At 36.7% G+C, this 72,089-nt stretch overlaps 1 long non-coding RNA gene across 2 annotated transcripts; it reads right to left on the reverse strand.

The window, feature by feature from the left end:
- Nucleotides 1-39,308: 39,308 nt before the first annotated feature.
- LOC111091798 lies at nt 39,309-50,895 on the reverse strand. Of its 2 annotated transcripts, XR_005376085.1 has the most exons (4): nt 45,398-45,485; nt 45,136-45,249; nt 44,136-44,221; nt 39,309-39,441 (listed from the first exon to the last, which is right to left on the reverse strand). It is a non-coding gene; the product is annotated as an uncharacterized LOC111091798 (long non-coding RNA). The 2 variants fall into 2 exon arrangements; XR_005376084.1 differs by lacking the exons at nt 45,136-45,249; nt 45,398-45,485 and adding an exon at nt 50,845-50,895.
- Between the last annotated feature and the right edge of the window lie 21,194 nt (nt 50,896-72,089).

Genomic DNA, 72,089 nt, shown 5'->3' on the forward strand with positions numbered 1-72,089 from the left:
AGAGCGGAGCAAGTTGTGTTCTTATGGTACCAACATCATTTATCAAGTCCTAGCAGTTCTGATATATGCCATAAATGGTAGCCAAAACAAGTGCTGGAATTACTCACAAGGGAGCACAAGAAGGGAGAAATTCAATGTCATGGCAAGTGTTGCCTTTGGAGGGGAAATTCTCATGACTTGGTTTTGATAATTTATGAAATTCAGTCAGCAGCATTTAACAAAAAAACTTTCATAATTTGCAATAAAGAAAATAAAAATTTGCAACCACTGTTTTTAAGTGATTCCTAAGTATTCCCATAATTCTCATTGTGATGCACTTGTTTCTAAAATATGAACAACTCAGGTAGGAGTAGAAGGAGAAGAGAAAGAAAAGCAAAGTCCCTGCTGATGGAGAAGCCCCACGAGGGGCTCAATTTCAAGACTCTGATATCATGAATTGAGCTGAAATCAAGAGTTGAAAGTCGAACCCATAACTGACCCAGGAGCCCCAAGAAGTAAAAAAAAAATAATTAAATTTTCCCTAATGGCAGAGAAATAAAATGTAGTGGGGAAAAAGTAATTCAGGAACAAATTCTAACGTAGGATCTAAACTGAACTTGGAAACAGAGAAAACTCAAAACTCTGCATTCCTTGAACATCAGGGACAGTGAACAGGCTGGAGATCACTGTAGGGAACTTGGAATTTATGCTGTTGGTAAAGTCATACTTGACTATCACTCTGGCGATATTAGTTTTTGGCTTAATTAATTTAGACATGTGTGTTAGTGAGCAATGTCTTATTTGATTTATGTAGTAGTATAATATAAATAAGTGCTTCATTGGAGCCACCCTTCAATAATTGGTTCATGGTGATAAAGTATCAATACAGGTCAATGATAATTAACTATCTCAATCAAAGAAGAATGGATTGATTTTCATTAAACATGTTTTTCATAGACTGGAGTAGTCAGGGAACAGAGAAGATTCTCATAATGCTCCAATATTATTTCCAAATGTCACCTTACCCAACCCCACATATATTCTATTTTTTCTAGCATTGTCTGCTTGCATAATTGTGCAAAATATGAATTGCCTTTCTTCCTTCTGTACACAGAATGCCAAAACATTCTGAACATTGGTGTGTGAATTAAAATATATTAAGGTTAGTTTTACAGATGAGAAAATCGAGATTTCAAGAAAGATGAAGAAAAGTTCCTAACTTCTAAAAGCTAAAAAATGATGCAGTTGGACTCAGGGAGGTCTAATCACAAACCCTTTCTTCCTCTACTGTTCATATCAAATCCCACATAAATGATGGCAAGGGATGAAGTACTCTCAGTACTAACGGTAATACTAATAAAAAGTCTGACATTTGTCTTACCAGCAAAATGATGGCTCTCTCTTCTTAGCTCCCTAGTATCTGTCCTGACTTGCATGGTCTCATTTCCAATAGTCACAGGGGCCCTGCAAGACTGTCCTATCTATGTTATAAAAGAGAATACCTGAGTCAGAGAGGCAAAGCCAACGGGCCACGTTCCCAGTGTTACCTTGAATCTAGCTCATGTTTCTACCATTATGAAATAACTAGTCAAAGAAATGACTTCACAGTATCACCAATTAAACTGTTTCACAGTATTTTTTTTTCTGTTTCTTTCTGTTATTTTTCTGGTGAATTACTGAATGATCTCCAAGCAAGTGGACAAATGGCTTAATACAATTTCTTTATTGACACCCACAACCCTATTCAGCCATTCTGACTAATTGAGTTTTTGGAGCAAATCTGAACAGTTGTTTGTCATTCAGTAAGTGTCTCAGCTATTGATTAATAAAAATTACATCATAGGCTGCTTATCAAATCACATGTGGAGTAATCTGCATTGTTCACATTGCCATGAAATTGTGGTAACCCAGAGAAATTTGCCTCTTTCTTTGACCACTGGCCAAAATCAGTTAATTTTTAAATTCTGTCTAATTTTTTAGACAGAAATCATAGGCCAAGACCATATCTCATTTATCTTATTTTTTATATACCTGGGTTTTACCCTGAAATTTAGATATAAAATATATAATACTTATATATATTATATATTTATATATTATATATATAATCACTGGTGACGTTAACTGCATATGTGGATATGAACTGATGGGGAACACTTTAGAAATAGGATGTCAACTTTAAGCAACTGATGAAAATGAAGATGCCAGTAGAGCTAGAGGGTGCTTTTGAAGGAATATTACCTCCATACATGTCTGTTTTAAGGAACAGGTACACTGGTCATTCACATTGTTAAATGAAAATCTCTTGCTTTGAGAAATAATAATAAAAGAAAGTAGAGAAAGGAAAAAAAAAGAAAGGACAGGAAAGCAAATACCAACATACACAGTTGAATATAAGATGTGTAAGATATGGGCTATCTCACTATTTTTTAAGTTCATGGTTTCCACATGTGCTCTGCTCTAATATTTTTAGGAGCATGTGGCCAAAGTGAACCTTATCTGAATTGTTTTCAAGAAGGAAACTAACTAAAAAGTAAATAAAATAGTCACTAAACTTCCCATTCTGGGCATCATTATTAGGTACTGATTTTTTTTTTTTTTTTTAAAGATCATTTGAGTGTAAGTGCCACTGGTGGTCATACAGCTGTATTCTCCTTTCTGCTTCTTTCTTATGGATGACTCAACACTTAGTTATTTCAATAATCACAAAACAGATTGGAGCAGCTACCTCTGAAATACCTCTCTTTCTTCCACATCAGCTTTGGGAAGAGTTTGTGGCTATTAGCTCTACCTACCTAACTACCATACTTCCATTTCTCCTGCGTTCACTTCAGGACTGGGAAGAGGTCCAAATTCCTCTTTGGACACTTGTGAAGATTAATTTGCCTGAGAACAGGAATAAAAAACTAGGGTAGTTGACTCCCCTAGTATTAAAAAAATATTAAAATATTTTAAAAGGTGCAAAACACCTGTGGGAATTAAACTTGAAACCCGTTATCTGTACATTGATGGAAAATAAGCAGATTTAGAACTTCAGTTATAATTGTGCAATTACATAGTCATACTCTGCATTAAAGACCGATCTCTCGATCTTTGTTTTAGATTGCTATTGGACTATTTTATATTTTAACATCTAATAATAAAGCTGAAATAGCTAAAGAAAACATGTTGTATCTTATCTGGAAACACAGGAGACTGTTTTTACTTATCAGCAACTAGAAGTTTGTGGTCTAAAGAAACTATGTATGTGCTAAGCACACATGGAGATAGATATCCAAATTTAATTTAAATACTTGGCAAGTACCAGCAATCACTGCCTGGCTGATATGCACTTCAGATGTCTCCCGGTCTGCTCGGTGTCATTCTTCTATATGTTCAGAATGAGTCCAGCAAAAATGGTTTACAATGAGCACACACACTGTGTCCACAATATTCCTTCATTTATTAAAAATAGAAAAAAATATCTGGGAACTGTCTCATGGTAGCAGAGTCTTGCTGATATTAAGGGAAAAAAACATTTTGGGTTTGATGGTTTGTGAAAAGAAAAAAATAGACATAATTTGATTTGGCATATTCATTCTAGCTATGTCCTTAATAGTGCTTCCCCCCCCCCCGCCCCCCGCCCCCTGCAAGGTATGCATTTTTTTTTTCTGTGTAGTTTCCCTTTTTCACATAAATAAAACTCAGTTGGCCTTCTTAAGAATTTTTTTTAGCATTTTTAAATTACTGGTAAAGTGGTAACAAGAGTGTTTCATAGGCTTTCCAAATATCGTATTTAAAAATGATATTTGAATCAGATTTTATCCGTTTTTAAACTAAAATTACAAGATAATATGTATATTGAGATGTTTAAGACCACCAACATGGCCATACTTTATGCTGCCAGGTTAATTAGTTTTTATGTGCACCTCAGAACATTCCTCCTGTCATCTCTATGCAAATATCTGAACTGCTAGCAAATGTGTCATTTATTAGCAAAGTTGTAACTCTGCAGTGGTCTTTCTTTACAATTTAGCTCTACACATGTTTGTGCATGTAAAACTGGTACAGGTGAATACGCTAATACATCACATGTGGGCCACGGTCCATTAAGCATCAAGCAAGGATGACGTCCATCTGCCTGGCATATGATCTTCACATGCACACATGTCAGAGGGAACGCCAAATGGGTCTCACCATCACGGCCAAGTCTGGAAGACAGCTTTTGCTTTACGTTTGGAGTGATTCTTGTCTTCCTTTTACATTTATGACAAATACTTGGAGCGATTTTTAGATCCCTTAGCCATAACATTTTGACACAAAATTTTCTATTACTCCTCTTTAACTCTTTTGATTATGTACATTTGAGATGTCTCTGAGATTGTGAAGCAAGTCGATAGCAAACAGTTACCATTAGTGACTATAGATGTGTGGAAATCAAGATCTTCTCCATCTTATACAACCAAAACCAAAGAAGAAAAGATTTAAAGGCTTGCCAAAAATATTTAAAACAGAGACAGGCATGGCTAAGGGAAACAGTGTGGGAATTATCACAAGGGTAGAGTCTGAGGAGGTTCTGAAGGGAAGAAAAGGCAGAATGGACAGATAACGTCAAGGATTATTTCAAAATATCAGCCGTGGTTAAGGCAATGGCATTTTCTTAAATGTTGTCTCTCACATTTTGGAAGCATTTATCGTGTTCCTGAAAGATAGGTAAAAGAAAGAATATGTCAAGATTGTAACTTTGCAGAAAATGATATTTTGTTTCTGTTTCAAATCCTGTATTTCCTTAGATAAAAAAAAAATCAATGAAAACTGGAAATTTCACATTTGGAAAGCTTGAAAAATCTCAAGGAGAAAAATCAGAATCAAATTTTTAATTCCAAATTCTTTGAAATATATACTTGCTTGTTTAAACAAAACAAAACTAGGAGATCTGAAGTAGGATCAACTCAGAAGTTGAGCTTCACAACAGGGGTAATTATTACCCTAATAAATAATGGAGAAAAAAAATCTTAGTAGGTGGGACCATTCCAACCTGCATCTATCTAAAAATGGGTTCTTGTTGGGGATCCCTGGGTGGCGCAGTGGTTTGGCGCCTGCCTTTGGCCCAGGGCGTGATCCTGGAGACCCAGGATCGAATCCCACGTCGGGCTCCCGGTGCATGGAGCCTGCTGCTCCCTCTGCCTATGTCTCTGCCTCTCTCTCTCTCTCTGTGACTATCATAAATAAATAAAAATTAAAAAAAAAGAATTTAAAAAATAAATAAATAAATAAATAAAATAAAAATGGGTTCTTGTTATGATAGGAGTAACTTTACCTTCAAGAAAAAAACTTTACAGTCTAGTTTTAGATGTTACCAAGATGTTACCAAGCCAGTTTAAAAATGAACTAAGTATTTTTCAAAAAATGAAAATACCGAAAATACCATAGCAATCAGTCCTCTGGTAAGGGAAGCTGTCAAGAACTCCCCCAGGGATTCCATAGCATCAGGAAAATGCAGAGGTTTCCAAATTATCTATGACCCTATGTTTCTCAAGAGCACTTCTCCCCACCTGGAAGCAGCCCCCATCCTCTAAGAAGACAAGACCAGGACCGGTTAACTCCCACTCTTCAGGATTTTAACATTTCAATATGTTAAGGACACAGTCTTCAACATCACCTGAAAGTGGTCCTCAATTTATTAGACAGAAGCTATTGAGCTGTTGCAGGTCTTTTAAACTAACAACAGCAATAAAAAAAGCAAGCTTAAGAATGCCTAAGTTCCTGTCTCTACTAAATAGATATTAAAATATTTGGCACAAAATCTATACTGAATCAATATTTTGATAAGCTTCTTAGGAAATCATAGAAGTGGAATAGCACGTACTTATCTTGGACTTCAACTTAAAATCTCATTGATTCCTCAAAATGAAGAAGCAAGACTCTTCCTTAGCTTTGTGCATTATTTGATGGTGTGACATTCTGGAAAAGGCAAAAGTCTGAGGACAAGAAAAAGATCAAGGGTTTCAGGAGAGCAGGGGGGAATAGCCAGGCAGAACACAGAGTTTTAGGCAGTGACGGTACTCTGTAAGATACCCCAGTGAGGGATAGCCAAACCCACAGAAAGTACAACAGCAAGGGTACATCCGACGCTGCGCTGTCAGCTGTGGATAGCTGTGAAGCAGCAGTGCAGGGTCATCTTTAGTAAAAGATGTACCTCCCACCCCCCCGCCCCAGTGAATACTGTTGATAATGGAGGAGACCATGCACATGGGAAATCTCTGCACTTTCTTAATTGTGTTGGGAACCTAAAAATTGCTCTTAAGGAATAAAGACTTAAAAAAGAAAGAATTAAGTGTCATAGAAAACTATGAAAAACTCAAGGACAATTGATCAAGGAACAGGAATGTACCTCCTTTAAATAAGGAAAGAGAGAAAAAGACAAGGGGAAGGATAACACAGTGGGAGAGTAATGTGACCTGTTGAGTGATGGCCATGACATTATTAAGTCATAAAGGAATTGAAACGGAAGGAAACACGATGTAATTTTAACAATTAGCAATCCCAGTGCACAATAAAAACAGCATTACTTTATCATCTTTCATTGTATGAAAACATTAATACCAAACATCAAAGAATCACGCAAACTATTAATAATGCACTTACATGGACTGGTGTGGGCAGTATAAACAGAGGTATCTATGGCAGCTCATGCTAAAGTGCTGGCTGATTTCTCTCAGAGGGCTGCACAAATCGATTCTAGAGAGAATTGCTTAGTTCCCTATCACAGATCATGTACTTAAGCACAGGATACCTTTTATTTTTTTTATTTTTGTTTTGTTTAAAGATTTTGTTTATTCTTTCATGAGAGACACAGAGACAGAGAGAGAGGCAGAGACACAGGCAGAGGGAGAAGCAGGCTCCATGCAGGGAGCCTGACATGGGACTCGATTCCAGGACTCCAGGATCACATCCTAGGCTGAAGACAGCGCTAAACTGCTGAGCCACCAGGGCTGCCCCAGGATACCTTTTAAATAAACAGGGTTCTTGTCTGTCATTATTCACATTGTGTAGCAGTGACCCCAAATCAAGAGAGCAAAAGAAGAAACCGGGAAGAAATATTCCCATAAAGAAAGAGAATGTTATGTTGTGATGTCACATGTGTTATCTTCTCAAAAACGCACTCTGTACCACTGGAGGCAGAGGTCATGGCCAGAAAGCACAGGGCTTCAGGTGGGTGAGAGGAACACAGAGCTGGTTCTCTCCCTTCAGAGCCTTGTCCAGAGTCAGCTTACCTCGTCACATGCTCTTAGGCTCCACATTATGGGAATGAAAACCAATCCTTGGAATCAGTAACATTTAAGTGACAGTCGGTAAAGGGAACAATTACCTGAGAGAAGGTTGTGAAGTGTAGCTTCTGGGGAAAAGGAAAGTTAAAAGAAGTTAATATGAGGTATAAGAAGAAAATAAGCTTTGCCCATAGCTGTTACCTTTCCTCCTTCCCGTGTCAATGCCGCCTGCACATCTATGTTAAAAATGCATTCTGAATCATACTAGATACTCTACTTTACTGAAGAATTCAATTTATAATGTGGGTTACTGTGATTCTTAGAATTTCTAGGGGTCCGCAGTAGAGAACTTTATAGTCTTATGCTCTAAATCAAGCAGAAAAATATATATGCATACATATATATTCATATGCTGTGAGCCAAGTAAAAATGCATACATCTATATTCCCATTCTCAGATTTACATGAAATATACAGACATATACATTCTTGCCTTTTAATAATACCTTTTGCCTTATTTCAGACCAATGGTTTTACATTTTTCTCTTCCTCACTATTTTAAAATGCAACTTATTCATCCCATCCTGATTTTCTTTTCTGTGTTTTGTCATTAAGACAATACAAGGAGGGGATCCCTGGGTGGCGCAGCGGTTTGGCGCCTGCCGTTGGCCCAGGGCGCGATCCTGGAGACCCGGGATCGAATCCCACGTCGGGCTCCCGGTGCATGGAGCCTGCTTCTCCCTCTGCCTGTGTCTCTGCCTCTCTCTCTCTCTGTGACTATCATAAATAAATTAAAAAAAAAAAAAAAAAAAAAAAGACAATACAAGGAAAGAGAAAAATGGAAGAGAAATAAAAAGAGGAGAAAGAAATTGAACACCTAAACTTCCCTAACTGTTTTCGGGCTATTTAACACGTATCCCACAAAGTATTGTAGCATATAGCTTGCAGAGATTTTGACCAAATACAGTAAGATTTTATTTAATCTTTATGAGGGGTACTTTAAAGTTTATAATCAAGACTTTTAAGAAACCACAATGCTTCAGAAGAAAGCCTAAACTGTATTTATAGCTTTGCAAATAACCTCTAGAATACACATGCAAATAAGCCTTCCCGTATGGAGGAAAATAATAAAGCAGAGAGCATTTTCTAATGAACGACAGAAAAGTGTGTTATGAGACGCCCGTTTTAATGAGTTCAATTACTCACCTACCCCGGATCTCTCTACTCTTCGAGATCAAACTATTCTGATCTTAGAGGGTATTACTTTGCTTTCTTAATTCATAGCTGTTTCCTATCCGATTGCCAGGTTTTTTAAATAAAGGGATTGTGAGAATTTCCACACTGTTTTGGAAGCAGATGTAATCATGCATCTCCTCCAGCATCTAAAAGGTGGCCTCTAACCTAATTGGAAACTCTTGCATAGAGGAATTTCCTTTAAATAGTAACGAGTATCATTTTTTTTTCTTGAACAGCTGTAGAGTGTTAGCAAGAATAGTTTCACTCTATTTTCCCAAAATTTGTGCTAAGTGCTAATCAGATTACAAATTCAAATGATAAAATCAAGCTAAAGGGGAAACTTGAAAAAAAAAAAAAAAACAAGACCAGTCTAAGCAGTGAACAAATAGCCTTAACCTTAAATTATTATTTTTATAATATGTACATAAAGAATATTCACTTTTTCCATGAATCATAGTTGCCAGGGCCATACCTCTCAAAGGGAGATTAGACAACACAGTCTAATTAATTCCGTAGCTGTTGGAGGCAAAAACTATCAGACAATAGGTAATGCATTAATTTGACTTGACTTTTAAAGAAAACAACAAAAAATTTAAGACAAAAAGGAAGCTTTTGTTGTTTTATTGTAGTTGATTACTTTGGGAATTTACCAATAGAATAATTTTGCTATTTTCAGCTTGTTGTTAAGTGCTTCTTCCCTGGATGCCTAGGTAGGCACAGAAAATACCTTTTAAAGCTTGGGATATTGCCATTTCCTGTAAATGTAGCCACATAGCAGTGTGAGGTCTAAAGGTCTGTTTCTTTTACATTTTGACGGCTTACATTACGCCTGTCATACTAAAACCAACAGAAAAGCAAAGGAAGGAGAGGGACTTCTGGTCACCCTCTTTCCTCCACTGAAGCCCATTAGGGGCTGCCTGAGTCCCCGCCCAGGGCACCTGAGCCTTAGGCATCATCTTTTATAAAGAATAGTCTGTCTTGTTAGAAGGAGAAAGGGCACAGAGTATGCCCCAATGTTCTTGCTTTCTAACCAACTTTCTTAGGCATATTCCTTGTCCTTGTTACAGCTGTAACTTCCCTCTTTTCTCAGTAGGTATGAGGGAGGCTGGTTATTGCTTTTTGATATTGTTGATGCTACTGCAGCAGTACTTCCCAATTTCCAAGAGAATCCCTGTGCAGCTACGGAGACCAGCAGAGCAGGGCACAGGAACCAGGCACTCTTAGGAAACCCCACTGTGCCTACCTAAGTCCTTACTCTGTGGTTCCCAACACTCACTACGCTTTCTCTCTCCCTTTCAGTTCTTCTTTGAATATTCACCTAGGAATTACTTTTTTTTTTAAAGATTTTATTTATTTATTCATGAGAGACACACAGAGGCAGAGACATAGGCAGAGAGAGAGCAGACTCTCTGCAGGGATCCTGATGCAGGACTTGATCCCAGGACCCCTGGAATCACGTCCTGAGCAGAAGACAGATGCTCAATTACTGAGCCACCCAGGTGCCCCTGGGAATTACTAATTTTTTAAATTTCTCTTCTCAAAACTGAGCAAGCTACTCTAAGCCCAGTCTAAGTCAATGAGTTAGGCTTGCTTTCTTCTCTCATTTTGCTACATATACAATCACTGACTATACTCACTCTATTTGAATATGTTGTATAATTACTCAAACCCATGGTATCGCTAAATATACTGACATTATTTATCAATTACCTGTATTATGCTAACCATTGTTTGAAGACCTCTGGCTTGATATCATGCCTTTTAATGTTGACATCTCCAAGATCTAGCCCTGATTAAAGCACCTAAAAGATGCACAGGATGTATTCGCAGAAAGAGCTAAGGCAGATTTGGTTGCCAGGACCCCTGTGTGGCTTCAAGCAATGGTTTCTTCTTCTTTGGGTAGGATTCAGACCCTCTTTCCCTTTTCTCCAGGTCCTTGAGACTTGGGATTTTTATGGTTGAATAGATGATTATCAAATGACACTGTTGTTTTCTTTTCCTTTTATTTTGGTAGTTTTACCATTTCTTACTTTTAATTTTATCTTTATTTTGGAGTTACTTTTTAAAATTTTAATACTGATTCTGAATTGGCTATAATAGAGCCCAGAGGAAAAGCATTTCTCTACCAGCTTGTTGCCCAGATTCATATTAGCACTATTATCATCTCAGAGATGCCCTCCGGAGGGAACAAGAAAACACTTTCTCAACAGGACTCAAGTCATCAAAGTCAAGAATCTATAACCAACACACCATTAATGAGAAGGGAAGCAATTAATTCCCATGCATTGACACTTATATTTGAATATATCATGGAATTATATTGTGGTGCTCCTAACTGCTAAATTACATTTATTTTAATGCTAAACTGCCTAAGACCTTTTAGGGAGATTAGAATCAGTGGTAGGTTATGCAACTACTCTAAAATTAAAGGCTTGCTTCAGATAATCCAAACGCTGGTAAATGATAGCTAAATTGCTCTCATTCATCACCTCTAAAGACCTAGTATATTAAAATAGCATGTGGAGGCTGCGAATCTTAGTCCAAATCATAGATGTATAAGAATATTCCATTATTCTGTTTTCTATGGTATCAGTGTAATTTTGAGGTTAGTCAAATACTGTTCTTAATTTCAGTCTTATAAAGTGCAAAAGTACGTGTGTGGAGGGGGCAGGGAAGAACTATACTCATGGGTGTCCTGTTTTGTCTCTTTCTGGGACCAAAAGCTTTTTGTGAGGTCCTGTCTGCTCCGATTACCTAGTCACGGTCCTCTTTGGCCTTGAGCAATAAGCCATATGAGGATCTCCACTGCTCACCGCTCTTTTCTTTCCCCTTGCCTGAAGACTATCTCTCACTCTAAACTGCTGATTCCAAGTCAACCTGTTTTCCCCAACAAACTACCTTTTTTTTTTTTTTTTTTTCCCCAGCTCTTAAAATGATATAAGTGCACCTACAGGATTAGGTTTGGGAAATACATAAGGAAAAAAGGTGGGCAACTTTTGTCCATAGGAAGAAAGAAAAGACAGATGCTAAATGAAGAAATGAATGCCTGGAAGCACTATTCATCCACAATTAAAGTGGAGATTGGAAATTTACCTATCTGGTCTAAGTCCTTCAGTCATGCTGGTTACTGCTCTGGGTTTCACATGCAACCCAGATTAGTGCGTTTCAATTACTAGAATTTAAAGTGTGGGAAAGATTAGTTCCAGAAACAGAGGAGAAAACAGTAAAGCAAAAATGTGCTCCAACTCTGCCTTGCTAATTAAAATATAGCAATCTTTACGACTAATGTCTAATATAATTGTTTCAAGTACAATGTAATTTAATCCAAGATCAAGTACTAATTTCCTACAAAGAGGAAATCTGTCCCCAAATTCAAATTGATGGATGAATCCCAAATTGGATCACAAGGACACCTGATAAAATATGAATGGATTAGTGAGAGAAAAATCATCACTGCCAGCAAAATAACTAAGAATGTGTTCCTCACAACAATGGGCAATAGGCTAATGGCATCGTCTTACTAAAATAATGGCACATTTACTTATTATATAAGATGTAAATGAATAACTCAAATGACTTAAAACTTCTTAAAGCATATGCTGGAGTAATCAAAACTCTATAAATTAGTAGTTGTTAAAACCATCTCCAATCCTGGCTAGGTCACTTACTGTGATGTTATTTTATGCATCAGTTTTCTGATCTTTAGAAGGGTTAATAAAAGAAACTACTTATAGTGGGTAAGGTTAAATTAGCTGATACAACTACTGTGCTTAAGAACAGTAAGTTTTGTATGAAAGCTGTCTATCAGCCTAACCAGCTTACAAACAGTCTGCCGAAAAATAATGGATATTACAGAGCCTTTGTATAAATAAATTAAAAAAAAAGGAGGTATCCCTAAGTAGAAGCCATCCTCAGCCTACATGGGTAGCCTGAACAGCTACCAAATCCTTTAAAGGCACCATTATGCTTTGGCTAGAATTGCAAGAGCCAAGACTTCTCTCCATGTGTGCCTGACTGTGGGTGTTTTCACCCAACCCAAATGCTGAGCTCCCCCTGAAGCCAAGAGAAACAAAATTTGCAGTCACCATTTTGGTAGTTACTATTTGGAGGAGGGAGTTCATGGAAAATGACATTCTAACATATCCAGTTGTGGGAACAGAAATCCTTTCCTAATCAAACACCATCCCCTTTGCCCTGAGAATAGAAACATTTATGAATTGCCTGGTATGCTCTACATTCTCCTGTAAGATGGGGGAAGAGGCAGAGATACACACTCTTGAGCTAAGAGGGTGAGATGTGCATCACCAACACCTGGACAAATGACCTTCCATCTTCTTCTGTTCCTTTCTCTTTCTTCTACATAGTTGGCCGTGAAAGTGTGTGTGGTTGGAGCCATGATGGTTTTTCCATCACTCCTTCCTCAAATAAAAATATTCCTTGTTGGGCCCCTGGGTGGTTCAGTCAGTTAAACATTTGCCTTTGGCTCAGGTCATGATCCCAGGGTCCTGGGATCAAGTCCGTCCTGGGGCTCCCTGCCACGTGAGGAGTCCACATCTCCCTCTGTCCCTCCCCCTGCTCATGCTTGTTTTCTCTCTCTCTCTGAAATAAAATATAAAAAAAAAAAAAAAAGAATTCCTTGTGCGGCAGCCCAAGTGGCACAGTGGTTTAGCACTGCCTTCGGCCCAGGGCCTGACCCTGGAGACTGGGGATCGAGTCCCATGTCGGGGTCCCTGCATGGAGCCTGCTTCTCCCTCTGCCTGTGTCTCTGCCTCTCTCTCTCTCTCTCTCTCTCTCTTTCTCTCTCTCATGAATAAATAAATAAAATTTCAAAAAAAAATTTTCCTTGTTGAATTTGTTTGAAGCCCTCCCTGACTCCCTTGCTATTCCTGAGCCCAGAGGTCAGATTTCTCAGAAAAGCCACCATATGATAGAACCAGGATTGATATGGTGCCTGGCATGGGGCTGGAAGGAAGATGTGCCTCTCAAACTCTGGACACCAACACTTAAACCTTTGCATGATGCAGGCCATTGCAGTTTGTGGTGGGTATAGCTTCTGTTAAATTGAGTGCTTGTAATATTTTTCCCTCACTTAATGAGTTTAAAAAGGAATTTGTTATTTGCTATCAAATCTAGTTATGATTAGATGATGCCGCTAGCTTTATAAAATGTTTTCCCAAAATGGGAAGGACTAAAAGAGGTAAATAATTGTGTAGGTCATAAATAAGAAAACACATCTAAGGTATAAAGCAGGGTGTCAGCGATAAGAGCCCAATAATGTTAATGGAAAACATAACAGCACGTTTCCTCTATTTGGGAGAAGGTCCTTTGCCATGTTTGGAATTCTTCCAAAATGTGGAGGTAAACATTTAAAGAGTTTAGGGACTTTTTTTATTTTTGCCCAAGTGTTACTTTTATTTCCCCCAAAATGCAAAACACTGTTCCAAAAACAACACGGGGTTTTAGAACACTCATCTGTTTCTATAAAAGAAAGTAATATTTTGATCAAATGAAGATATACATGACTTAATTAAATTTACCATTTACATCATCCTAACATGTACACGTTGCACTTTAGAAAAAGTTATAGGAAATTGCATTAAACCAAGTGAAATAAATGTTTGCTGTTAGGAACACATTTCACATTTTACCCACAGCATAATACAGTCACTTGATGATTTGGGGTGGTTGATACACAGCTCACATAAGGATTTCTAGGCCTTACTTTGGTCCTGGCCTCTCTTTTGTGGAAGAAGATAGTAAAAAATGTACAGATGGAGGGAATTTTCAGGTATCAAATATCAAACAAGAACATACGAACTTAACACAACAATTCTCCCCTGTAATGTACTTTTATTTTCTCAGTGTTTTGTTTTTTTTTCATTGTTAGGAATTTTTTACTTAACTAATACTGGGTTCTTATAGTATATTGTAAATCTCATCTGACTTTTTCATGTATCTATCAACAACAACAGGTGCTACCCGATTTTCTCACTGAACACGCCTGTAGCCACAAACATGCTCACCTTCCCTTTGGCACCTTCATACCTGTCATTCCCACTGCCCTGAATGCCCCTGGCAGCCCCTACACCACCTGTCCTTGGAAGCAATGCTCAAGGTTCATCAGCGGTTTTCCTCTTCTAGAAAGCCAGGGTTTCCTCTGCACACGCAAGCATGGATGTGTGCTTTTCTGCCATTTCCACTTCCACCTGCCCTGTGATTAACTTCATGTCACTATTGTCTTGTCCCTGAGCAACAGAGTGACTCCCGTGAAGGCGGGTCTCTTCCACACCTTAATAGCCTCTAAGCCAAATACAGCATCTGTTAACCATCTGGAATATAGTAGATGCTTAGTAAATGTTCATTATAATAGTGAATAATCAAGGCATGAGCTAAGACATTTCCAAACTAAGGAAGGTTCAATTAGAAGACTATTTATATCTAATTATCACCTAAGAGAAAATTTACATTTCAAACATGAACGATTTCATCTGCGCTCTAGGAAGCTCACTCTTAGTCATTCTCAAATGTAAAAATGGCTTTTGGCTTTTCCTTCTACTCAAAGTCATTAAGCAGGACGTAAATGCAAGCACTCAAGTATTGTTCTTTTTTTTTTTTTAAGATTGTATTAATTTATTTGTTTATTTAGAGCTTAAGTGAGGCAGAGAGAGAAGGAGAAAGAATCTGAAGCAGGCTCAAGGCTCCCTCTCACAACCCTGAGATCATGACCTAAGTCAAAAATCAAGAGTCAGACACTTAACTGACTGAGCCACCCAGGGGCCCCTCAAGGATTATTCTCGTTTCTAAGATCTACTCTCAGGCTGACCAAACTGGAACTTTGGCTTGAATAGCATCTTTTAGGTGTCAAGACTTCACATAAATTCTATCTATATTTTTCTTAATAAGAGAGCACTCTATACATATTTAATAAGTAGTGTCTAAGGGTAACTTAGTGTCTTTTATTACAGAAGATGCTAAACATTTGTCTTCTGCATAGCTCGATGAAACTGTGACAATTAATGGCTTGGGAGTCTCGTCCCGCTGTGAACCCTGTGACATTCCCCCGTCCCTCCTTCAAGCATTACACACAGATTTCATGGACTTAATGAAATTTTTAAAGATAAGCTTGGCTTGCTTTTCATCACAAGATGTTAGATTTTTTGATGCTGTGTGTCTGTAGGAGGATTGGCTTTTCATGTGCATAGTAGGAAATTAAACCAGACATTCACCACCTTTGAGTTTCTCAGAGCCACAGTTTGGTGCCGAAAAGTTGCTCATATTCTTAAATGAATTACATTCCCAACTGTTGAAGACTAAAGGGTCCCCTGGAGACAAGAGGGGGATATTGCAAGCTTCTCCATGGGCTCCCCAGGGATACTTCCCTTTACTGCAGTCAGCAGAGAATAGACTGATCACAGAAAATAAGGTATTTCATTTCTTTTTTCAGTTATTTTTACCCATCTCCCTGGGGGCCTTAGCAATCTGAATGAGTCTCCTCTCTGTCAGGTTTAGCCAGGGACCAAGAACCCAGAGGCTGTGAGCAGGCTGTCACCCTTCCCAACTAAAGGCTCACTTAGTTTTTTTGTTTGTTTTTTGTTTTGTTTTGTTTGTTTTGTTTTGTTTTGTTTTGATGGCCTAGAGAGTCCCCAACTTTCCATGTGCAGGTAAATCTGAAGACATTCCTACAAAATGGTGACCAGCATTGGCACCCACTCCTATATCTAAAAACACAACACTTAGAATAAATTCAAATCAGTGAATACTAGCAACTTCAAGACACAATTCCCCAGTCTGTGACTCACTTCTACTACTAATGAGAGTGCAAAAGTAATGATATTTCCTTAGGATTGGTCCTTGTCTCCCAAGCATCATGGAGCCTGCTGCACCTTCCTGATTGTTCTGTGTACTTGGCATAAAATAGGCAGTCAGCATTCTCTTGCAATGTTTTCCCCAGTCACTCTTTTTCTACTATTTGTGGTATCCATACTTCCCATTATTTGTATGTTAGCTGAAAAATCTCAAAGATTTCCTCCTGAACTGATCACTGGATCTGACACTGGAATGGGGACCGAGCAGGGGATGGAGGGTTGGGGAGGGGGCATCAGCATTGGAAAAATAACCACTAGAGCTGAGAACACTCTTCCTCATCTCTCCTGGCCCTGCACACTCAGAGACTAGCTGGGTCAGGCCCATTCCTGTTCACCTCCTAGCCCCTGAGTGGTGAGAACCTGCTCCTTCAGAGCTCAGCCTCTGGACTGGGTGACAGGAGCCAACAGGCTAGATCTAGTTCAGCCATTCCTAATCCAGAGGAGTTTAGTACCACACCCAGAAGATCTCGCATTTGTTCTGCAGACACTGTAGAAGGTGTTCGTAAAACAGCAATGCCTCATGAACACCACTAACTACCAGGGAAATTTTCCCAGACTCCTCCTACATAGAAATCCCTGAGGAACAGGAGCACAGTGAGGATGAGGTGCCTGGCCTTACTCCACACTCTGGCTGAGCCACACACACTCATAAAATCATTCTGAGTTCTATGCATTTGCCAGTCCCTGCCTTGCAAAGGACCAATGGTCTCCTAGAGGAATAACTCTGATCTTATTTTTTTCACTTTCTTATTTTTTTCTTTTTCTTAATTTATCCTGCCCTTAACAATATTTTTATCTATCCCTGTACTACATACATTTGACAGTGAATAAACTGACTAATGACAATAGCACCTGCTCATGTGGAACTGACATGCTTTACAGGGTTAGTTTCTTAAAAGTATTGTTTTTTTTCCCCCAAAGGAGATCATTTTTGAGTTTCAAAATAAACATTCTCAGATCAACAGAGATAATCTTAATTTCCCTGGTTGATTCCCAAACAACCTTTGTGGGAGCACATTGCTTATGCATTTTTCTTTTTTCTTGTTGTTTACATCTGAGTTCCTAGAGATTATTTTCGAGAGCCAATAAAAAAGTAACTGCATGTCCTCAAATTCAATGCCTATCATTTACACTTGGAGAGATTTTGAACATTTTCTGAGTTTTCACCTTATTAGTTTCAAATTTAATTCTAGAATGACTTTCGGTTCATCACAGAAATGAGAAATGTGTTTTCTCCTTTCCAACCTGGTACCCAAGTCTAATCAGAGGTCCCGACTTTACCCAGGACACATTCTCTTCCCAGTACAGCTTACAGTTCTCCTGCAAGTTTCCTGTGGCTGCTGCAGCAACCACCACACATCTGGTGGCTTAAAACAACAGAAATGTACTCATTTCAGAGTCTGAAGGTAAGAAGTCCAAAACCAGCATCTCTGAGCTGAAATCATGATGCCACAAAGCCAACACTCTTTTCGGAGGCTCTAGGGAGAATCTGTCTTTTCCCTCCTCCAGCTTCTAGAGGCTGCTGACAATCTGTATCTCTGTGTCCACCCCACCTTCCCCTCTGTCTCTTATGTGATAGCATTAAGGACCTCACTGGATAATCGAGGATCATCTCCTCATCTCAAGATATCTGATCACATTTGCAAAGACTCTTGTTCCAAATTACGCAACATTTGCAGGTTCAGGGGATTAGGATCTGATCTCTTCGGGGAACATTATTCAGCTTATTATAGAGGTGTAAAGAAAGAGAGTAGAAACTAAAGAGGCAATTGACAAAAACCTCCTTGGGACACTGAAAGCATCGGCTGTATTACTGCCAGATGTGTTTGTAACACAGGAGACAATGCCTGTGATTCTGGCAGCGATCATTTTGGCATTGGCAGGAGAGATTTCAGATCCACACATCAAACATGAGAAGCCTCAGAACAGCTATCAGCTGGCATTAACAAGTCTCATATGGACAGAGACGGCGGCAACCGTAATTAGGCTGGGCATTGGCACCGGTGCCTCTTTTGTCGGACTGCTCAGTGGCAAAGGCATAATTGATAGATATTACTGGCACGGGTTCCAATTCAGGCTTCAGAATCAAGAGTGGACATTATGACAGTGATTCAGAGGAAGCGAGGAAAAATAGGAAATGCAAAACAGAAAACAAGAGAACGAGCTTGTGGAGCCCTGGAGAGACCTTCCAAATACACATAGACTAAGGCGGAGGCTTCCAAAACTCTCTGAAAGGATTTTGAAGGAACCCAGAATTCCAGCAGCCGAGAGGGCAGAGCTGGAAAAATGCCATTTGATACTATGTTAGCTCCCTGGGCCGGTCCAGCTTGGGAAACACAAGTTGTATAACTATCTTTCTGTCCCTTCGTTTCTTTTTTTTTTTTTAATTTTTATTTATTTATGATAGTCACACAGAGAGAGAGAGAGAGAGAGAGAGAGAGAGAGAGAGAGAGGCAGAGACATAGGCAGAGGGAGAAGCAGGCTCCATGCACCGGGAGCCCGATGTGGGATTCGATCCCAGGCCTTCAGGATCGTGCCCTGGGCCAAAGGCAGGCGCCAAACTGCTGCGCCACCCAGGGATCCCTGTCCCTTCGTTTCTATATGATTCATTATCAGCCATGTCACATCATACTAGGGATTTCTATGTGGACCATACATGTTCATGATGTCCTTAGTGCAAATAATTTAGAGTAATTCACTGTGCTGTCATGCTCTAAAACGAGGAAGTTTCCCATAGGCAACTCACTGGTGTGGCACCAAAAATCCACATGAAAAGAGGTTCAGACATATTTGATTTTCTCAGAAAGGACTTCAAGAATACTCTGAGCCACCATCAGTGTGCCTCTCCACTCAGCTAGAGTCCTCACTGTGCTGCACTGGGGTCCATGCACCTTTCCTTACTTGCAGACCTGGCTCGGTGGGGTGCTGCCTTTTTGTGTTGATCCTGGGCACTCGGGCTCTCTGGACCTTCAGGGAATATCCCTTGTGACTTAGTCATCATTTCCATATTCTTGGAGGGCTCACAAACAATGACTTAAGGTTCTATAATAAAATGGTCTTCTCCTTACATTGCAAATGCTTTCATGAAGTATGACACCCTCTACACAGTAAGAAATCCAACCCAATAATGAAACTATTACATTTGAATTTTTACCCCCAGGGCCTTGCATATAATTGGTGCTCAATAAATGTTTTTAAAAAGGAACAATTGAATATATATGGTTATGTGCATGACGGATTAATAGGCAAGCCTCTGGAACTGGAAAATCCCAAATACAAATTTTTGTTCCCCATAGATGGAAATAACTTGACACTTCGGGTAAAACTTTCTAAATGCTTTATCTCGACTCTCATCACAACTAAGTTGTATATAATAACATAAATTTCCCCACACAAACTGCTAAACTGCCGTTTGAGATCTCTTCTCCTTAATGGGAAAGGCCTCTTTCTCTTTGCTTTATTTTTTCTCACTGGAGCTGTTGCCAAGAAAAACAGATCAAATGTGGCTGGTCAGCAACGAAGGTGGGTCACCAAGAGTAAAATATGAGAACCAAGCTGGGTACTCGTTTGGAGAGGCATGGCAGGTGGCCAGCTCCCCAAAGAAGAGAAGTGAAAAGACCAGGGAACCGCCATGAAAGGTAGAACTAGGGCCACCATTAGTAGGAAAGCACGAGGCAATTGGCTCTCAGTGCACTGAGATTTGGAGCTAAGGAATTCCAGGGGCGTGGTCTTAGCACCTGAGAGTTTCATCCTCACCAAGATGTTTTCATCTTCACCCTGGTAGGTATAGGATTCCTGCTCTTGGGCGGAAGAACTCAGCCAGTTTGGAATGCTATGACTAACTTATCTGAGCACAAGGAAAAGTAAGCTTTGCTTCCCCCATGTATATAGCAAAGGGCAATGTTTTCCTGGTAACATTTTTCCCTAGAAGATTCTGGACCCACATAGAATCATGCTCCATCATTTTACTTGCATCCAATAACAACAATAACAAAAACACAACCGAACAAAACCAAATGTTTTGCTTTTCGTTTTCTTTTTCTTTTTCCCCTCTAAGAGACAAGTAAGATGCCTTAGGTTCATTTTTCATGAGAAAAATGTGTGTTAATGATGTAAAACATAGAGTGGGGTCAGCTCTGCCCTGCATCGCTGCCCATTGTGGAGACATCTCCAAGAGGCAATGGCTGTATTATATCAATATAATGTATTGTGTTCCTGAAGCACACACCAAAGGGTCTCTTGAGGTGGCCAGTGGGAAGAGTTATTTGGCTTTCCCAGCTTGTCAGGGGATATCAGCTAAATATTGCTTAAGGAATAAACTAGTAGGGATCCCTGGGTGGTGCAGCGGTTTGGCGCCTGCCTTTGGCCCAGGGCACGATCCTGAAGGCCCGGGATCGAATCCCACATCGGGCTCCCGGTGCATGGAGCCTGCTTCTCCCTCTGCCTGTGTCTCTGCCTCTCTCTCTCTCTCTCTCTCTCTGTGACTATCATAAATAAATAACTTTTTTAAAAAAGGAATAAGCTAGTGATAGAGGTAAAGCTACAGTATTAAATGATTTTCTAAACTATTTTTTGTAGATACATGATACATTAAAAATCCCTTACACATTTGCATAATAATTATACACAATCCAATTTAAACTGAAAGCATTCATGTTACCTTAAGGAACACTTTCTTTCAAAAGTTTTGCCTTTGACCACTGTTTCATGGCCATAATATCGACATGTTCAATTCAAATCACAGTTGTCTGCTATAAAAATAACAGTTAGGTTTAGCGCTGAAGCCAGTCAGTGCCAGCATAAATCACATAGCTCTCCACAATGCAGGTACTATGTTGCCTTATGGAGCCTGGGCACTGCCAGTGACACAACATGAAACATGCCAAGATGTAGGCAGCCTCACATCTCTGCAGAGGAGCCTGGCAGGGTGTTAAGTCTCCTGCAACACAAGTCCATCAGGCAGCAAGCTAGCAACATCCTTGTAGTCCACCTATGGGGCACACATCTCCCTAATCCTTTGCAAGTTGATGTGTTTTTAATTCCAATATTCTTTAACCTCTGTAGATTATCATTTTGTCCAATTTGGAAACCTAGAACATCTTAGAGGGAAAACAACAACGACAACAACAACAATAAGCAAATTAGCAGCTGACTGTAGGCTTGTGGAATTGGACTCATTGCCCTGGTAGAGAATAATACTTTGAGATTAGACACTGTACATTTTTTCATGTATTCCATAATGGAGCTAAAACTTGTTTTGATTATTTTATTTCTGTGGGTTTTCTGATGGCCAAATGTTATACTCCTGAAATTTTGTTGACTTCTCTGCACTAACTAGAGTCTATTACACCTGGCTTGGCATTCAAGACTTTTCTCCAAAATGCCCTGTTCTTGCTATGCTCGCCTCCCACTCCAATTCCAAATGTGCTTGATTTTCCAGGCACACACAAACCTCGTCCCTGTGCAATGCTGGTCCTATACTCATGATGCTTTCATCAGCCTGTGATGTCTTTCTGTATCTCGCTAACAAATTTCAGTCAATTGGGCACACGTGTATTGATCCCCAGGCCCATTATGGTGTGTGACTCATAGGTAGTGCACATTTGTGTTTGTAAATAAATGATGAAATGGCCATGTACAAATGTTTTCTTAAGTGCTGTAGGGCATAGAAGGATACAAAGGATGTGATCTTTAACCTTAAGGAAATCACAAGCCAGACAGTAAAATAATACTGTAAACAACTATTAAAAATGCATGAAATAAGTTTCATAATCATGAAGATGACACATGAGGCTAGTCTGAAAAAAAATGTTACCAGGAGTTCAGGGAAGGCTTTCTAAGTTGGTGGCATTTAATTTTGGAGCACTGAGATTTAAATCTAAGGAAAGGCATAGCTGGCTTTGGAAAAGCTCTGAGCAGTGCTTTATGGTATGAAAGTGTGAGGCAGGTATTGAGAACGTTCAAGAGGTGGCTGATTGTAATTCCATCCTCAAAGCTTGTGGCAGATCTCATTTCATCATAAAGCTTCTCCTAAGTCCACACGCACTGCCAATGTCGTCCCTGCACTCCCCATTTGTATGTTTATTTGGGGGTTAGATGTATGGATCAGGTCAGGCAAGCTGCAGTTCAGTAACTTGCACACATGAAGTCCCACTGGCTTCACTCGGTGAATGTCACTGATTGCTAAGGCTCTAGCACTGTGTTAGGGGATCAGCTGTACCTAATCTTTACTGACTCCTAGGGCCTCCATGGAGGCCTCCGGTGGACCGTCTGCATTGTCCACATACAGAGAGGGAGAGTTCAGGGACACACCATGCGGGGATGCCCATGACTTCTACCCACATTCTATGACTGGGACTACCTTCTTGCCCTCAGAGATGTACAGTGCCGGGAAAGGCAATGTCCCTGTGCACAAAGGAAGAATCTGGAAAAGGTTTGTGGATGCACAATATTATGTGTGCCACATTGGGTACACACTTATTCACTTGGAACTGGTGACATACCTAAGTGTCTTTGATACTGGAGCAGGTCAGGTCAAAATATCAACTGTCCTTCACAATGAGAGTATCTGAAAATACCATGAGCTATAGATGAATATTTCTAGTTTTACTCCATGTTTCTGTTTTGATCGTTGGATCATCCTTATCCATGAAGATTTTTATAATTTAAAAAAATATTAATATGGTTATACTGACAAAAAATCCTATTTAAAATTATACAAAATGACCATAAATAAAGTCTGGAAACAAAAGTAAATTAACTTGACAAGTGGTCACTGATGTCATATTACATTACATGGTTCATTCAAAGTTACCTCCTTAGAAAACATAGTTTGCATGGTGGGGCTAACAGGCCTATCCCATACTCTTAACCATCAAATTGCTCTTCTCAACACAACTCGGTCTGAGAACATATGAGACATAGACCATTCTGGTCTTCCTTCCTTTATTTTTTCACGATTGTCCTCTCTGTCTACACAGGAATGGCATACTTTCACCTTTTTTGGGTATTATGCCCCTTTGTGCTCCCACTCATCACATGAGAAGAGGATGACTAGGCTAGCCCCCACTGATCCAAAGAGATAGATAGAGACAAGTTGAGCATACCTTCCCACCCCAGATGTCCTAGTCCTTGATATAGGAAGGAAATTATCTATAAAATACTGGGGACATAGGACCCTGATCCGATACATATCAACCATAAAATGCCCAGTATTAACTCACTCAAGGCTCTACCTTTGTCTAGCAGTAGCATGTGTCAGCTCTAAGTGGGCGGCAATGAGAGATACTTTTCCAATCAAAAGTTAATCATAAGAAAAATATTGGGAAAAAAAATAAGAATCCAAGCTATTTTTAACTGTCAGATATATATACACATAATGAAAAATAAGCTACCAGAGGAATAAAAACATGGGGGCCCTGGAATTCTTAAAAATGGACAAATAATCATTTCCCTAAGATCAGTTTAGTGTAATTGTTTGACCCTCTTTTATGCCTCACTACTGCGAGACTGTAATGTGACTGAGGTGAACATATTCATACTCTGGAGGCAGAAAAAAGGTCCAGGATCACTATAAAAATTGTAGGCTATATGTTTTTAATGGACAGCCCATAGTAGCTGGGAGCATATGAGTAGCTGCACAAAATGCGCACCCAGGCAACTCACCCATGCCTTCCCTATGCCCTGAAGATTTCTAATAACACAAGAAATGAGTCCAAAGTGCATTTGTAAGATATTAAATCGGGGGTCTGAAAGCTCAAACCTGGGACAAACCTGCTCACAGCCTGTGTTTGTAAGTGTTTCATTAGAACCCAGCCACACCTGATGTTTCCATGTTATTTGTGGATTCTTTCCTAGAACAGCAGAGTTGAACAGGTGCAACAGAGAGAGTATGTCCCACAAAACCCCAAATATTTGCTATTTGCCCCCTTTTCACAATACTTTTGCCAACCACTATTAAACTACAATCACGCCACGCTTAAAGGCTTTGAGAAAACTAAACTTTGGTCAATTTCCCCCTCTATACAATTAGGTATATTTCGGTAACTAGTGACTGCCTCCTCCATACACTTCTAGTCTCAAAGCAGATTAACAAGCAAAATTTAAGCCCTACATCAAAGTACTTGCTTATGGAATATCAGCTGGATGTTTCCTCATGCCGTCTCTAAAATAACCTGTGCTAAGACATGCTCACATGAACTGTGCCACATATAAATCCTACAATCTTCTCTCCAAACAGGACAGAGAGAAAATCATGGATGTGCCATGAATCACTCTTAAATCCCATCAACAAATATGTAGCAAATTACATGGGCTAGACCCATGAAATCCATGTTGAATTAAAAGTAATTCTTTTTCTCTGTTCACATGAAGAATAAACTCTGATAAGGGAGGCGGTGCTGCAACTTACCCAGTAAATCTGAAGTTCCATTCATGCACAATGATGCTGTGGAAAAGCACATGGTGCTTTCAGGACGAGGGTGGTGGGCAGCCTTCATGTTGCTGATGGAATCTGATGGAAAGGAGAGACATAGGTAGTGGTAGCAGAAGCAAGCCTGAAGCCACTGGGGAGCAGAAGAGGGACATAGCAAAGACTGAAGGTCAGGAGCCCACAGAATAATGAAGGTAGCAAGGGTAGGTACCAAACCTAAAGGCTCAAGGCCTTTTCTTTATTTCTGAGGTAAGTTTCCCAGCACAGTCTCTAGAAAATTAATGAGAGCTCAACGCCAACGCTGTTCTCTTGACAGGCCATGGACACTACAGAACACTAAGTATAGGTAATGGGTTTTTTGCAACATTATCTCAGTTAAAAAAAAAAAAAAAAAAAAGAACTTAACTCTGAAGTAAAACATCTAAAAAAGAAACCAAGTTAAAACATGAAATAAAATATGAACCTCTAAAATAGACTTTTAAAAAATGTCCCATAGTAGCAATATTCTAAGTGTCACAGGTGGCATGATCAAAAATAAAGTGCGCACACTTTGAGCCTGATAGACTATAGTTTAAAAGGCATATATATGTGTGTCTAGGCTCCAGGAGCTCAAGAACCAGGCCTAAACCTCTGACACGGCCCAGTGCTCAGCAAAGGGCCAGCCACATGGTAGGTGCTTGGGAAAAATGTTAAATGGTTCAGTGAACAAGCTCTTTACACCATTTCCTAATTGGCAGTAAATTCCAGAGCCAGTATTCAAAGGCAGGTCAGTTTACACCCAGTTTAAAGCAAAAACAACCACCCTACCTCTTTCTCTGTGATGGAAAATAGAATTGAATCATGCCTGGCTGGTTCAGTTCATGGGAGTGTATTAGGACCAAAGAAGATGTTATTATATGGGAATGCATTTTGTAAAGTATGAACCACTGCACAAATATAAGCAATTGAGAAATGGAGTTGTAATAAATTTGTATCACTCCTTTCAAGTTAGAGTCAATATTCCCAAGCAATAGAGAACTGCAAAGACAGATTTTTTTTTCCTACTCTTTATCTAGGGAGGTTCTGAAACCTGTAGCATATTATTTCTTAAGAGTTTATCACTGTGTATTATAGGCTCATGGTTATTGACTTTTTAATTTTCATTTAAATTTGGGAGAGCATTGCATTTTATTCAACACAGATCCCAACAAACTCTTAAAAAATGACTTTTCTCCCCATACCTATTCAATCACTCCGCAAATAAGAAGGGCATTTGCATTTTGGGAACCTTAAAATCATATATGTATTTTTTGTTTGTTTGTTTCTGCCACAAAATCAAAACATCCACCAATTCCTAAAGGCCTTCGTGATTGGTAAACATCTGACGTGTGAGAGCACCACAAATATTAGAAGTTATTTTTAAGTTGTCCTTCAGATTTCATTAAGAGTTTCACTGTGTGGGGCTCTAGACAGTATACAGAGACTAATAATGCTGTTACCTCGGAAAAAGTGTCTGATAGACCATGGAGGAAATATCTCATCTTCCTCAACTAAAGCCACATACTACTTGTGTTTCTTATCTTTTCTAGTTCCATAATTCTTCATTAGCCAATGATGCAGAATTTGAATATTAAGGAATTTAACATACTCCTAAGTAGCCAGAAACACACACATACACAATAAACTATACATGCAATTTTTTTTTTCATTTTAGAGTTGTTCTCAGATCCAATTATACAATTATTTGCACCTGCTGGTTTTGGAGTTACAGTTTCACCTGGGCATTGTCACTGTCACATGGCAGAGGCATGTATACTACATGATCCATAATCATTTCAGACTTTAATGTCCACACAACTGGGCATCTTGTTGAAGTAGAGCTATGGGTTCGATGGGTCTGGAGTAGAACCCAAGAGTCTGAATTTCTAACATGTCCACAGGTGACACTGATGTTGTCAGTCCACAGACTGCACTTCTAGAGGCAAAGACCCATATCCGTTCATTTTTGACTCTTAGGCCTGAGCTGAGTTCTCCTTGGGAGCTCCAGTTTGGCCCCTTCTCAGCTCTATTCTATTTGCCACATCACATGAAGGAGTTCAATGATAATGCTGTTGCCCAAATTTGCCTAGAGTTCATAGAACATTTGAAGGGTTTACTTTTTAACTGTTTTTGTATATTTTTTATTATGTTCCACTTTACTAACTTAAAATACAATCATAAAAACAACTAGCTAATGAAAAGGAATCCTATTAAAATAGCCCAGTTTTCTATACCTACCAAAATTTACCACTTGTGTAGTTGTTTTGACATAATAAAAATCAAAAACTGAACCTAGCTATCCCAGTTAAGTGAATTAATTTACTGAGAAGGTGCCAAGAAAGAAAAGAATTGGTGTGATTTGGGGCCATATAGCAGGAAGCGCAGGTGAGGATGCTTGCTGGACCGTGGGTGGCTGCTTCTACCACTACAGGGTCTCTCTGAGCTTTATAGTATCTTTCAATCTTTGTGGTGCTACCTCAAGAGTCAGAAAGTCAGAATCCTAGTACTAAGCTCTGACCATCAGAGTTTAAGTCAAGAGTCTATTTCCCCTCCCAGCCAAGATCAGAGGAAATGTGGCCCTGGTGTGGGTAGCAGACCCAGGAAACCAATTTCCTACTGAGACCACACAAAACGGGAGACATCCCCCCAACACACACACACACACACACACAAAAAAAAAAAAAAAAAAAGGAGAGAGGGGCTATCAGATGAAGTGAGTGAATATGGATACTCACCAGTGGAAAAAAAATTTAAAAAATGTTGCCATACACAGGTAATCAGATGTTCCACTGAAGTCTGCAATGTTGTCATGCAATTGTCACTAAATACTTCAGTAAACATAAAATGTTAAAAAAAAAAAAGAGAGAGAGAAAGTCAATTGTAGACATCTGCTTAAATGTTACAGGAGGCAGGTTTTTGTGGTTAAAGAAAACTATCTAATGTAAGACCTTTAATTCTTGTTTTTAATTTGTTACAGTTACAAAATATACAAATGCTCTGTTTTCTTCTGAGACTTTTTCTCCTTCACAATTATCCTGTTGGGTGAGATGTGGACACTGAGTGCATCCGTCTCCTTTCATAGCAAGTTCTACTCACTTCAAATCTGTTAAATGAGCATTTTTTCCCCCTTCCTAGTGCATATTAAAGAAAAGAGCAAGGAAAAGGTGGTTAATTCAGAAAATCCTATTATCTCCGTGACACCGAGATACCGTTTGCATGTGAACGGCAAACAGTAGCATCATTTCTGGTTAGAAGAAATAAAAATTGAAGATATGTATTTGTATTGTCGGTAGTTTCCTTCTAAAACAGAAACACTTCGGTTGTCTTTACCATGTCTAGTTATTTAAATTATTTTTTAATGTGGCAAAGGCCTTGGAATTAATCAGCCCCATCTGCATACACAAAAGACATGACACAGGGAACAAAAAACGTCTGAGGACAAAACTAGGCTTCCTTTCACAGGCAATGGGGGAAATTAGTGTCATCACTAGGTTGAAGACATAAAGAGATTCAAAATTAAAAATCCTTTGAACGCTTCCAACAAGATTCCTATAATCAGCTGAAAGATAAGTAATGATCAAAGCCCTTTAAAACAGTATTGTTCCCTCCATTAGAACTGTTTAAATGTACCCTACTATTCACCAGAAATTATACAAGATTACTGCAGAAGCTATGCTATTGTTTCAGCAGGGCACCCAGATGTTTTAAGGATGGCTTCCCCCACCAACATAAGGTTAAAAGCCAAGATACAAAAACAGCTGCCGTTATAAACCTTAATTACCAGGAACATCCCCCGCATAGGTGCTCAGTTCTCTGACAAATTGACTTATCCTAAAGCGAGGGGGCTGGGGGTGGTGGTTGGGGGACCAGGGAAACAGACAGGACAGTGGCAACTTCTTTCCTATGTGGAGCCAAATTTTGACCAATTCTTCAAAAGAATCTTTCCAAACCGTTCACTAACTTTCTATCTGGGATATGTTAACCTCCTAGAGATTGCTTTTTCATTTAGTCCATGTTATCCAAGCTCCAGGATGATGGGTGAAAAGAGATAAGCACGTTTCTACACACCTCATTACCACTGTTATTTTATGCACTCGCCCGGGGATATTGCACACAGCAGTGCCATGTTGGGATCTGAGAACATTCCTAAGCAGGAGTCCGGAATAATGAACATTTGACAGATTTACTAACTCTTTACTCTTACTCCCTGATGCACTGTGAGCCTTTAATAACAATATTGTTATTGCTTTTATTGATAGAAATTTGGAAGGGACGTCTTTGGTCTCCATCTCTAAACATTTTGAAGGTTTCACATGACATGGTTTATTATCACTAGCTGAAGACAGTGAAAGCATTAGCAAGGTTTTAGAAACTGATTTCTACCAGCCATTTTGAAAAAAAAACAAAACAAAAAACATACAGCGACTTCAATTTTCTGTTCTAGGCAATATCGGTTTAAATGTTGCAGAATACACTGAGTCCAGCCAGGAATGTGCAGAGAGAAGGAGATGTCACCAGCTACCTATGACCTCTGAAGCTGTGTAAACCAAATCAAAGTTAAGTAGGCATGATTAAAATATGGTGCTTTTAGTGTCAAACTTTAAATGTTTAGTCTTGTTTGAATAGTTTAGCTCTAGATTTTTTTTCACCCTCCCACTTTATTCTCAGCCCCAAATAACACATCATAGGTGAAGCAAGGATGAAATGAACGTAACTACTATGCTTAGAAAATACTGAAATTGAAATGCAAGTAATGTTAGGAAAAATGGCAACGTGCAACACCATTGGGTTTGCCTTGGAGTCACAGGGATGCTTTCTGAGATTCTCATATACATATATTTAATAACCACACAACAAAACAGAAACACACTGCATCCAGCCATGACTTGTGGTCTTCATTCCTCCACATCCCCACATATGAACTCCAGGCGAATTGCAGGATGGCAGCATTGATTTTTTTTTTTTTTTTTGGATTCCAAAACAGTGATCCTTGAACATGAGTTGCATCAAAATCGTCTGCAGGAGTTGTTAGCCCTAATATCAACACTAATTATAATAATCATAGCTTGCATTTGCCGAACCCTTGGTAAATACTCTGCTAACCACTGCTCCAGTTACACCCTCTTCCAAGGACACAAATGTTTTAGAAAATCAAAATCACTAGAGGTAAGGCCCTAGCACCACCCAGATGATTTAAATTTATACTGTGCTTTGAAAACAACTGTAAAGAAGGGACATTACCTCCAACTAAGTTCCCAGACCCCAGGGATGAGTACTCATTGGCGAACAGAGCGTTGCAGATACTTCTAGGAAAACTTGACTCATCCCTGGTAAAAACTGCAGGAGCTTTCAAAGCAGTCACAGAAGAGATTCCAAAATTTCTTTAAAGGCCTTATTTTTTTTTCCTGCTATAACTCCAGACTCCCACGCTTCTCTGCCATTATGCTGTATTTCCAAGTTCCTTGGTAATTTTTAAGATACACTGGCCCAAGTTTACATACAGTACCATGTTCTTTCAAAACAGGCCTTGTGCTTAACATCCTTGTTATGTTCAAAGATTCCAGGGAGTTTACTCTTACTTGTGGAATTCTTTGAACTAAGTACGAAGTAAGCTTTGGATGAATATTTGTAGACTCTAAGTTCCCAGCAAAGTATTCCTTAAAATTATCTTGAGAAACTATGGTTGTATAGGCCTTCACATATGCTGGTCCTTCCACGTGGAATGGTTTCTCGTTAGTTGAACCCATGAGCTGGTGAAATCTAAATCATTGTTCCTAGGTCTTGAATTCTCTTATATTTTACACATGACATGTTAAATATCCAGAGGAATCAGATTAGAGTGTGACTTTCTCGAGGGCAGGCAATGATTTTATGTATTTTTTTGTAACACTTAAATAAAGCATATGGAGTTTCATTACAGTTGAAGAATCTAATAATTCAGAAAAAAAAAAGTTTATGAGTTAACTCTGGAGGTGGCTTCTGCCTTCACTGAGATCATGATAAGCTACAGATAACACACGGTACAAAAGATGCGCTTCCCATGAAGGCGTTAACAACTAGATTTCAAAAAGAACCCGTGGAATGAGCACGTTTGCTCAGTGGCATTGCTCTGTCCGTGAGAATAACAGGTAATTTCTAGTCTTTTATTTCACTGAAATATATCAACAGCTTTGAACAACAATTAAATGATTGACTTTGATGTGTACCCTAAGTAATGTGAAGACAGCTAATCAAAGAGCTTTTATATAACATACCAAATAATCTGGTGAAACCAGTATGTGAAAGCCAAAATTCTTTGAAGTAGAAAGCCCTTACGTGAAATTGATGTAAAATGTAAAGGGTTAACCAAGACTGACTTTAAAAACCACTTTTCCATGGGTAGCATTGCCAAAAGCAAAAGGAACTGCTATTTTGCATGAAGTGAGTAATATATTTCATTGAAAGTGAGTTAAAGTGTTTTCGATATTTACTCTCCATGACACGCTATAGGCAATGTGGAGGGAGCTGGATTTTATTACAGGCTCTTCACATTAGGCCCTAAAATTTTGATTCTCATCTTTAAATATACACTTTAGACATCTTCATGATAGAAAGACATATTAAAATCTATTAAAGAATGCCCGATCAAAATGATTGCTGCTGGCTAGGCATTTCCCCCATTATTCCATTTTAAGTTAACCATGTCAGACTCATGCCTCCTAGCCATATTGGCAGTGTTAGCTTAATGAGATAAAAAGAAAAAAGAAAATAAAGAAGAAGAAAGAAGAAGAAGAAGAAGAAGAAGAAGAAGAAGAAGAAGAAGAAGAAGAAGAAGGAGGAGGAGGAGGAGGAGGAGGAGGAGGAGGAGGAGGAGGAGGAGGGAAGGAGAAGGAGAAGGAGAAGGAGAAGGAGAAGGAGAAGGAGAAGGAGAAGGAGAAGAAGAAAGAAGGGAAATGAACTAATGAGCTAGATGGGTTTGGTGGCTCTAACCTGAAAATACTTTTTTCTATATAGATTTGTTGTAATGAATACCATGTCAACCTGCCCTTATTCACCTTTCTGTGAATCTTGTGTTTGAATGTATCAGATATCACCATTGGCAGTGCAATTTGCCTGTCCAAATTTGAAAGGCAGACTCTTCTGTTTGTGATATCATTCGAACTGCCACACAAGCATTGTGTTCAGAGTTACAGATAATATAACTTGAATTTTTCCTCCATAATTTTAGGAAGAAAAACAAAGCAAAACTAAAAAACAAGGAAGAGCATAGTGAGAGATTCATCCCAGGGTGAGGTCACCATTTGATTACTTGGATCCAACTCCAACCACACCTAGGTACAGTGAACTCCACCCCTTACCTTATGCCTGTGTGCAATTTTTTTTTTACTCAATTTCATAAGGAACAAGAAACATCTGTCTTCTTGAGCCTCTTCCCAGCACCAATCCCATGGACAGATGTTTTCCAAACACGTCTGTGAACATTTAAAGGAATACTATATTTGCATAAACTCTGGGAATTCCAAGCTTCGTGCTTTCCATACTGTTTTAGTTTTTTAAATCAATATTTTTTTGTTCTGTACCCATCATTTTGTTTTACTCCTCATAAAGCAGACATTGTGTGCACACATCTGTTAAATCTGGGCTGCATTTATTACAGTTCTGTTCTTCCAGAAACAGGAAGGATTAATTACCACAGACCGGCTCTAGAAGCACCCCCGTGTTTCTTAACACACAAAATTAATTCAGAGTTGACAAAACTCTTTCAGACACAGCCTGCTTCCTGCTGATGACGCTTTATTAGCATATTCTTCCCAGAAAAAAAAATGCCTCATAGACCCTTTTTACCTCTCCTCTGAGTTCAATTTGTACAGCACTGAGTGACAGGCAGCAAAATGGCTTGAATATATCTAAGGCAAGTTGCCAAAATCCTCCTGATAGAAGCACTTTGGAGCCTTTGTTCTGAGCGCATTAAAGTCACAGAAGGTCCATGTACTGTAGACAGTGTGGGGCAGGCAGGATGTTCTCAGTAAGACAAAACAGCAGGTGATAAATGACATTAAATAACAGTGAGAATTTACCACAGACTAAATTAACTACTGGAGTGAAATGTTCTCAGCTCTAAGGCTATATTAACAGTGAATTTATAATTAGGCGATTATCATTCTTTTTAGTGTTTGAGGAAGTCTATATGTAAAAATGATGAAGACAGCTCTATTTGACTCTGGAGACACACTGCTGGAAGTGGTTCTAAAACGCAAGAGAATAATTCTTCTTTCAGGCCTTATAAAGTCATTTGTAAAAATAAGTGCTTGGAAGTGAATTAGATTGCTGGATATCTACACATGCGTGCGTGAGTGTGCACACAGACACCGACACACACACACACACACACACTAAAAAACTGCAGCGTCAGAGAACAGACTGCCGGGAAATCAAACTCTCCAAAATATAGTCTTGTTGGTGATCTCAAAATCAATGCGAGGTTCATTACTGGCATAAGAATTTTTAAGGTGCACATTAATTTTGTTTTTCTTTTTCCATCAAAGATATTATCCTTAAAAATATCCTATTCCCTTTCTAAAGTTTAAGGAATTCCTGTATGACCTTTGTCATATTTGTGGCCTTATAAGAGCATTTCACCTTGGATTTTACCTTAAAGCCTCTGAGAACCTGAAGGACTGCAATACAATCTTTCCAAAAAAAAAAAAAGTCAGGGAAGGAAAATGAACTGCTAAATTTGTCATTGACTGGTTTCTTCTAAAATCATCATACAGCAATAGCTTAGGGGCATTGTCAAATACCCTTAAACAAAATAATAAAACCAGAAAGCTATAATAATCTTCAAATTTCTTCAAACTGTTTTTCTTTACGCAGTATTTTTCTTTCCCAGACCTATGCCTATGTCCAAGGAATAGAGTTCATAGTTTCCTGCCTATCCATAAGAATCCCTTCCTAAAAAAAGGAACAGATTCCAAATGGTGCCAGCAGCACATATGGGTCTTTGGTAGAATTCTCACCGTGTAACATCTTGTGCACTTTCCATGAGGATTTCTCTTAAAGCTAGAACACTTCATTTTTGGCAACCGAGCCCCTTATGTCTAGACACATTATAGTGCTTGGTTACAATTGTATTTCCATAATAAACTAGTATCCATTCATTCATAACTTTCTCAAAAAATTCTCCTTTTGGGCTTTAAACACTCCAGGCTTAGCCTCAGCCAAAAGGTGAATATTTGGAAAGTTTCTGCTAAATCCATTTTATCAGATATTGACTTATATGACTCAAAAAATCATTTTCCATATGTCTACAAGAATTATTACCCAAGAAAGTAACCCATGAGGAGCTGACTTCTAGAATTTAAGTCTTGAATGTGATTAGTCCTTTGAGAAACAAACTCGACGCTGGAATGAAAGATTCCAATTTCAAACCAAAATTGTCCTATACGTATGCTTATTCCATTAAAGCAAAAACACTTGTAAACACAGCTCCACTTTTTCAGTTCCTACGGACACATCCTTATATGTGTATCTCTTTCTGCTTACTGTCTTGCAAACTTTATTCGTGAACACCCAACTAAACTATTAGAAGTTCATGGCTAGTTGTACATCTTCTGTATATAGGGACGCTACAACATTCTCTCACATGGCTGTACTTTCTAATAGCATCTTAAAGTCCCCAGACAGCCTTGATCATATGCTCTGCATCCAATCCCTCTCTGTGTCATGCATAAGTGGGTGAGCCGTTTGTGTAAGTTATACTTATGTAGATGATTTTTTTAATCTGTACTAATTTGAGTCTTTCATTTCTCCTTTTTGACATAATTTATAAGTTTTTTAAATTGAGTCCAATGACATATAACATTATAGAAAGATTATAAATACACCACATGTATGAAATAACTAAACCTAGGATATGAGCCTATTTGCTCATTCTGACCCATTTCTTCTCTTGTAATTCCATCTGCTTCTTTGGGCACCCTGTGTACTGAGATTCTCAAGGGAATGACTCTTTCATAATGCATTAATTAATAAGAACTAACTCAATGGCTTAATGAACCATCCCTTCCAAAACTATTTTTATTTAAAAGAATACTCATAAAAGCGAAATAAATAAACTGACAGTAGAATTGGAGGTACTTGGTTCCTTGACAAGGGTGATGTTTTGTTCAAAGTGATTTCACAGCAAACCCCTATAGGTTACTCATTTTACCTTCCTGTGCCTCAATTTCCTCCTCCACTGAATAGGAAAGATAATGGTGTCTACCTATTTGGCTAATTGTGAAACTTAAACAAAACCGAGTGCATATGTCACCTGAAGGAGTTTTCTTTTTCTTTTTCTTTTTCTTTTTTTTTTTTTTTTTACCTGAAGGAGTTCTGAATAAAAATGTCCTCAGTAAATATGGGTCACTATCGATGCTACTGTCATTATTCTGATTATGAAAAATGACTAAAAGAGCCCTGAAAATGTCAATTCTGAGCCTAAATCCAGTACTGATAATCGTAGAAATTCCTACTCCTTTTAAATTAATGATAATTCTGAAATTTAGATAAATATCCATTCTTATGATCTGGGTAAAATGTTTTAATATAAGCACACACATCTAGAATCCCTTTTCAAACTTACTGAAACAGACATTAACCACCAATACATCTAAGTTACTACAAAAGGCTGCCTACTGTGGTGAATGGCAAGTCTGGAGTGATTTTACTGTGGTCGCCTGTTATGATCCAAACCAATGTGTCCTTGGCGTGTATGTAGAAGAGCAGAACTGGAATCACTAACCCACCCAACAGCTTAAACCATCTATTCTAGCAAACCATCTTCGCTCTCTCCAGTGCTGTACAATTGTACGTTCTTGAAGCAAGGACCATGAGCTATCGATTTAAAAGATTAGTCAAAGTGTGCTTTCAGTATTTAAATTACCAGATTATTTCTTTATTCTTTTATCTATAAAGAGAAGGTATATGCAACACGACTGTTACATGACTTTTAGCCAGTTTGCATCTGTTGTCAAACTAAAAAGAATAGCCAAAAGTTAATAAAAACGTAATTTGGTGATGTTGAGGGGACCTAGTTAATTTTTATTTTTTATGTTTATCATATGTCAAAGCCACTATGTAGATTTTTATGTGTGTGTTACCAGAATAGAAACAGGATAAGAAGGGGTACCTGGGGGGCTCAGTCAGTTAAGTGTCTGCCTTTGGCTCAAGTCATGATCTCAGAGTCCTGAGATCAAGCCCTATATCAGCCTCCCTGCTCAGTGGGGGGAGGGGGTCTGCTTCTCCCTCTGTCTCTGCCCCTTCCCACCACTTGTTCTCTCTCTCAATCTCAAGTAAATAAATAAAATCTTTAAAAAAAAGAAACAGAAAAATACTTTATAAGACTATTTCATAGTAAGTTCAAAATAAGCTATTTTATGACTCATAGGATCATGAACCAAGACAGACAGGTATAACATCACTGAAAGATAGTAATGAAAAAACTTACCCATGTCACACAGTGCAAGGCAGCAAAGTATCAAAAAACAAACAAACAGATACTCCAGGCCTTCCCTTTAAAATCAATCTTCCTCCTAACCCCTGACCACTATGCATGCTTTCCTTTCTTTACTTTTATGATTAGAGGCAATTTCTACTCCTATGCTTAAACCCAAAATATAATTGAGTAAAAATTACACATAAAATGCATATTCTTGTTCTTTCTTATAAGGTCAGTAATAACTTCATATTTCAATAACATTTACATAACACCTGCTAGTTTATGAAGCATTCCCCTACTCAAGAAATCACTTCATCATCACCAGGACTCCATAATGTATTTGTTAATACCTTCATTTCATAACTGAGGTTATGTGGCTTACCCAAACTCCTGCTTCTATAAATTACCAGAGACAAGAGGCAGACCCAGATCTTCAGGTCACAAATTCCATCATATCACAGCCCCCTGTGGACCATTATTTTAAGCTCCAAGTGACAGTACCTTTGAAATGACTCTCAAAAACTAACTATAAAGATTTCACAGTGCCATTCAGTGCTATGTTGTTTATGTGCATTATTTCACTTAGTATTCAAAATAGCACTGTGAGATGTGAACTTTATTTGTGGCATCTTACAGATAAGAAATTTCTCAAAATTACAAAACATATAAATGCCACAGTGAAAATCAAGCCCCTACGTCTCTGACCCCAGGTCCTGTTCACTTGGTCGCAATCTTGGAGAATTATGCGAAGTCATTTTAAGCATGTTTTTCATTGGCCTTCATGGAAAATATTTCACTTAAGTCTTGAAGTGAAGGTGATATGAAAATACTGTTCTTTGTTAACTGCTGAGAGGATGGTGTTGTTAGGCACTGTAAGGCTTATCTTCTGGGCTCATATCATCAAGGATCCTAGTGAAGTGAGAAGTCAGATGTGGGGTTGAGGAATTCAGAGAGGGAATAGAATGACCACGTAGATTTCACACACTATATAAAAATTAGCTCATAGCAAGTGTGAGGAGGTTCTGCAGACAGAGTCTGCAAAAAGAGGTTAGGGATCACATGAGTCATTAAATCTCTGCAGTGAGAAAATCATTCTGCAGGTATCTTTTTGGGAGTAAGCACTGTGTGGTGTGGAAGGACACAAACATGGTCCAGACTGTGGAGAACAATTCTAAGTGTGGCAATCATATGAAGTGGGGTTGAGAAGAAAGTATGGGTAATGAATGGATGAGAGTTTGAGAAATGAGACATCTCAGCCAGAAATAAGGCAAGGTCATGGATATACTTGGAGTCAAGTAATGTTAAGTAGTGGGGAATAAAATGGAGGCTTTTATGATCATTTATCCCTCTGGATTGTATCATGCATAAGAGTAGGATTAGCTCAAAGTCAGAAAGGCTCAAAGCCAGAAAGTCAGAGCACTACAAAAAAGACATTTCATTAATCTAAATATATTAGTTAGCCAGGGTCTAGACGAGGACTTTATGGATAAGAAAGTAAAGAAAGAGGTAATTTAACACAACAGAAACTGTAATGGCCATAACAGATTTAAGATAAGAGGCATCAAATTTAAACCCCATTTGCATTTGGAAAAAATGTAACAGATTTTAATAATAAATACAGACCATAGCAGCTGATTGATTTTTTTTTTTTTTTTTTTTTTTTTTTTTTTTTTTTTTTTTTTGCCAGCCTGCTTCCCTTCTGGGGATCACACAAAAAGTAAGATTAATGAAATCTGTTATTACTCCTATTCCTGTGGCATAAAGATAGTCTATTTGCCATGTCAGTGATGAACTTAACTTCCAAAAAGTATAAGCAGATAAAAAGGAAAAAGGGATTTTATCAAATTTGTTCACAATGCTGATGGATTAAGGTATTGATTTTTAATGTGCATGTTAATTCTGTATTCTACAAGCTATATCTGTAGCATATTGCTTGCCTGGACAAATAGTACTTACTAAGTCATTTCTAAATTCAAACTTGCATTAAAGTCATGAATTTTGTAGGGTTCAGTTTATTTTTTCACCATTCAGATTAGTATTTTAAGGATTTAGGGGCTTCTTAACACCTGTATCTCAGAGTCCCGACAGACTCCTAACCCTGGCACTCAGCCATGTGGGTATGACATCACATGCAGTCTTCCATCAGTTGTGCTGTGTGTGCAAAGCCCCTGTCATGCTCTCTTCCTGATGTTGGTTCTCTGCACTTAAATCTTTCATCTTATGATATGGCTACACACACAAAAACATGTTAAATTTGGCATATCGCTGTCTCCCACTGCACACAGCTCTACTCTTCAAGATCTACAGATATTTGGTGAGATTGGGGCTTGCAGTTCTGCTCTAAAAGTTTCAGGGCACTTGCTGCACATCTGGGCCATGGTCAGGTCTTCTGATGCACATGATCTCTAGAAGTCTGAAAGATGCTGTGGAATCCCCTTAACTTCCTATGTATACTTTCCTCTGAGATATCCCACAAAACTGCAGGGGAAATAATTTAGTCAATGTCATCTAAGTTAAAGATAGTAAAACCAAGTATCAAAACAAATAGACAATAATAACAGTTTTATATAATTTTGACATGAGTATGAAGGCCCTAGGGCATACTTCCTTACCCCCTCCACTGAAGACACAGAATGACATTATTATGTATTTACTTTCTTTTGCAAAAAGAGAGCATGAGAAGATAGTGATGCTGTCAATGTCAAATATGAATAGGAGAAATGTCAGAATTATATTTTTTTTCTTAAAAACAAAAAAAATGATTTTCCAAAAAAATACAATTTTGAAAATTACATTGCGAAACTTGTTAAGCTACCAAAAAATATAAAACTCCAAGCAGATCAAATTGTCTATAAATAATTATTTGTCAAACTTTGTCATCTTAAAATTGTTATTATTACTACTAGTAATACTTATTTTGAATTATATATATAGGAAAAAAGTACTCAAACGCTGTTTGTGCTTTAAAAAAGAAAATATTTTATTTATTTATTTGACAAGAGAGAGCACAAGCAGGGAGAGCAGAGAGGGAGAAGCAGAACCCCCCCACTCAGCAGGGAGTCTGATGCAGAGCTTGATTCCAGGACAGTGGGTTCAGACCTGAGCTGAAGACAGATGCTTAACTGACTGAGCCACCCAGTGGCCCCTCAGATGCTGTTTCTGTTGATGCTGGCCCGTTAATCCTTAATTCTGTATTACTCGTTAACTACAAAAACAACAAAGCATTTGTGTGTTGGATCAGACCTATAGTTCAGGAAACCTAGACATGAATTTTGGGATTCCTTTTGAATAGTGCATTATTAAATCTTTAGAAATGGTATTATTTTCAGCTTAACCTGAAAAAAGAAGTCAAAAAGCTTGGCCAAGCTCACACAGTAGGATGGCTGAAGATGTCAGGGAGAACACAGGTGTCTCCTGAGCTCCTGTGTCCATATTTAGGCACAGGGACTCCCACTAGATAAATGTAGGCCTCCCTCCCTCATTGTGGAGTTTGGGAGAGGGGACTTGACACACAGGCTTAGCCTCTGCTGGGCTTTCCACCATGTTTCCACGAAGTAACAACCAAGTTTGTTTTTTACGATGTGATAAATTCAGTGGGTCTGCTGTTGTCAAGAACTGTCAGGAAGAGAGTGAGGTAGTCTGAGGATCTGAAGGCACACGTGTTAGGAGGCCAACAGGGCCACAGAGCCAAAGCCTTATTCTCCAATATAAGTTTTATTAGTGATAGCTCAGCTGTTTTAATCCCATATCTCTGATATTTTATGTCAATCTCTGAATTGGTTCTAATCTTGGGAGGAAAGAAGAATATGAGTGGCTGGCTGCCTTCCCGAACCTTTCACAAACTTCAAAAATAGAGCTGATACCAAACTCAGGTTTTGTGATCCCAAGTAAAGGAACACTTAGGGAATAAGTGTAATTATTCTGTAATTAGGAGTGAAATTTAAGTGTCAATATGAAGGGGATTCCTGGGAGAAATGGTGATTTGGGCAGAGGATCCCATTGTATCCCTGCCTGTGATGATCCTTCCCAGAAATAAAAGCCACAGTGGGGTGGGAGGCCTTGTAAGACTGTTTTGATAATTAGGCAAAGAGAGTTTGGGGACATGGAAGGAAGATGACAATGGAAAGAAATGGAAAGAAGAAGGTGAAATGAGAAACGAGCAGAGTATAGGACAAAAGGCAAAGCACATGAAAAAGTGATTTTCAAGGATTAAGAGTCAATTACACATCCAAAAATTACAGCTCTTCCTGGTATATAAATGAACTACAATTAAGATAATATTAAGATATTATTTCCTCTGCCTAACAAATAACAAAGATTCTAAAGAGAGTGGGAGGGCAGAGAGACAACACATACTGGTCATGCTACTTAATTACATATTAAAAGCCTTAAAAAAATAAACAAAATAATAATAAAAGCCTTAAAATGTGCATATGCTCTGATTAATTTCTACTTTCAAAATGCATCCTACAGAAATAATCTGAGATAAATATGAAACATGTATATATATAATATTATAAATATATAATACAATATTATATAATATCATAAATATATAATACAATATTATATAATATCAATATATATTTAGGGATTTAAAAATTATCAGTATGGAAAATTGAAATAATCTCCATTACGCACTTAAGCATGTAGAAGTATATGCATATGATAGAATGGAATAGCTCTTAAAATAGAGTTGTAAAATAGTAGCTATTATTACTGGAAATATTTATAATAGATGTAATAGATAGTTAGGTTTAAAAGAATTGAAATGTGACATAATGCATTCCTTAGCATTATTTTTCAGAACCAACACGAAGCACTATCACACGCAGAGAACAAAAGATCTAGTATAAGAAAGAGAAGAAAAAAGCACTTAACTTTTTTTTAATTGATATTCTTTCCTCTAGCAAGCAGAGTTTCAGTTAACTTTTAAAAATTATTTGATTTTCTTTCACTTGTCTGGGTTTTCTCAATACTCTGTACTGACCATTTATTTTTTGTATAAATATATGTTTTCCCTTTTAAAGTTTCATACTTTGTGGAAACTGGTTTCAGTTGCCTGTCAATATCTATTCATTCAAACCTTCTTCCTAACTCATAGATCCTTACTTTTTATGTAAAGTTGCAATGTACCCAATTTAAAATAGTTAACTGCTCAGAATCTCTTGTGGATAAGGTTTTCCAAAATGTGTGAACAGTAATATGTTAATATAAGTAACTGCTTTCATATATCTTTTAGGCTTTGCATTTTGTCTTTAATCTTTTTCCTATTAGGAATACAAGCATGATGGCTGGAGACGTAGTAGCCATACTGGTAACATGAGAATAACAAGCCCTAAACCAAGCAAAAAATTAGAAGAAATTTGTGTCCTTGATTACTTCATCAAGCTGTTGTACAAGTTCTGTACTACCTACATTTGTGGGGTATTTTTCCCCTTAAGAAAAAAACATAGCTCTCTACTCTGTAAAGTACTCTGGGCTGATAAGCTTTGCATGTAACCAAAACTAATCATAATTGACACAAAGCAAGAGAAGGACAATTTTAATTTGCATTCAACCCTGAGTTGCAAATGATAATGGTAGAAAACCTCTAACTCCAGTAGACTTTTGAACCAAGGGGTTAAAAAAGATGAAAGGATTCTAGAAGATCTCCAGACTGGGGAATTACTGCCAGCACCTTCAACCATATTTCAATACTTTGGGTATCAAAAATACTTGAAGAACATGCATTAGTGTTCTATTCAATGTCAACCTCCAACTTGGGTTTCCCTTAAGAGCTGTCAAACATTATGCAATTGCATATATTTTATTTCTGTTCCAAGGATTAAAAATAGGGATTTTCATGTAGTAAGACATATTATGTCAAGTGACTTTAAAAGTAACATTATATATTACCAAGCAGAATTTCCAGATTTAAAAGTAGGGTCATGAATAAAATACTGTCAAGAGAAAAGAGAATTTTGACCACTGAACACAACTCATCCCAGGAATATCTGCAGGATTCAAACAAATAGGATTCATGCCTTTGATCTTTCTCAAGACTTAATCTGCCTCCATATGTAATTCTTACCCCGGGTCATTTCAAATGTCACCCCTGTTCCAAAAATCTCCATTTCTTTTTTCTTACCTTATTGGAGTATTAAAACTAGCTTTTGGCATTATCAGTGTTTAGTAGACCCCTGCAGACATGACTGAAACACCCAGCACTAGAAGCTATTCCATTAAAATGCAGCATTTTTTAAATGATGGTTCAATGAACCATAACAAAATAGAATCTCCCCCTCTCTGGAAGTGATCAGACAGGTTCAAAAAGAGTATTTGATGATATGCCAAGCCAGCACATTGCTGCGATTATAGAAGCAATGCCCACACCCAAAACAGCCAGACTTTTCTTCTCAATTATAGACCAGCTGCCACCCATAGTGAGCCTGATTTAGCATTGGATCAAAAAATCCCAACTCCCTCTACATGGGTTCAGTGACATTTCACAGTGGCACAAGACCCAGGTAAAACCATTTAAAAAAAATGACTTGGGGCCATGTCAAGAAGAAATTGAGACCTAGGGCCATGTTTTCCCATATCCTTAGACATTTTCTTATATTATACTGAGCTATCCATATAGAAATCTCAGTGAAGTGTTGAAAAGAAACTGCCTGCTTCCTAATTCATTAATGCATTCATCCATTTGGCAAATTCCTATTGAGAAAATATAATTAAAATGTTAGGATTAAAGTGTTTTACTAAGCTTCTTATCATGCTTCTGATGCTAACATTATGTTTCGTTGTTTTTATTGTTCCTTCAAATAACTTTTGTTCCTCTAAACACCATCATATACCTGTTTTGTAAAACTGAGGTGAAGCTAGCAATGTTTTTCCTCCATTCAATCCTTCATGTTTCATGTTATCAGTACTTTAGGCACCTAAGCTGTATTTTCTATTATCTTATTGTAGAACAACAAACAAACTCTTAAGCTCTGATGAATGTGCTAATCAATCTGTAGCACCATATCTATGCTACTGTGCAAGGATGAAATATATAATTAATGAAATAATAGAATCTCAGTCAGGATGGACTTTCAAGGTAATCCAGATGAAAGCGCATTTTACAACATATCAAAAAAACAGTGCTTTCAACTGCTGGATGGATAATATAGTTCTCTGAAAGGTAGTCGTGATGCTGCATTAAAACCTACACCTGACGGTTCCTGTTCTGCCTTCAAGAGCCGCAGGAAAGTCTAAATGTTCTTTCATGTAACACCCTGAAATATTTTGAAAATAGCCCATTCCACACCTGTCAATCCTTCCCCACCCCAGTCTCAACCAATTTATCTCCTTTTTAAGATACACCTCCTCAGTTCTTTCAAATGATTCTCATAGAGGATGATCTCCTAGCCTGTATTTATCCTTCTTCTCTGGATGCATTTGAATTAGTCTGTCAATGTTTCTCTTGAAGGGAAAAATGCAGCTTGTGGGTGGGATGTGTTAACTTCCCAGAAGAGTTAGAACATTCCTATCTTTCTCACTGACTCCCTATTCCTCACCAGGCTGGCTTCACTCACATTTACATTTTTGGCCTTTATCATTCTCTCATCTCATATTGAGCCTTCACTCAATTAAGACTTAGATCTTTCTTATAAAGGCTGATATTGATCCATATCTAACCCATCTATAATCAGAGTTTGTCTTTTGAACTTAGCATGGAGTATTATATATGGTGTATTTCATTTCCTTAGGTTGATTCTATGCTCCAAACTTTTCAAGATCTTCTCAGTTTCTGAAATGTTTTAATATGAGTCTGATAATTTCATGACTGCTGAAAAAAAAAATCTCAAAAAATACCTAAGGCTATATTTGATTAGGGGAGATATTCTTAGGCTGGGATTTAATTTCCTTTACCTGATTTTCCAGGTTCAATTCCAGATGAGAAGTTGCAGTTTTGAATTGTACTTCTGTGGTCTGAGATATCACTCACTCTCTCTCTCCTGTCAGGTATAAGGGAGGGGGGAGGGGGTGGAGAGAAACAATCAAAGTCACATTTTTTCTTATAGTGAACTAGAGACCACATTACCTACTCGGAAAGCTCAGAATTGGTGTGAGAATCAAAGGAGGTAGTATTTGCAGAACCTTATTGAAAAATTTAAGCTTTAAGCAATTGTAAGTTAACTGTCCTTCTAGGAAAGTGATCTGTTTCCTGTAAGATATTTCTCAGCCTTTATGACATATACTATTATCACTATATTTAGAGTATTTATCACATCTCAGAAGTAAGCCCATACTTATACGCTCAATCTACAACAAAGAAAGAAAGAATATACAATGGAGAAAAGACAGTGTCTTCAACAAATGGTGTTGGGAAAGCTGGACAGGTAAATGCAAAAGAATGAAGCTGGACCACTTTCTTCCACCATACACAAAATATAAACTCAAAATGGATTAAATATGTAAATGTGAGACCTGAAACCACAAAAATCCTAGAAGAAGACATAGCAATAATTTCTTCGACATCAGCCATAATTTTTTTTTAGGTATCTCTTTTCAGGCAAGGGAAACGAGCAAAATTAAACTATTGGGACTACACCAAAGTAAAAGCTTTTGTACAGCAAAGAAAACCATCAGCAAAGTGAGAAGGCAACCTAATGAATTTATTCAGTAGAATAAATGACAAGATATTTTCAAATGACATAACAATAAGGAATTAGTATCCAAAATATAGAAATAACTTAAATAAATCAACACACACAGACACACACAAATCTGTTTAAAAAATGGGCAAAGGATACAAGTAGACATTTTTTCCCCCAAAGACAGACAGACAAACGGCCAATAGGGACATGATTAGATGCTCAACATCACTAGTCATCAGGGAAATGAAAATCAAAAACACAATGAAACTCACCTTACACTTGTCAGAATGACTAGAATCATGACAAGAAATAACAAATGTTGGCATAGATGTGGAGAAAAGAGAATTCTAGTGCAATGTGGTGGGAAGGACAAATTGGTGCAGCCACTGTGGAAAACAATATTTTCCTTAGAAAATTAAAAGTGGAATTACCATATTATCCACTAATTTTACTACCAGGTATTTATCTAAAGAAAATGAAAACACTAATTCAAAAAGATATATGCCCCCCTATGTTTATTGCAGTATTACTTACAATAGTCAAGATATGGAAGCAAATCAAGTGTCCCTCTGTAGACGAATGTATAAAGAAGATGTGTTATAGATAGACACACACAGGAATACTGCTCAGCCATAAAAATAGAATGAAATCTTGACATTTGCAACAACATGGATGGATCTAGAGGGTATAATACTTAGTGAAAAAAGTCAGACAGAGAAAGATAAATACTGTATGAATTCACTTATATGTGGAATATAGGAAATACAACAAATGAACAAAGAAAAGAGATATAAAAAAAAACAAACAGACTCTTAAATACAAAGAACAAACCAGTGGTTACCAGAGGGGAGGTTGGTGGAGGGTGGGTGAAACAGATAAAGGGATTAAGAAAACAATGTATCATAATCAGCATTGAGGAATGTAAAGAACTGTTTAGTCATTATATTGCATACCTGAAACTAATATAACACCGTATGTCAATTGTACTTCAATAAAAAATAAAGTGTTTATCACATCTCAAATTATTGACATTTTACTTCCTTTATGCAGAAATTTTATTCTAGCTTATTGTATAGTTGGTTTTTATAGTTTTTCTCCTTTCAACTTATACCTTAATTCCCAACCTATAAGATTCTTTAAAATTCTGTTTGTGTCATACTCATTTTGAATATCAATATCAATTTATCAAAAGTAGGTGCTTCATGATTCTTAGTTGTGCTCAGTTAGATCAGTGCTTCCTTCATCTTATGATCCTTCATACATGACATCCATCAGAAATCGATGTTTATGAAAATGTTAAAGGGATGATTTTCTATTTTGTAAATTATTTTAGAAATGATTGAGTTCTCAACTAAAATCCTTCTTTGAAATAGGGAAAAAAAGAGAAAAAGTCATGCTAAAGAATGAGCGTACCAGGGGCAAAATAATGTTCAGGAAGGTAAGTAAAGGAGAACGCAGTCACAAAGGATAGAAAGGCTATATGTTTTCTGGGTTTTAAGAAGTAGAAGCACATCAACCTATACTTGAATATTTTATTCCTTCTTTGATTAATTTGAATCATGACATCGCTGGGAGCATACTGGCCATCTTTTCTCTAGTACTAAGCCAGATCAACCCATGTATCCCTACTGGAGCCACTTCCAACATCTGGGAAAATGGGAAGCACCAATGATGACCATTAGATTCCATGTGGCTATTTCAATATTGTGTGAAAATGTAGGTAAAGTTTATATCCAGATTTACCTAATGTAAGAATGTAATATTTTCTCTTTGTCTCCTGGCATCTCTCCTTTTAATCACTTTCTTACATTGCTTTGTAGATTAATATGCATAAATTACAAATACATGAACTTCAATATTTGTGTTTACATGTGTAATTCACTTGTACCAAAGTAGTAATATGGGAAAAATTCTAATAGAAGTTAATCTGTATGCTCCCTTGAGAATTTTAGAAAATCAGGAGAAGGCATCAAGATATTTACTTATTAACAGATCTGAGGTAACATGAATATAATAATGACAAATAAGAAAGGAATATTAGAAGGCTTGCAACATGTGAAGAATCAACATAAATGAAGGGGAAGAAGGGAAAGTAGTAACATTATATATGTTCTGAAATTCCTCCTATTTTATTTACATTGTCTGAAATAACACAGCAACATGAATATGCATACCACTGACTTTCTTTGCAGCAGCATGAATAAGATGCATAAATAATAGGTGACAACAGATCAGCAAGAGCAATGTCTTGGTAAATGAATAAGGCTGAGACAACAGAAAGACTTTAATGATCGAATGTATCTATCTCTTCCATATCTTCAGAGACAAATTCTGTTTTTTTTTTTTAGTTTTCTCTTTTCCTGAAATGTTTTTTGCATTATTAGTAAGAACAGTATCCCTTATGTATTATTTTCTTTCAAAATTATCTTTAGGTTCAAGGCAAAAGTATTACGAATGGGTGTTAAATACATATTAAATTACATCACTCTGCAACCTACTGAAATGCATTAAAATGAAAGTGTTAAAATTACTAAAGCTTGGTTGAACTAAGCAGGATTTTCACATTTTCTTAAAATGGATACATGGAAATAAAGAATGCACCATGTACATCATGTAAAGTTATTCTATGATTCAATATCTAAGTATGGCAATGCTTAATCAACTGATTAAAACATAAGATTAGACATTTAGAAAGATATTGTTAAAAATCAAATGATTTTTTTTGATTTGTGTTAACTTTGACAATTTTTAAAAAATAATTGTGCTTCCATAATATATTTCTTTAATTTAGTTAGAAATGCTTTAAGTACCTATACAAAAACATCATCATAACATTTCCGCAACACAGCTCATTTCCAAAAGGCTGTTAAAGATTTAAATATCTCAGTGTATTTGTAAAATAAGACAGAGAAAGTAGCACTAGGAAATTGGTAAAAATATTCAGTTTATAGTATGGTGAAAGAATATTTGAAATTTCTTTGAGCAAACATGCAGTTGATTTATATTCTAAGACCATTCATTTAAGTTATAATTATGTTAAAATATTCATTCTACAATTTTTCAAGATTGACAAATCAGTGTACCAATTTCAAGGTATATGACTAAAATAAAATATGAGATTGATTACTTTAAACATGGGTTTGAGAAAAGAAACATGAAAATGTGTATTTTCAAAATAATTTTTTGTGACACCATATTGAAAAATTTTACATAGACTTAGAAACCTACTGGTGTAAAGGAAAACTTATGCATTTTAGGACTAAGACCGTATCTATAAAACCATCACTAAAAAATAGGAGAAGAAAGAATACTCATTCTATCCAATATTATAAACTCTGTACATACAGTTTGTTAAGTATAAGTCTGGAAATATTAAAACAAAATAAATATTCTAATTGATCATACCCATATGAAAATAAATAAACTTATTATTTTTAAGGTCAACCAAAAGTACCACTAAAGTGAGTAAGTCTTATGTAAATATATATTAATATCTGTAGGGCATTGTTTATGACATAAGAAAACTGGCAAAACAATCAAAAACATTAAATCAATATGTTATAATTTAGACACGAATATTTTGTTTTGCCATTGAATATCTTGTGATAACAGGAAGTTATGAGTCATTTGTAGCAAGTACATCATAACAAAGATGGACTTATTTTCAGAAAGATGGATTTTATTTTCCTCCAAAGTACTTGGTCCATCTAAGCTCGAAGTAGAATAGTACCAAATCCATTGTTGACCTTAAAGCTATTCAGAGACTTTTTTGTTGTTGTTGTTGTTGTTCAGAGACTTTTATTAATAGAAATTTACATAGAAAATTATTAAATGAAATTAGTTCTAAAAGTCAGTCAGTCATAGGATAAACTTCACATATGATATTCTTAAAATAGTTTAGTATCATCTGCCCTGCTTGAAACCATTATTGCCTGGAAGAAAACCGACCTCTGGGTAGAAGTTCCACTGTACTGCTGGCTATGCATTTGAGGGGAAGCCCAGTTGAGTACATTGATTCACTGTTTTGCTTGTTGTATATATTTATACTGGGAGTGAGCCCAATTATGTAGAGTATGTATCTGTGCTCTCCACTTGGTCTGGTTCCTCTGAGTTAACGGTATTTTCAGAGTGTTTTGTTTTGTTTTGTTTTGTTTTAGTCTGTGGACATTGATTGCTCTTTCACAGAAAGATAAGAGTCACAGTCTATGCCATCTTGAATTCAGTATTATCTATACCAATGAATATCAATCCTGGCTGTGCATTAAGATGAATTGGAAAGATCTTTGTTTAAATACTAATGCCAGGCCATGACATTGGAGAATTTTGTTCAATTTTGGAGGAATGGTACTAGGTCATCAATGTGCTATAAGTGAACCAAACTGCAGCCAGAGTTGAAAACTACTGGTCTATACAATTGCTAGCAAAACAGATAACATAGGAAAATTACTAGATGTATGAAATGATAGTCAAAAGAATATCACTTTAAAGAATAAGGGAAAGTAGCTCTCACCAAAAACAGGAGAACATTTCAAAATTGTCTTTAAGATCTCTCTCAACAAAATCTAGAATCTATTTCATCTATTAAACAATAATTTATCTTTCAGATAAGTAGAGTGGAAAAACCTATAAAATTACAACAAGGTATCAGGATTATTATAGTAATTAAAAATAAATAGAACTTATTTATAAATATATAAAATAAATTAAAAAATATATAATTACAATTATTACTATTATATTCAAAATTTCAACAAAAGGCACACATTACATTTAGATTTATAAAGAGTAAGCTGTTTACTTTGAGAGATTTATTTTCATTTATATATTAAGGAAAATGCTATCAATGTAGAAATATCTCAAAAAATAAATTAATGGAAAAGGTTAAGGAGCAATGGATAAATGAACTTAATATTAAATATTTAAACCTTAAGAATAATTCATCTATATTTTTTTAAAAGTTAATTTTACAGTACAGTTATTAATGTTCAAATTGCCTTAGACACTGAAAATGAAGAAAAGGATATTCAGTATTGACATAAAATTCTCTGGCTATATCTAGACATTTGCCACTTTTTCCTTCTTTCTTTTCCTTTTCCTTTTCTTTTTTTTCTTTTTTTGTCTGAGAACTCTCACAGCCTGCCTCATACTTTGTGCAAGACTTTGTGCTATATGGTTTCTATCTCTCACATAAAGAAACAAAAACAATGTAGTCTATTCCTTCCTATGCCCTTTGCAGTGAAAATGAAATCAGAGGATCTCAAAGGCAGTTGAATGTACCTTATCACCAAGTATTTTGAAACTCAAGTAGATGACATAGAAATAAAAGTTTTAAGGTTTGCATCTGAGGTTTGATTGTCCAGCAAGTGATATACTAGCAAGGCTGAATCCAACAGCTGCTTCTCTGAATCTTCCCATATATTCCCATTTCACCGATCTGTTTCCATTTTATTTTTCCTTTTCCATGCTTTAATCTTTAAGTATCCTTTCTTTATCTCTAAGGGTCTTTGAATGAAAGCACAATTAATGCATTTTGATGAGAACAATCAGGAAAAGCAATTTATTAGGATAATAATAGGAAACTTAGAAATGTATCCATTCGCCAGCCTGTTTTGGCAGCAATAGCAAATGAGGGAATTACCTCAGACTGCAAAGGTAATTCTCATCCCACTTTCTACCTGCCCAATCTTCATTTTATCTAGACCTAGAATTTAGCTAGAGCTAAGGTTGGAAGAAAAGCCAAGTGCACACAGAAAAATATGACATAGCAACAGAATTGCTAGACTTATTTATAACAGCAATATTTGTGAGAATTTTCAAAGGAATGGATTCTGAGGGTGCTCAATCAGGAAAAAAAAATAAGTATTTCAAATTGGACCCTTAGCCAAAGGCTCTGAATAAATTAGTTTATCTTGAGCAGTTGGGCTTATGTCTAGTTATTTAATAAGTATGTTGGTTAAAAATTAGTCTCAGTGGAAACTCACAAGGAGTATCATGTCAGGAATCCATTATATTTAAAGTAAGAAGGATGTGAGATCTTTGGAATACGGAATGCTAGAATGTCTGTCAAGATTGTGACCTGCTGGGCAGCCCGGGTGGCTCAGCTGTTTAGCGCCGCCTTCAGCCCAGGGCCTGATCCTGGAGACCCAGGATGGAGTCCCACACTGGGCTCCCTGCATGGAGCCTGCTTCTCCCTCTCTGTGTCTCTGCCTCTCTCTCTCTCTGTCTCTCTCTTTTTCTGTGTCTCTCGTGAATAAATAAATAAAACCTTAAAAAAAAGATTGTGATCTGCTTGCTACTCATTAACTATAATTTTCCCAGACTATTCTTTTCATCAAGAGATTAAATAACTTTTTATCAGAAGAGATATCAGGTGAGTGATGCCAAATAAACATAGATCTCTCCAAAAACACTGAGATTGGAAGTATTTGTGCTGTCAGAAACCAAAGACACAGGATTTATTCATAAGGGGCAAAGAGCTGTTGTTGTGGTCCTAATGAACATTAGGACCATCGGAGTCATCAGGATTTTATAGACATGGCTTATTGTAGCTGTAAATTGATCATGGATTCCCAAGGATCATAATTAGTGTCTGATCATTAAGGTACTATTATATTCTTATTTTTAGCAAGTATTCTAACAATTTTATTTATTTATTCATGACAGACACAGAGAAAGAGTCAGAGACATATGCATAGGGAAAAGCAGGCTCCCTGTGAGGACCCCAATATGGGACTTGATCCTGAGACTCCAGGATCAGGCCCCAAGCTGAAAGCAGATGCTCAACCACTGAGCCACCCAGGCATCCCACAAGTATTCTAGTTCTATTGCAAAGAGGTCTGATTAAAACCATCAAAATGGAGTTTTATTCCTCACTCCATTCCCAAATTTGAGTCAAATTACAGATCCAAAGTCCTTCATATAAAGGGAAGGTAGATATTTCTGAGTAAAGATATTGTGAAAATATCAGAAAGTTCTATAAATTTTTTTCTAGCCTTCAAGCAAAGGTGCCTATTTCCATATACAAGAGTAACTGAAATGGAAATGCATTAGATAAGAGCTTTATTTTGATTTTGAGAAACCCAGAGTTCTCTGCCAACCTACAATCGAAGAGGAAATTTCACTGAGTTCAAAGGACAATGAGGTCGTCCCAATTCTGCTTCACAATATGCTGTGGATATTTCCCCAGTCATGACTAAAAAGTCTTCTTCCCCGGAATATTTTATTGGTCTAAGTTTGAAGCAATTACATTATTTCTTTTGAATTTAATAATGTATGTTTAAATATCAAATTAGCATGTTTATTATTTAATTAATACTGTATTCTACATAGATGTTAAATTAGAGAATTTTCCGTTTTAAAGTGACCCTGAAAAACATTGACCCATCTAGTCATTCATTTCAAGAAAAAGTTCATAGAGGTTGGGATCATTTAGATTTGCTTCCAGCATAGCTCTTACCTCCATGTATTTGAACAGCTGATTTGAAATAATTATAATGCAATAATTACAAAGATGAAGAAAATAGAGTTTGAATAACATTAATTCAGTCCTTCTATATGATCATTTACATTTTTCTACTAAAAATTTTAACTACAGAGACTTTTGAAAACCACTAACTCAATCTCAAAAGAAACAAAAATATTGACAGTAGTGAAGTTTCTGGAATTTATTGTGCAATGTAATTTTTGTGACTTCCTGCCAAACAACTATCTGTTTAAGATGTTTCCTTACTACATACAGTTTACATAATATATGCTTTTATATATACACACACACACACACACATTTTTTGCAGATTTATTTATTACTTTAGAGAAAGAGAGAGTGTGTGGGGGAGGGGGAGAGGGAGAGGAAGAATCACAAGCAGACTTTCTGCTGAAAACAGATCCCTACACAAGCCTTCATTTCATGACCCTGATATCATGACCTGAGCCAAAATCAAGAGTCAGATGTTTAACAGATTGAGCCAAGGTGCCCCAATATATATACATCGTTTTGAAACTAAAATTCATGAAAATGGTTTAATAAATTATTAACAAAATGACAAACTACTGAATGAGAGAACATATTTGCAAAGGATATTTTCAATAAGCAGTTAATATCCAAATTATATAAAGATCTTAAAAAATTCTACAACTCAGCACCAAAAACAAATTAATATAAAAACAAAAAATCCAATTAAAAAATAGGCAAAGGACCTGAATAGACTACTTTTTCCCCAAATAAGACAGATAAATGGCCAACAGACATATGAAAAGATGTTCAACATCCATCAGGGAAATACAAATCAAAACCACAATGAGATATCAGTACACTGTCAGAATGGCTAGAATACAAAATACAATAAATAACAGATATTGGAGAAGATGTGGGGGAAAAAAAGAACCCTCATGCACTGTTGGTGGGGAGGTAAACTGGTTTAGCCTCTGTGGAGTCCAGTATGGATTTGCTAAAAAAAAAAAAAATTAAAAATATAATTATCATATGACCTAGTAATTTCATTGTTGCATAGTTTTGCAAAGAAAGCAAAAACACTAACTCAAAAAGATATATGCACCCCTGTGTTTATTGCAGCATTATTTACAATAGTCAAGATATGGAAGCAACCCAATTGTCCATTCATAGATGAAAGGATGAAGAAAATGTGGTGTGTATATACAATGAAATATTATGCAGGCATAAAAAATGAGATTTTGGGATGCCTGAGGGTTCAGTGGTTGAGCGTCTGCCTTTCTCTCAGGGCATGATCCTGGGGTCTTGGGATCAAGTCTCACATCAGGCTCCCTGTGGGGAGCCTGTTTCTCCCTCTGCCTATGTCTCTGCTTCTGTCTTTCTGTGTCTCTCATGAATAAATAAATAAAATCTTTAAAAAAAATGAGATCTGTGACTTGCAATGACATAGATCAACCTGGAGCATATAATGTCAAATACCATTTGATTTCACTTATATCTGGAATTTAAGAACAGAGACAAACCAAAAAACAGCCTGTTAAATATAGATAACTGGTGGTTGTCAGAGGGAAGGTGGCTGTGGGATATGAATGAAATAGATAAAGAGGATTAACAACAGCCAACAGCACACTTATTGTGATGAGCACTGAAATATATATATATATATATATATATATATATAATTTCTTTAAACACTATATTGTACACCTACATAATATAACACCATGTTGATTATACTTCAATTATATGTATGTGTATACACAAATATATATATATATATATATATATATATATATATATAAAATCAACAACTGATTATCTCCCTAAAAAAAGGGTTTGTCACTCAATTCTGAGTGAAAACAAACTTGCAAGTTTACTGGTTTCTATCAACAATACGTATGTGCAGAAGAACAATTTTGACAAAATAATTTGCGACATCTATTGGATGCTGATTCAGAGCACAAACAGAGTTCTGGAGAACCTTGTCCCAGCCCAGCTAGGTATTTCTACAGAATCTGTGTAGAGTCTTCTACCATTCTACTCACTTGAGTGGAGGACTGCTATGGTAAATACCAGTGAATTCCATGAGCAAGAGCCCATTGCCACACTTCTTTTACTAGGAGTAGATTCCTTGGTTAGATGCAGTGTTGTGTGGAATATCATGGTAGTGCACGAGAATTCCATAGGTTTTTGGTTGCTGTTTTCCCATAAATATATTTGCAGGGTAGGCAAATCCATATCTAGAGTGTGTGTCTATTCCAGTAAAATCAAAATGCTGCTGCCACTTCCACGATGCAAGTGCAATGTAGTTCACCTGCCACCCTAGGGAATTATGTCATATTAAGAATTCAATGTTCATCTCCACCATTGGCAGATTGGCACAACAGTGGTTAGAGCTAGATCAGCTTTGGTAAGTGGAAGTCCATGTTACTAAGCCAATGTACAACCTCACTCTCTGCTGCCATAGCCATTCTGTTCATTACCCATTGGGTTATGACAAAAGTGGCTGGAAAAATAGGCTGATTGGTAGTGACTACAGAGTGGGTCATTCTATCCACTTAATTATTAAAATCTTCCTCAGCTGAAGTCACTTTTGGTGACTTCATTAATTTAGCCAACAGCATGCAATTTAAAAATTTTAAAAGCTTTTTATATTAAAAACTAAAATATAAGCCATCAAGGTAATTTTTACTTTAATACAATTGAATAGTAATACCTTCTACCTATTCAGGGACTTTAAACTTCATTTAGAGTTTGTTCTTCCAAAAGAGCATACAGATAAAGTTTGAGAGAAGCCTGGTTAGGACAGAGGCATCCTGCTACTCAGAGTATTATTATTTTCTGAAAAAACCTTGGGGAGGAAGTTTAAATTTCAAACTCAAAGTCAAGGAGCTGAACCTGAAAGTCCATCTTGATCTTTCCACTGTGGCCAGTACTATCATTTCATCCAATAATGGGTTTGATCCAATTGCTTTCTTTTCGTTCTTTTTTTTTTTTTTAAAGATTTATTTATTTATTTTGAGAGAGAGCGTGAAAGAGCACATGTGCACATGTGCAATGGGAGGGGCAGAAGGAGAGAGAGAATCTCAAGCAGACTCAGTAATAGGTGTGGAGCTCCTGGGTCTCAATCCCACAAGCATGATATCATGACCTTAGCTGAAATCAAGAGTTGTATGCTTTATCTACTGAACCATAGACACCCCTCTGATCAGATTTTCTAAGCTTAAGTTTCTTTTTCAAAAGATATGTAAAATAATCATGTTTTATTATTGACTACTTCCCTTTGTGATCCTGATTTCCTATATACTACCTCCTTTATTCCATGTAAGAAATCTATGACATAAGTATGGACTCTCCTGGGAAGAAAATGAGACCGAAAAGGTTGAATAACTTGCCCAAAATCATGCAGGAAATAAGTAGAACCAAAAGTCTCTAATTTGTGTCTGTCTTAAAAGTCTTTGTTCTTAATCATCATGTTATATTATCTCCCACTCTTACAATTCCATTTTTTAATGCAAATCCCATGACCATTTTTTACAAAAGAGTATGTGTGTGTCTATGTACTTAGATATATACTCTATGAATGGCAAATATGCATATTTGTATTCCTATTCATATTTGCAACGTGGTAACCTATACAATGACTGTTCTACTCCCTAGCACAAACTGGATGTGAGAGTAAATGGTATATCCCATAGTCAGGTACTAGCTTAGTCATTTTCACACATATTAGATACTTTACTACTCATTACAAGCATGAACGATAGGATTTATTGCCCCCTTTTTCCAGATCAATAAATTGAGTTGAGGGAATTAAGGTAATTTGCCCTGGCTGACATAGCTAATAATTGGAACATCTGAAATCTAAGCCAAGGTCTATTAATTCCAAAGCTCATGCACTACCTATGATAACACACTGCCTGTCTGGGTATTCATTATCTTGCTAACCAAACACCAAAAGTTTCTTTTAACTGGAGAAAAGTTACTCTTCTATGTCTTAAATTGCTGGATACAATGAGATTTTAAAGCCAAATTAAAAAGAACAGTCTTGTACATTCTCTTGAACTCCCTACAGCAAAGACTCGGTGAAATGTCAAGGTTGCAGCCAGGCAATCTTAACTAAAATGAACTTTGCTTCTTGGACACACTTAGCAAAACCGAGAACAAATAAATGATAATATAAAATCCATAAGCCCATTTCTAAAGTTTTTACTTAATCTACATGTTACTTAGATCCACAAAGAAATAATCTTTTTTCATGGGGGAAAAAAAGAGTGTTATGTGAAGCTTCTGGCACTAACATTTTGCAATAAATTTTATGAATGGATAATAGCATTATACTATAACGATGGCTTATTTATTTTAAATCCTAATATTAATAGATATTACTAACTATAATGACTTTTCATAATTTTAGCAGACTAAGAGTTTTTTTTCCAAAATCTGTAGCTCTTTCAATTAAGATAACATATCAAAAATACATCTTTGTATCTACTACATGCTGTGCAACATTCAATTTTCTATACTCAGAATAGGGTTCTTATGAAGTACACCTAGAATATTAAGACAGTTGGCATACCATCACATTATATACTATTATCAGATTCAACTCTGCTATAAAGATTTTAAAAATTATTTTATATATAAATGCCTCAATATAATTTCTAGAACCATCAGAAGAAGTTTAGTATATGCTCAATGAATCAAAATATGACCAAGCCATTTTTCCTCTGAAAAAAAAAAATTACTGAGATACTTTGATACCCTTCTTATGTACCTTTCTCTCCTTGAGTCTTTATTTGGAAAATTTTCTTTGGGGTCTGAAGGTACATGGGGTGTTATGTGGTAGATGGTACAATAGTTCATTTATCCAAAAAATATTTATTGCCATGCACTGTGTTCAGTTCTGAGGTGACAATGGTGTGCAGAAAGCTGACACAGACAATATAGTGCCAAGAATTCCACAAGAGCAGAGACATCCTACCATAGCTTCATTTTCTTAGTCCCTTTTTTAAAAAAAAAATCTTAGTTAATAATGATACAAACAAAAAAAAAAAATAAATAATGATACAAACAATTAACTAGCCATACTTTGAGTAGCATTCATATAAAGAATCATCCTAGACTTGGCGTGAACTCTCCAGGGATGATGTTTTTTGAAGTCTCATCTGTAAGATAATGAAGGACAGTAGGAATCAATGAAACTTGTATTATGCAAATCATGGTAGTGTGGGTTTGTTTGGAACATCAACTCCTTTCCATGTGATCAAGACACCACACCTCAACAAAATTTGAGGGAAAATTGCTCTGAGGTTTGGAAAAGAATCAACAAGGCCTTGATTCTGGAAAGAGTTATCATATCAGTGAGCGAGTGAAGTAACTGACAAAGAAATCACTTCATCTACTCCTTAACAACAATGCGGGAATTCAGAGCAGGCTCCTCTATGCCTTCTTTTTCTGGAAGCAAGATAAATCCCAGTCTTCACAAACAGAGTCTCAAGCTGATAAACACATCTTTCCTCGGGCAGCACTGGATAAGATACAGACATACATAGTGTCCAAAGTCTAGTTGGGAGAGGTAGGAAAAGTGGAAAACTCATCATCATGCTGAGAAGCAAGACTACCTTACTTGTTTTAAGTACAGGTAGAAAAAAAAAAAGTACAGGTAGAATAGAAAGCTGATGCTGTCAGCTGTAGCATTAAATGTTTCATCTGCTCAGTACCCACCTGAACAGTTCAGTATATACTAGGATATGTTAGGGGATTTTTTGTATATGGACATGAGTTTCTTACAAGATGGTGTGTGAAAGTCCATCACCTCACTAAGTGAAGAGATTCTCCATCACATGGATCTTAAATGAGTTTTCTTGATAATGATACACACATATCAATAATATTTTTCTCTGTGAAAATATTCTAAATTGTTTGTTTTGGTGGTAGAAGTTAAAGGTAAAATGTGCCATGAAAGTATTGCTTCTGGGTCACAGAATAGATGTTTAGAATTCATAAAGTAGCATCTCACCTTGTTTTTATGGAATACAATTGTATTTATGGAAAATCAAGTGTCTAAAGAGAATACTTTGAATCTTTAATTACACTTCATTGTATTTTATGCAGGAAATTAAATTCAATAATGTAATTCACAAATTTGATGATTTATAAATTACACATATGTTTCATAAATATCTAGGATCTTTTTTTTAATTTTTATTTATTTATGATAGGCACACAGTGAGAGAGAGAGAGGCAGAGACACAGGCAGAGGGAGAAGCAGGCTCCATGCACCGGGAGCCTGATGTGGGATTCGATCCCAGGTGGCACCCTGGGCCAAAGGCAGGCGCTAAACCGCTGCGCCACCCAGGGATCCCTATCTAGGATCTTCTATAGAGATTCTTTATAAAAGTGCAAGTGCCTTACTTTATTTGTAATTATATTTCTTCTAAATTCTTTGTTGTTGTTGTTGTTGTTAACAAGAAGGAAAATTAATTGAATAGTTATTTAAGCCATAACGTAACAGGAAAAAAGTCAGCAGGATATTAAAAATTCCTAAGCTTCTCTGTGACTTTATATATTCATTTGATTTCCATACAATATCTAAAATGTTATAGCCAGATGATATGCAAAAAAGAAAAGATTGACATGATTCACCAAGCATGATAAGCTCAAAATGAGTAGTTCCCCATAACACAATCCACAAATTAGATTTTCTTTTTACTTTATACCACAATTCCTTGCCCCCCGCCCCCCCCCCCCCCCCGCTTTGCTCCCTTATCTTACAATTGCTTTTCTACACCCTATCCAGGCAGTCTTTTTCAACACTCTGCTCACTTAACACATTCTTCCCTCATCTCCAACCAAATATGCGCCTTCCCACCACTTGGCTTCTACGTTCCTTAAGGGAAATTCTGAGTAGTTGGGAGATATTGAAAAAAAAAAAAAAATTACCAGGAGTTTATCAGTTGACAGTTTCATAAACAAGAAAAAGAGCCAATATTCCAAGGAAACTTTATCATCACTTCCTTGCCATTTTGTTTATTTGGGTTCAGCAATTTGGAACTATATCTCACTGTTTGTAGAGGCTGCAGTCTACACAGCATTCAGTTACTGCGCTTGTAGATCTTAACATCATGTTTAAGTGGATTCCTCATATGAGAACCAACACAGTCCCCATTAAAACAAATGGGGGGCATGACTACTTCCACAGATTCTTTCTGTCTGGTCAGGAAAATGTCTGGAGATAAAACCACTGTGAGATCATTGTTTCTATGATAAGCAGATGGAGGGCAGCTTAACAGGGCTTTGAGAAAGAACAGATATGTATCTCCGTTAAGCAGATATTTGACATTGATATTTTTATCAGCCATTTCCTTTAGTATTTTTCTCAAAATACACTCAGCTTGCTAACTTTGTAGCCAGGAAACATTCAAATGAATAGAGATAATCCTTAGGCACTTGAAACCCACTTCAGCCTCTGAACTACAAGTGGCCTAAGGTTCTGAGGGATGTTGTACACTACCACTTCCTTTTTTCTAGTGGGAAAAAATAATTAAAGTACAGCAACGTGGGCCATGATGTATAATTAATTCTATTATGAAATTAATACATTCTACCGTCCTTCACAGTTCAGTGACTCAAATCAGGCATTTCAGCTCATTGACTAGACACCAAAAGAGAACACTTGCTTAAGACTTTATTTAGAACGTAAAGAGCAGGTATAAGCAATGCAGAGCAAACTTCCAATCTAAAGTCTGTGGGAAAGGAATCTGAAAAGATGAGGGCAATATAATGTCTCATTGAAGAAGGAAGAGAATTCAAATTGAATTGAAACCAATGGGGCTTGGTTGTGCATGAATCGCATACATGATATTTTCCCATACAGTACTGCATTTTTTCAGTAATCTGTTATCCCCAGATTTTTAGCTGGAGACATTTTATACATTACCTTTTTTTTTTTTGTCATTGCACACACACATACACACACACACACACACACACACACACACAGAGGTCAGTAGAGTATGGCAAATAAATTTCAATCACATTTCAAGTCTAAGATGTTAGAATAATTGCAAACAGAACAGCAAATACTTTCTGTTCCTATCTGCAAGTTTCCTTGGCCACCGAGTGTGAAGCTCCCACCAGAGAGCTAATAATCTGTTAAAGTGCAGATATGAGACTGCCATAGGAATCTGGAAGTCATAATGGTACCATTGTCATCACAATCTATAGATTTAGAAACATAGCTGTCCCTAAGGGGCCAAATTCTCAAAGTCATTAGGGCACATTACTCCCCTAATCACAATGACAGAGCAGAAATGTATGTTAGGCTTTATGAATTGATAGCAGCTCTACATAAATAAGCCATATGTTACTACAAGTAGGCTAAGACGAGCATATACATATATCTTATACCTATACATATATACATATATATGCTTATGAGATTATGGATGTGGATATAAGTATAGATACACATGGATAATAAAATATAAATATAGTTATATAGAGAATATATAGACAGAGATATAGTTACATAGAGAGAATATATAGAAAGAGAGAGAGAATGTTTGAAGTAATCACAGATTTTCTTCAAGATGTTTGCACTATTAATTTCTCATCACAGACTTCACTGTCTCCAGTTGTTTTAAAATATCCTTCATCAAATAATCTTTCTCACTGAGTGACATTATCCAATTCCAAAAATCTATTCACTACTATCATCCTTTGTTATAAAACCCTTTCTCAAACTTCACTGCCATGAACTCTAATGCTCCTAATACATTCTCATCATTTATATTTTCCTCTAGAAATAGGTTAACATGTAGATATTTGAAGCTCCTATGTTATTATGGAGAAAAAGGGAATTTGTGGGATGTTTTGACCCTTCCCTAAAAATCAGTTGCTGAATAAAGAACTTATGTTAAATCATTGTAAATATGTTAACCACTCACAAACACAGGTAAAGCAATCACAATTAACCTCCATAGACTTTATTATCCAAGTAAGTCAGTCATCTGGATTTTGTGAACCTCCTTCATGTACCTTTTGGTCATGTTGTCTCTTATACTTCAGTAACATGAAGGGACATGTTTTATGGAAAACATAAACAAAATTAATTTTTTATTTTTTAAAAAGATGTTATTTATTTATTCATAAAAGAAACAGAGAGAGGCAGAGGGAGAAGCAGGCTCCCTTCAGGGAGCTTGATGCAGGACTCAATCTCAGGACCCCAGAATCACGACCTGAGCCAAAGGCAGACGCTCAACCACTGAGTCACCCAGGTACCCCTGAAATTAACTTTTTAGATAGGAATGATACTCTACCATTTTCAGGAATAGCAAAATGTAAAAATCGCAATAGAAACAAACTAGAAATTAATTAATAAGAAAAGAACAAGATAGGCATTCCTGGGTGGCTCAGTGGCTTAGTGCCTGCCTTCGGCCCAGGGCATGATCCTGGAGTCTTGGGATCCAGTCCCACATTGGCTCTCTGCATGGAGCCTGCTTCTCCCTCTGCCTGTGTTTCTGCCTTTCTCTCCCTGTGTCTCTCATGAATAAATAAATAATTAAAAAAAAAATTAAAAAAATAAAGAAAAGAACAAGGTAATGAAGTCCATCCACAGATCAGAATTCCATATAGCTATTAATTAAATGTGACAGATTTGTGCATGTAGCCCTATTACTAGAAAAAGGTGTATATATCTATTATATACCTATTATATCTAGGTAGCATACCCACTGTCTTTGTTATATACACAAAATAATTCTATATATACATATAATAATAATATAGAATTAATAGACATAATAGGAATATAATAATTATAATGGATTTACAATATACTGTAATTTTAATAGAAAAATTAAAAAGTTATAAATATTGGATATCTTAGGAGAAGGAGGGGTGGAAAATGGAGCTTTTAATTCTGTGATTTTTATAATTCTATGCTGTTTGAATTTTTGTTCTATGCAAGTATTGTTCCTATCTAAAAAGAAGTAAAATCATTCTGACTTAAGATTGCTTTTACTAAAATCCCCAGTTTTCCACTTATTAGTTGTATGACCTTGAAGAGTTTGTTACTTTCTGTCTTGAGGTTTCAGTATTCTGTATGAATGGGCTATTCATTGCTGCCTGCTTTACACAATTATATAATGATTGGCACAAGGCAAGAGTTAATAAATAAATGTTAGTTTTTATGAGTATTTCTAAAATAATACCTTCCTCCTTAATACTTTGTATAACTCCATTCACCTATATAAATGTTTGCTCTAAATGTTATAAATTTAGATATAAATTTTTATCTACGTATAAATATGAATCTATGTAAGTATATATAAATATATATCTATGTATAACTAAACATAATATATTTTAAAATATACTAAATTTTATATAGTATATGTTGTATACTTTCTAAAATTATTTACGTGATAAAAAACATTCTATAGTAGCTATTGTATGTGGAAAGTTTAAGAAACAAACTTCACATTTTGCTCTAGAAAAATCTTATCATTTTACATGAGGGTCAAGTTTTGAGAATTTTAGAATTCTGGAATGCATTTATTTTTACTAAAAAAGATGATTGTATCTGATGTCAAAAATGCCTAGGTATCATACATTTTTTTAAAGATTTTTATTTACTTTATTTATGAGATACACAGAGAGAGAGAAAGAGAGGCAGAGACACAGGCAGAGGGAGAAGCAGGCTCCATGCAGGGAGCCCGACGTGGGACTCGATCCCAGGTTTCCAGGATCAGGCCCTGGGCTGACGGCGGCGCTAAACCGCTGAGCCACCCGGGCTGCCCCTAAGTATCATACATTAGGCATTCATTAACAAATAGTTTTTGATCAACTACTGTATTACAGATAAACAATAAGTTGGGACTAAGATACAAATGGATTAAAAAGAAAAACAACAACAACAGCCTAAGCCTTGCTTTCAAGGGGTTTGAGGTGGAAAGGGGTAATTCAGCAGTGCTGTTCCTGGATCAATATAACCACTGAAACTCTACCTGAGCAGTGACAATGACATCAGTACCAAAACAGTCCCTTTATCTCATAGCAGGAAGGGTATTCCTAATTAAACATAATATTTGTGGCTCATGATTGAAACGGATCTAAATATTATTAGTGTAAAGACAATAACATAACTGAGAGATCTAAGCTACTAGCATTCTAATGAACTGTAAAACCGTAAAATAGCTTAAACATTATTGTTATTAAAATATTGATGCACACCTTTGCCATGGGAAAACAACTATGTTTAATAGTGTCAAGAGCAATAAGATCTCCTTAAGGTAAAGAAAATAAAAATCAACTGTACCATCGAATGTTTTCTTCAGCACAGTAACATTATAGTGAGTAATGTCAAAGGACAAAAGTGGAGTATGCTGCTGTCTCATCAATTGTCTGTGAAATTTCACACTGTTGGCTACGATAAAGTCTAAGAACCTATCCCTCCCAAGCAAATTGACCTGGTGCCATGAGTGGCATCAGGAAGCTTTTGTGGATGGTGGCACTAATTTCGGAAGACCTCAGTTATTGCAAAGATGGAGAAGAAAGATTACGCCTGCTTGCATGTAGCTTGACTGTCTTCCTGCAATCTGTGCAAACACAATTCAGTAATTTGGGAGGATTGAAGAGATGAGAAAAGCGTGATTATCCAAGAAGATAGCTTGCCTCTAACATCTAGATGATATACCTTCATATTCTTTAATTGACACGCTGCCCATCCCAATCATTACTGCCTTGTTGCACTGGCTTCCTTAAATCTGCTAATAATTAACATGCTCATTGGCTTGCCTCTCCTCCAAAAGTACCTGGGAATTTCAACTTGAAGGAGGTTTTGGAACTCAAGACTCCTGTTGGTACTGTATACAGCTAAATGCATTCAGCAATGCAATTTCCCAAAACTGCACTATGTCTGGAGTTGCTTGTACAATTATGAGAAAGTACTGTGATATAGGGCAGAGATGAAGGCATTATTTCAGAAATCATTATGCTTTTGTTCATATATTAATTGTCATGACCTTCACTTCAACTTTTCACTCCTCTGCCCTTTCCCAAAATAAACTTTAGGAAGAGTATTTACCGTGCCCATCATACCAAAAATATACAAGCTAAATGTGAGACATGGAGGCACTCACCCTCCAAAAATGGTCCGAAGAAACTGGCTCAATTTCTAAAACAGCAGAGTGTGCGACAATATCCCTGTGCCACTGAAGTGGCTGTACATTAGCATGTGTGTGCACACATGGACACAGGCACTCCTTGGCAAATCTTGAAGTCATTCAACATTCTTGCTCAACAGACTTAAAATTGTGTTGAACAAAAGCCATTCTGCTGCATTCATTTGCAGAAGGATATAATTAGTTGTTCTTTCAGTTTCCTGGATAAAGATGGCACATATAAAAAATAATAGGCTGTCAATACCCTAAAAGGTTAGCAGTATGAACTCAACAAAGGAATACATTTTAAGGCAACAAGAGCTTACTTTTCCCCAATATCTGTGGTATTTTGGGATTCCATATGGTATGAAAGCATATGCTTAAAATGCAAAGTAAGTATATTTATATTTTATTTATTTTTATCTTTCAGTACTAAAATGCTCCTAATTCTAATTTTTAAATTAAAAAAAATTAGCAATAGTAGTTTATAAATTAGAATAATGAGATGCCTGGGTGACTCAGTAGTTAAGTTTCTGCTTTCGGCCCAGAGTGTGATCCTGGAGTCCCAGGATCAAGTCCCACATCGGGCTGCCTGCATGGAACCTGCTTGTCCCTCTGCCTGTGTCTCTGCCTCTCTCTCTCTCTGTGTCTCTCATGTGTAAATAAATAAAATTTTTAAATAAATAAATAAAAATAAATAAATAAATAAATAAATAAATAAATAAATTCTTTTAAAAATAATAAAGCAGAATAACCTAGAAGAATTGCTCTAAAAAGTAACTCCTAGGGTAAATTTTGACACACAAAATGTATATTAACTACTTAAATTAATTTTTGTGCTTCCAATAACTCAATTTATGGGCATCTATTGAGGAACCACTATATTTGTCATAGTTCTTGTGTACTTTCTAAAGAAAAATAAAAGGAAATAGATTAATCACAAATTCTACATTGTACCAAAGTAATGTAGACTACATTAAATTACTATATGATTTCTATCATCTTACTACTTGTCTATTTATTCTTTAGAAGCTTAAAATCAGCACTAAGTGATTCTCACCACCTTTTAGACCACCATCGGTTTGAAGATGCTATGAAATCTTTGTCCAGAAAGTCTCAGATAGTTGGGAAACAAATAAACAGAATTCTGTACCCATTGTCAGAGAGTTTATCTTCAAGGCCAGCAGCAGCAGCAGGTTAAGAACAGCACCCTTAATCATGAGAGACACGATAGAGTTAGAGTTCCATTCCAATTCATCCAAATTTAGATAATATATTAAGGTATACTTATTTCTCCATTTTTTAACAGATTATTTTTTTAATTTTTATTTATTTATGATAGTCACACAGAGAGAGAGAGAGAGAGAGAGAGAGGCAGAGACAGAGGCAGAGGGAGAAGCAGGCTCCATGCACCGGGAGCCCGACGTGGGATTCGATTCCGGGTCTCCAGGATCGCGCCCTGGGCCAAAGGCAGGTGCTAAACCACTGCGCCCCCCAGTGATCCCTATTTCTCCATTTTTTATATTAACTGCCACCAAAGCAGAACACACAAGACACCAATCCCCACTGGTAGCATTCTGTAATGCAATTGCAACCTTTTACTTTTGAGCATAATTTCTTTTAAAATTTCTGAGAAGGATGAGCCGCTCCTGGGATTGGGTCCTAATGTTGGCAAGAGGCACTAAGGACTGCAAAGGTGAGAAACTGATAAGCATTCTAAACTAGCTGGAGGATTGGGAGAACTCTTCTAATGGCACTTTGTCAGGAAGCCAACTCCTTCCTACTTAAAAGGTAGCATGCTCTTATGAGCAAATAAATTATTCCACCCATCATTCTGTTACTTAAGAAGACAACCTAAGAGGCCACCAAAACTCCTTCACATAGCAGGGAATAGCTTTTAGAGGAAATCACCATGCAAGGAAATGAATGCAGATGTGAGTCCGAAGGTGGGTTTGCAAGCAGCCTTGCATGAACTTCCAAGCTCACAAGGTCTTCTATATTCCAAGGACAGGAGGCTCCCCAGAGCAACTATAGCAAGAGCTCAGAAAAACACATGTGGAGAGGACTGGCATTAGGTATAGAGGACAAAGGACATGCTAGAGAAGATTCCAGAAAGACAATATGCATCTAGGGATGGGCCTCTCTATTGAAGCCCCAATAGCAACTACAATGTTAAAAATCCAAAGACAGTGAGAAACACTCTACTATGTAGAGAACAATTAGAAAGGACACTGACAAGGCAATTCAGATAAACACAAGAATCTGGAGCAGCACTTGTGAAAGTATGATGTGTGGATCTGTGGGTGTTCCTGAGACCAATTAGGGGGTCTGCAAGATCAAATCGCATTTTCATCCTAACAATATGAAGACATTAATTTGTGAGTTTTGCTGTACTGACACTCGTATAACTGGAGCAAAAGCAATAGTGGGTAAAACTGCACAGGAGCACAGATCAGATCAAGATGCAAGGACCACTATACCAGTTGTCACTGAGGTCTCCCACACCATGCATCTACTGGAAACAAATACAAAGCACAGAGTTTACAAGAAGATCTGAGTGAAGCAGTGAAAACAGTTAATTGTATTAAATTTCAACCCTTGAGTAGATGTTATTAGTAATGTTTCTAGTCAACCAGATGTTATTAGTAAATTTTGTGGGGAGTCAAATTTATACATAGATTTTCAACTACACGGCAGGCGGCTTCTCTAACCCTCGGGTTGTTCAAGGGTCAACTCTATTTACAAAAGTGTGAAATAATGCCAATCTCACATTAATTTTTGTTTTAGAACTTATAATAAAAGATAATGTGCTTTTTATTGTTGCATTTAGATTAGTTAATATGTTTTAACTTTTCTCAGTTTTAATTTCTTATTCAAAAAAATTTTTTTTTATTTTTTTAAAGATTGTATTTATTTATTTGAGAGAGAATAAGCACAGAGAGTGGGGGACAAGCAGACTCAGCACTAAACACGGAGCCTGATGTGAGGGTTGATCCCAGGACCCAGAAATCATGGCTTGAGCCAAAATCAAGAGTCATATACTCAACAGACATGGCCACCCTGGTGCTTCTCAGTTTTAATTAGAATTCATTAATTAGAATTTATTTAATTAGAATTAATTTAGAAAATATTGATAGATTTTGTCCTATGTAAGCAAAATCTCTCTAAAGTCTTCAATAATTTTTGAGAGTGTAAAGGACCCTGAAATAAAAATGTGAACAACTGATGTTTCCTAGAATCTATCTTTATTTGAACCCAGGACAGTGCCTAGCATATAGCAGGCACTCCAATAAATATTTAATAAACTAAGGAATTAAACACATGTCCAGTTTCAGCTTATTAGACAACTGTTAGTAATCTTTCCACAAGAATAGATTGTTGAAAACTATTTGCACAATTGTCTATACCTGAAAGTATTTATAGCTTGCTGTTCATTTAATTCAGTGTCTTTTTAACACTTCTTATCGAGACGTAGGTCACACAAGATAAAATTCACTATTTTCAAGCTTACTCTTGACTGTTATTTTATACAGTTATAGTGTTGTGCAACCATTACTACTAACTAAATCTAGAATACTTTCATCACACCCCTCCAATACCTTAACAATTAGGCCAAATGCCTCTCTTCCTCTAGCAGGCATCCTGCTAGATTCCTGGCAATCACTAGTAAGTTTCCTATTTCTGCGGACTGCACACATTTCATATGAATGGGATAGTATACCATGTAGCCTTTTGTGTCTGATTTCTTTCACTTAGCATGTTTTCAGAGTTCATATTGTAACACATAACAGTACTTCATTTCTTTTTATTATCAAATAATATTCCATTGTATGGGTAGGAATACATCATTCCTGGTAGATAGACATTTATTAACTGGTAGATATTTTTAACTGGTAGATATTTATTAACTGGTAGATATTTTTTTTTCTACTTTTTGACTGTTAGGAGTATTCTGCTATGAACCCTCATGTACATGTTTGTGTTTGAAACTGTTTTCACTTCTCTCAGACATCTATGGGGTCGGGATTGCTGGTTCTCATGGTAAAACTGTTTAACTTTTGACGAAGTCTCAGCTGTTTTCCATAGTTGCTGCACCATGTTGCATTCCCACAAGCAATGTGTGAGGATTATAGTATCTCAAACCTTCCCTAGTCCTTGTTAAGTTTGTTTTATTATAATCATCTAAGTGGATCCAAAGTGGTTTTAATTTGCATTCCCTAATAACTAATGATACTGAGCAACTTTTCATGTGCGAGGTACACTTGGGTGGCTCAGTTGGTTTAGTGTCCTACTCCTTCTTTTGGCTCAGGTCATGATCTCAGGGTTCTGAGACCCAGTCCTGTATCAGGCTCTGAGCTCAGTAGGGAGTCTGCTTCTCCTCTACCTCTGCTCTCCCTATCCTCACTCACACACTCTCTCTCAGATAAATAAATTTTTTTTAAACTTCATTTTCCTAGTTTCCTTTTGTTGTTTGTGCTTTTGGTGGCATTTCTAAGAAATCATGGCCTAATCTGAGAAGACACACAGACTTTCACCTATATTTTTTTAAGGGTTCAGATCTTTGATCCATTTTGACTTAATTTCTGTATATGGTATGAAGTGACATAGAGGTCCAGATTTATTCTTTTATAGGTATATATACAGTTTCCCCAGGAAGTGTCGTAATTTTAATATTTAATCATTATTGTTCTCTTGTTATGGGATGAATGGCCTCAGAAAAGCCCTCTGTGGTAGTTGTTTTGTCTGGTAGGCGCACTTCCCTTTTTCCTTTTCCCTCTAATAGACTCTGTCTTTCTTTCCTATCTGTCACCCAGGAAACTCTATTGGACACCAATGATTGGGGTCCTGCGGAGACAGCCTATAAAAAAGAAATGACAGGTTGTTAAAACTTCTATTTTCCATCATTAAAAGTGAAGCATAGCATTTGTTAAGACACTGAATTTTATAGGAATAACATGACATTACATAGCATCTGGCTATGTACATGTACAGTATGACATGAGCATCTTCCAGATTTTAGGCTATCAGAAGAAGAGTATCCATCTGGTCTAGTCTTTAGCTTTAGCAATTCTGCTACTCAACACCTATAGCCAACCAGACCAATAATGATGTCCAAAGGAACTGTACAGTATTCATGGAACCTATAAAAACTAGAAGAACCAGACCTCTTAAAAATGGTTCATATTAAAGTTTTTTTGTTTGTTTGTTTGTTTGTTTGTTTTAAGTAAGAATGTCATAGTAAAGCAACAGATATATCTTACTGAACTACTGTCTTACTTTTTGGCTTAAACTAGAGGTGTACATAAAATCCAGTGTTGCATTAGGAACATTATACAGGAAAAACAGATAAAATCTGTTTAATGATATGCCTTTACAACTTTTTTTTAAAGATTGATTGATTGATTGATTGATTGATTGATTGATTCATGAGAGACAGAGAGAGAGGCAGAGACAACAGGCAGAGAGAGAACCAGGCTCCATGCAGGGAGCCTGATGTGGGACTCAGTCCAGGGTTTCCAGGATCAGGCCCTGGGCTGAAGGCGGCACTAAACCACTGAGCTACCTGGGCTGCCCTACACCATTTTAATTTGAAAAAAAAAAAAAAAAAAAAAAAGAAATGGACTTGATACTGCATATGCTTAAATTTTAATCTGGAAAGAGCAAGGCAATTCTAAGCTGGTGAAGTAGTCTTTGAGCTCATCTAAGTCCAGATGAAGAAAGTAAAGTCAGAGAAACCATGTGTCTTGTCACATCACTATGAGTGACATTGCCATGTCAATAGTAATATGGTAGATGGAGAACTTGAATGAGAGCTTTTTTTTTTTTTTCTCACTTCCCAATAATATAGCTTTCTACTATACAACTGCTACTTATATTTATGGGCCCTGTGGAATTTTCAGATTTTTTTTCTCCTTATCACAAGGCTCTTGTCTAAGAAGAAAGGCAAGAAAAGCAGCTACAATTTCTTTGGAAACACACTGTTAAACTGAGTCTCATTTTTGCAAGATTGCAGATTTCTTTTGAATCAAAAATTATAGTTTCTAAAAATGGCTATGAGTCTAAATTGTGCATATGATTTTTGTATCATGTAATATTTCAAAATATTAAAGGGAATGAAATTAAATCCCTATATCCCAAATTTCTTAGCCTTTACAAAAGCTATTTGGTCACATTTATTCATTCAAAAAATATTGATAAGAAGCTTAATATCTGAGCATATTTATACATTTACAATATTTTATAGTGAGTGAAACAGGCACTCAGTTTGGTAAAGCCAGGCAAAAATCAGTGAGGGTATTGTAGATTGTCATGAGTATAAGATACATGATGCATATGTTGAATAGACTTTTTGAATCATTAACCTAGAGTTAATTTAAAAACTATTAAAAATAACATTTTAAGAATCATGCATAATAAAATAGACATCCATTTTACTCATGCCATTATTTTCTATTACTAATGAAAAACTCAATCATTATTTTTAAAAAATAGTTTACATAATTTTCCTTAAAGAAGCAACAGACCTTAGAACTTAGAGCTCAGAGTGATACTAAATCACATTTTCAGATATGCAGAATATCTTTCTAAAATTAATACTAGGACTGTGTATAGAATGGTGACATGTTACATGAAGTCTACCCATGGCCTAATCGGTATCATTCTGGCACAATACCCAGAATCATTCTAAATTCATAAGCCACGACTAGCTCTGACAAAGGATGGCCAACATAACCATTTAACTGCTGAAATGGGGTCGTAGAGTGTCAAGAGTGCACCTATTTTGTAGTTCACTTGGTCCACAAGCTATGAAATTATGCAAATCTTGACACATTTTTAATTTGAGAGAATCACATTTTTATATATTGCACATAGACTGAAAATCTATTAAGTTTTGTCACATCATTTGAAATGTGTGTATTCAAATACATATGACTGTGAATTCTCCTTAAATTGATACAAGCACTTCAAGCTATGATCTGTGGGAGAAGCAAGGCCCTTACCAACACAAAGCAGCAGCCAGAGGGGCACTGCATCTCATCGAATGGGACAGGGCTCCTGGGAGACATCTTGATGTGGTGGCTTTTCTTTGGGCCATGGCTTCGGGCTTTTCAGGTTAAAAACTCTATTTATGGGAAACCCAAATATAGGTTTCTTGGTGGACACACATCAACAAAGCTCACAGGTGGATGGTGTCTGTATACCGTACTGTACATATGTTTGGTTACAATGAGAAATCAGTCTGCCAAGAAGACAAAGTACCTGCATCAGCTGATCAGTTCAGCTGCTCTGCATTTAAATATCTATTTGAGCCACTAGATCTATGGTATAGCAAAAGATTGTTTATTATTTGACAGTCCACAATTAATTCATATATTAAACAGATGTCAAAATGTCTACCCTGCTTCACTCAAAATATTCCATAAAAGTAAAATAAGACTAATCATATTAAAATATGCATAATGTTTCAAAAAGTTAGTAAGCAAAAAAGAAAAAGTAAAGGACTCCACACTATAAGAAAAAAAAATTATAAAGAGAAAGAGATTTGTCTGTCCCTATAAGAAAAGATGTCTCCTTTGAATATTTCCCTCTATTCCATGATATTTGAGTA

Source organism: Canis lupus, chromosome 22 (assembly GCF_011100685.1).
Source record: "Canis lupus familiaris isolate Mischka breed German Shepherd chromosome 22, alternate assembly UU_Cfam_GSD_1.0, whole genome shotgun sequence".
Lineage (NCBI taxonomy): Eukaryota > Metazoa > Chordata > Mammalia > Carnivora > Canidae > Canis > Canis lupus.